This window comes from Tauraco erythrolophus, chromosome 2 (assembly GCF_009769465.1).
Source record: "Tauraco erythrolophus isolate bTauEry1 chromosome 2, bTauEry1.pri, whole genome shotgun sequence".
Lineage (NCBI taxonomy): Eukaryota > Metazoa > Chordata > Aves > Musophagiformes > Musophagidae > Tauraco > Tauraco erythrolophus.
In genome coordinates, this window is record NC_141466.1 from 30264300 (window position 1) to 30325247 (window position 60948).

Genomic DNA, 60948 nt, shown 5'->3' on the forward strand with positions numbered 1-60948 from the left:
GGTCTGCAGAGACCATGGGGAAGGTCTGATTTTGGTGGCCTCTCCTTGAAGGTACTTTCTCCTTGAAGATGAATGAGTAAATGGGGGCTATAAACTAACCGTAGAGGGGGAGAGTGACATCAGTGAATACCCAACCGCATAAACCAGCCTTACGGTGCTTTCACAGTATGTAAGTCTAAACCATTAGAGTTGTACAAGAGTCACATCGTTTGACGTTTTGGTTCTCAGCATTACAGGAGAGGCATTGGAGAGAGTGGCACATGAGCAGGAATCCAGAACAGTTTCGACGGAAGTGGTTCTCTTAAAAACGGACTGGAAAATAAAGGTTTACAACTTGTTGCATGAGAAAATGAAGCAAGAAGGGAAGCTGTTTGTCAAACGCTATTTGTGGACAGTCTTAAATAATGTAAATCTTAGGGCCTCAAATCCCATACAGTGACCTTGTGCAAGCAGAGTACACCACCTACCAGGAGATGATAAATTTATGCATGTGCTGTACTCAGAACTGAAAAGGATGCTTTCCAAACTTAGAACCTGTTGTGTTGGCATAACATTACATTTAAAGTAAAAAGCGTTGAACGCACTGGGAATTGTTGAAGAGTATTCTGCCAGCTGCTCAAAATTATGATTTTACACTGCCATCAATAACAAAAAAAATGTTAGTCTAATGAGAAGCCATTCTAGTTAAATGAAGAAGTAGAAGTCATGATAAAACATTAATTAATCGAATACCAAAAAAGGGAAAATAGAAAAGGCAGAAATGTTCCCTAGGTGATTTTTGTATTTGAAACGGTGGAAGAGGATGTGTACATCCTTTGCGGTGATGTGGAAAGAAGAGAAAGTTTGCTGCTTATAGCAAAGGAGGATCTGAGACAGGCAGGAGTGGTTGAAATTAAACATTTTCACATCCTAGTAACTTGTACATCTAGGAATCTTAAAGGAGGTAGCTGAAAGGCTCTGTTAAGTGGCTGTTAATTTACAATAAATCTTGGGAGACGGGAAATTCCAGAAAATTGGAGGGCTGCCAACTGTATTTCTGATATTTCAAAAAGATAAAAGGGATGTCCCGGGGAACTGAAGACTGGTTTAGCTTGACGTCAGTCCAGGGTAAAATAGCGGAACAGCTATTTCAGGATCTGTCGAGAGAGAACTTGGAGGCTAAAGGTGTAGATAATTCCAGTAACAGTTGAAGAGAGAGCTTGTCAAACAAACCACTGGGTTTTTTTCCTCTGTCAGGATTGCAGGTCTGTGTAATAAAGGCAACTGTTGATACTGCCTTTAGGAGGCCAGATTAGGTGGTCCTTTCTGCCCTTTGGGTTTGTGAACTGTAGAAGGAATGCCCTGAGATTAAAACTCCCATGACAGAGTGCGCTAATTCAAACAGAAATAATCAAGCCACTCTCTTTCCCTGGGATAAAGGGTGGCTTAGTTTTGGGTTTTGCTTGTTAATCTCCTATTTCAGTTTATTTGATGGCTTTTACAGCTTTAAGTGTATTGAGTACATTGTAGTTCTGTGGGGGCAAAGAAACCAAACAAACTTCAAAAAGCTGCATGAAAAGCTCAACAAATAATATAAGTATCCTCAAACAAAGATAAAAATCCAAGTTCTTCTTGTAACAGCCTTTGCAGCTTTAATCCCCCGTTCTTTACCATGGCAAAGAAGCTTTCATGAGCTCCTCTGGATCTCTCAGAAGAAGGAAAGTTTGTCTTTGCCTTCTGCTGTCTTTACAGTCCTTTAAGAAGCTACGGGTGCAGATGCTACAGAGGCTGTACTTACCCCTCAGAACCAGGACCCAACTGCATCAAATCTTTTCTTTCTCTCTGGGCGCCTTCAGGCTGCTGTTACACTTAGTCAAAATGCCCGTTTCTACTCACATCCTCTCTGCTTGCCTGGACTGTAGCCTGGTAGGTGTTGGCAGCAGAAGTGATTGCTTTCCGTGCGCCTTTTGCTGGGGATGATTTATTGTCTGCAACAGGAAAGGAAGTTTAGTTCCAGAATAAGGGCCAGTCATGGATAAAGAGACCTTTACATAGGAATCTAGGCATGTGCCAGACTCTGAGGATGGTGGGAAGACTTGCAACTCTTGCTTAAACCTTCCAGTAAAGAAATGGCGATTCTCAGATCCTTGCAGGGTCAAAAACACGGTCAGAATCCCTTGGCGTAATGCAGATATCCTCTTGGCACTTGCTCTGAGAGTTTCTAAATAGTCATTTCCGTCACGTTCTGATCATTTGATAATTAGAAAGACATGTGAAAATTGTTTTTTGCATGTGTTGATAGGCCTTCCAAGGTTCAGACCCGTAAATCTGTGGATCCTAATGCAATAGTCACTAGAATATATTTGTTTATTCATTTATTTTCAGATTAGTAAAAAATCTACGATTTAACCATAAGGAAACATTTTTCCTTCAGCACGTGTTGTCAAAGGGGAACATTATTGTTGGTATCCGTTCGGTTGTGGAAAATGCTGCACAAGCAGATAGTGGCCCAGTCTCCAAGGAGAAGGCAGCACCTGTATTCTTTCCCAAGAGCAGAAGGTGCAAAGTTATACCCTACAAAATTCTGTCCCAGATTTAAGCCAGTGACCTACTGCATGCATTCCTGCTCTTCACACATTAATCACAACAGACGTGTTCCAAAGGACATGCCCGTTTGTGTCCCAAGGAAACATAAAGGATATTCTAAACACCTGCTAACTTGCAGCAAGGATGAAAAGCTTGCATTTTCACACACACCAAAAAAAAAAAAAAAAAAAAAAAAGAGAGCAGACTTTTCCCATAACAACTATGTAGTATGACAGGAGAAAATGGACTTTTGTCATTTTTGCAACCTCTGCAATTTGAGTAGTCAAAGATGTTAGCAGTGGTTTTGGCCATACCCTCCACGCAGACAGAACTTCTTCCACCAGTTCTGCAGATAGTCTGGAAGAGCAGTAGTTAGTAAAGCTTGAGAAGTGAGAAAATTAACCAGCAATTCTGAGAGAGAAAATTTCTGTTCTTCTCTGGAAAAAAAAATAAAACCACAAAAAATGCTTAATTGATAGCAACCAAAAAATTCAAGAGCAGAGGTTCAGCATTGAAATCTACTGGAGTTTTTAAAGGCTAGGCTTCCTTGAGAATAAAGTATAAGGGAAATGAATAGCTTTTGCTCAGATAACTTGTTGGCATAATCTTGCACATGAAAAGGCTGCTAAAAGAGACAGAACAACACTGTTGGTCATAATTTGTAGCTTCCAAACACTAGTGGTATTGGCTTAATATCAGCCTGGCCTTTGTTCTCATGGTCATATTAGCAAAAGAGATTTCAAATAGAGAAACATATTTTTTACTATCTCAAAGCATTGTCGTACTGGCAAGTGGCCTGCATACTTGATCAACCGTTTATGCTTCAACAATTTCATCATCTCAGATGGCATCGTAGTGCAAATTATATATACATACATGTGCACATATGCCCACAGAGGTACACATAAATTATTTAAAAGTTTAGGAAAAGGAGAAGAAATGTATCACTATATCACTCCTCAACAAAAGTCCCAAAATGCTAATTTAAAGCAAGAAAGTCAGGACATAAATCTGGTAGATCCTTGCCAGAATCTCCAGCCTCCATTTATATGGAGACCTTACACCTTTTTAGAGATCTTACCAAGCTGTAGGGCAAGATAAAAACAAATCACTAGTTCATTTCTTCCTCTCTGATTCTTTTATCTGGCAATCCATCTTACACAAGAGTAACCCAGAAGGTTGTGTCTTTTCCCCAAGGTCCTGAAGCCTTTGACCACTTCAGAAAAACATAGTGTGGTGTTTGTTTTGCTTGGTGGTTTCCTGGCACTGTTTCAGTGTTGGGCATTCCTCATTCTGCTTTGAATAAGCTATTTTGAGGAGCAGACTTGGTTCCAGTCTCCTCCACTGTAGCCAGCTACTGTAAAGAGCAATGTGAAAGCTGTGAGAAGAGACTTTATCAAGGAAGAGTTCTCTTGTGTTTCTCACTTTCCACATACATATATGTTAGTTGAGTGGCTTCAGAAAGATAGGGATAGAGGACAGTTCTTCTGTTGTTCCTTCTCTTTTCCTACCTAGACTATGTCTTCCCCCACCCCATCTACTATTCCTCTCTCCTGAACACATCACCATTTATATTTAAAGAACGTTAAAAATGTTTAAGCTAAGCCTGCCCTATTGAGTGTAGGACAATTAGTAGTATAATTATACAATTTTTCCCGAGCCATAAAAAGATGCACATGTATACTTTGCCTAGTAGGCCTTTATAGAATGTGTATGTCAATGCATGTACCACTTGTAAGCATTATTTACATGTTAACTAAAGTCTAGACTAGACTGCGAGCTATCGTTACCTTGTTCAGCTGGGTTACTCTCTCAAAAAACAATAACAACACAACCCTCTGAAGTCAAGAAATAGGTTTTATCTGTATGTGGAATATAAATCTATCTGGATTCTTCAAAGCAGCCTCCACTGGGAATCCCTGCCTCCTTATGGTACCAATCTCTGAACAACCTGAAGCACAATTTCGTTAGAGTAGACACCTGGGGTTTAAATAAACATTCATCATGGAGACTATGGGCATCCTGACACTAATTTTTCAAAAAGCACAAACAAAAAAAATGATCCATTGCAGAATGAAGCTGTAGTACGTTTCTGTTCATGTGTGCAATCTGCCAGTAGTGAAATCATTGTAAGTAACCAAAATGCAACAGACAAAAGTTATATTCAGCAGTTCTGCTTAAAGGTCTGCAGGATCAGAGTGCCTCTTTTTTTTTTTTTCCCCCTAATCTCTGTCCAGTTGTGCAGTAGGGTCTAGGTCCAGTATGACAAAGCCAGTAAATGATCTTTTGCAATGGGATGTACGTCTACATCAAAGCCTCTGGGCTGCGACAACATATAGGCTGTGCAGAACCAGCCGTTCTGCAGCCTGGAGGACGCATCTCTGTTTCTGTCTGTTTAAGCCAAGGAAATGAATTTTCAGTATTCTCGTCTCTATTTCAAAAGCAGATGAAGCATGCCGTACAGAAGTAGGGCTTATGGCCCAGCTCTGCAGCTAGCCCAGGCACTGGTACTTCTGCTCGCTGCCTGCAGTGCAGCTCATCAGGGACCAGTTTGTGGCCCTTGCACCGCCTGCAGCTCTAACAATGCAGAGGGTGCTCCCAGGGCCGTGAACGCTCCATGTGTTGGAGCCATGCAGCCTCCTCAGCAATGTGAATTCCTGCCTTTAGAGGAGTTACCGCATGTCTGTAGAGCCTTCCTGCGTGCCCAACCGGACCTCTCTCTGTAGACGGCCTGTGGTTAAATCCTCTCTGGAGTTTCTCTTTGCTATCCCCCCTCCCTTCCCACTCATGGTCAAACAAAGGTTTTGCTTTGAGGTGGTAGGGTCAGAAGCACCAGCCATTGCTATCAGCAGCAACTTGTGTCTGCAGCTGCCGGCCAAGAACGCTCTAAAATGCCTTTTCCACTTGGCCATGTATTGCCTGCTTTCCAGCAGAAGTTACTCGAACACTGTGAAGAGCTCGGTCCCGAAGACGTTCTTGCTAGTGGCCCTGGCACCCACAGTATGTTTGGCAGGAGGCAAGCCCATGTAACCTGGCAGCCTGCTAGTCTATTTTCAATTATCTAGGGTGCTCAGAGAAGAAGACATTAATATTGCTGAGGATGACATAGCAAATTACTACTGCTCCCTAACCTTTTTAAATTGCTAACACTGTTGTAATCTGTAATTACAGAAATCAGTGTGAGAATTGTGGCACAGTATAATTATCTTTCCTGATACTTTATTGCTGTATGAATTATTAATCAAAATCAGTCTTGTATAGTATTTGCAGCAACTAAGAAGAATAATGTATAATTAAATTTCATTATTTCTATTTTTGTGCTGGTGTTTTATGGTGTTGTAATTGATAATTAATTGGTTAAAAATTCACACAATTCTTGGGAGTTTCATATGACTATGACTGCTCGGTATTCGGCATTTATTAATTGAATAATGGGCTCACTGAAGAGACCTTTGTATATAGTCTTCTGTCATTACAATGAGCTCTCAAAAATGGTGAATTAATCATTAGGCCTTTCAATAGTTTCTTTTTAAAGGAAAGCAGTGACAATATAATCATATCCTTTGTTGTTATAGCTATAATTGAGAGATCGTAATAACCAATTATAAGGATGGTCATTTTAGGAGCTCTGAAGTGTCAGTTATTGATAAATTTCTTTAAAACCAAAGTGTTGATTACACAGAACAAGTCTTTTCATAGAAAAAATATTAGGAGATGGGTAAGGAAGCCTGGGAAATGATTTTCCTCCCACTTGCCACTTAAAAACAGTGCATGTTTATCCCTAAAAACTGTCAAGTCTGATGTGCTTTTGCTGCCGTTTGTCAGAAGTATGAGTTCCTCTCAACTTTTTCATTATTCTATCATCATTCTCCTGTTTTTTTCCTAGTACCTTTTGCTAAATTGTTAGGGGAAAAAAAAATAATAGAAAACCTCAGAACAAAAGAGTATTTTTTTTCACACTCTCTGCATCCTATTAAACAGAAATACTGTCAGATGTTTGCATGCAAATCTGCAGTGTAGACTCTCCAGCTACCTCTGGCTGAAGAGCCTTAGATGCATTCAAGCTGGCCACTTCAAGGTATTCCTGAGTGTCTTTTTTCAACTGTTAGTGGACCTGATTGGCAGAATGTGAACTGAAACTAAAAATAACCCTAGTTCAGTATTGATCCTCTCTTAACACAATCAGGAGAAAGCCAAGAGTCACCTCGTGTAGGAGGATATAATGCGAACTCCAGCTTATGCTTCCAAGCAAAACCTGCGGTTCATTTTACACCAGGTCAGGTACTGCAATTCCTAAATGAGAAATCACACCGTGTTATCTGTTGGCTTCTGTACTAAAATGAAGCATTACGGGCATAATGGGGAGATACCAATAAACCTTTTCAGGCCTTTGCCATGAGGTTGTTGGGAGTCCTGCATGCGCTGTTGTAGATCAGGTGTCCTTCTTACACCTCCTACGATACAAGTGAGCTTTTGTTTCATGAGATGAGACAATGCTTTTAGGCTCTTTTTTTCGCCATCCCCTTCATCACTGGTGCCATGGAGAGGCTACAAAGACACTTCCACTGCAGCCTGTGCACCTTCTGTCTGTTGAGTGATGGCTTCTCATGTCCTAAACCCACCACTCTGCTGGAGCCAGTGTGAGCAAGAGCCCCTAGTGTCAGGGACACCCACCACATGTAGTCTTTGGATGGATGTTTTCTACTGCTGGCTCTCAACAGCTTGGTGCCATGCAACTTCAGTGCCTGTTTGAGAGAGGGGAGAGCAGGGCAGCGTGCCCACTGCTCTCTCCAGGTGATGGATTCGAGTTTTCATCTGTGTTGACATCCATCAAATAATTTCCTTCTGAAACACTGGTTAGTAGGTCAGGAAAGATGGATAATACATGTGCGTTCCTCTGCCCAGACAGTTTGTTGTTGGCCAGTGTGCTGGAGAATGCGAATATTCATCCCATGTAAACTTCCACCCCGAGTAATGTGGCCCTGGGTATTTTTATTAGGAGTAAGTAATCCTTTTACAAATCCGGTGAGTTCTTTGCCCAGTAACATGCAAAGTGGTCAGTTGTATATATGGTTTATTGCAGTGACTGTGAAATTTGTCAGGAAAAACAACACAAGCATCTTCCTATGAGTACGGAACTATGAGTTTGTTTCTATGGTCAGGAATCACAGCTCTTCTTTTTACAAATTCTGTGTTTGTCTTGCTTCTTTTACTTGGGTGTTCTATCCTTTTTGCAATATTAGAAACAATAGCAGTGCTGCTTTGACCTTTTTATTTTTTATTGTTTGCATAGAGTCTATACATGCTAAGGAGGCTTTTTTTCTCTTTCCTTGCCAATAATCTTTTTCGTTGTTCTCCGGAGGATTTCTGTTCTCCCTGTTTCAGTATCAGTAATCAGACACAAGCACTGCACAACAGTGTAATATACCAGAAGTAACTGGAAAATGTATCTCCTTATTAAAATATTTCTCTGTCTCTAAGTGATAACAGTCTGTCTGTCTCAGTCTGTCTTCTTGATGAGACTCTCCAAATGGGAATTGAGATTCCAGGTCAGTGAGTTCCTGTTTCACTGTGACGGTGGTCAGACACTGCAACAGGTTGTCCAGAGATGGTGTGGGGTCTCCGTCTTTGAAGAGATTCAAAACCCAGCTGCACGTGGTCCTGAGCAGCCTGCTATGGGTCACTCTGCTTTGAGCAGGGAGGCTGGACTAGACAATATCTAGAGTTCCTCTCCAACCTCGACCAGACTAGACAATATCTAGAGTTCCTCTCCAACCTCAACCATTCTGTTTTTTTTTCCAGTTGTCACTTGTGTGTAATAGAGTGCCCTGGATTTAGTGTGTCACCTTGTTAGTGTCTTAATTCTTTTTTATCTTCAGTCTTTTTGAAATTCCCAAGAATCCCTATTACCTTCAACATTTGAACTAATTTTATCAGTTTCAGTCTTGCTGTCTGTCGTGGTTTTTTTTTTTGAGGGTCGAGACAAGAACCGAAAAGGGAGCACCCACCAACCATGGTCTCGGGCAAAACATGACTCAGGCTTTCTTAATAAAACAAAACAATTTATTAACAGTTACTAAACAAAAGACAAAAGGGAACGAAACCGATTACTTGAGAGGAGAAAGAGAAAACAAGGCCCGATCTTAAAACAACACCTCCCCACCCCCTATTTTCCTTTCGTTCCTGGCTCTGTCTTCCCCCCAGCGGCGCAGGGAGACAGGGAATGGGGGAGTACAGGTCAGTTCATCCATGTTGTTCACTGCCGCTCCTTTCTTAAAGGAGGAGGAGTCTTTACACCATTTTTCCCTTGCTTCGGTGGATCCCCTACTCACAAAGAAAAAGTCCCCAAACTTTTCCAAAGTAAGTCCTGCCCGCAGGATTGCAATCCTTCCCCATGGATCGCACCAGTTCGGGCTTTACCAGTCTCGGCCTCTTAGGGAGCTGCTGCCACTCGCGTCGGCGTGGGTCGTCCCACGGTCTCCAGATGCCTCCACGACCTCGTCGTGCATTCCATGCCCCATTATCAACAGTACCTGGTCGCGCATCCCCTGCTCCACGACCTCTCCTGGGCTCAGGCATCTCCTTCCCGACGTGGGTTTCTCCACGGGCCACGAGTGGGTCTCTGCTCCGCCGAGTACACCCTGGCTGCAGGGGGGCCGCCTGCCATCTCACACCGATTTGCAAGGGAAGCCTCAGCTCCAGTACACCTCCTCCTGCTCCATCTTTGCTGACCCGGTCGTTGTGGTTGTCTTCTCTTAGATATTAATCCTCTCTAGGGGAGCTCGGCCTGGCAGGCACCCCGGGAGCGGGATGCTTCCCGAGCCCCCATGCGGCTCCCCCGGCGCCATCTTGAGCACATGGCGCCGGCCCGGGCCCGGGCAGCCGCCCGGCCGGGAGCCGGGAGCGAGGGCAGCGCCCTCCTGCTCTCTCCTCGCTCCTGAGCAAAAAGCCCCTTCCCGCCCCTTTGTCTCAACTTAAATAGGGCAATTCGCAGAGGCGCCAATTTGGCTCAACCCCCCCGGGGGGGGATGGGACTCAGATCTGGTGGCACAGGGAGCAAATCCCCTCCCCTGCCACCAGAACACCCCCCACACATCAAACTATCACACTGTCATGGTCTGTAGTCGCTAATCAATATAGGATGATCAGATAATTCCTGTTGGAAAGGGCCTCAGGAGGTTCATAGCACAACCTCCTCCTCAAAGTATGTCAGCTCCGAGATCAGAGCATGTTGCTCAGCGCTATATCCAGTCTGATCTTGAAAACCTCCAAGGGTGGAGATGACACAACCTCTCCAGACAACCTGTTCCTCAGTTTTTCCTTATGTCTAGTTTAAACCTCTGTTGTTTCAAGTTGTTCTCATTGTCTGACTTCATCTTCTCAGTGACCTTGCTGTAGATAGCAGCAGGCTGCTGTTGGAACCCCGGTTATGCCCAGGCAGTCTTCCATCCAAGTACTGAGTGTGCTCAGCCCTGCTTTAACTTCAGAGATCAGCCAAGCTCAGGAGCGTTGCATGGCGTAGCCACAGGCAGATGTGAGCTGCTGGTACGGCTGCTGTTTCATTTCTGGAGGAATTTCACTGTTAACCTGCTGAAAATTGCACCTGCATCCCTTCTCTGTTGAATACAGTTTAACCTAAGTGATTTCCAGTCTGATACAACTTCTCACCTTATGACAACTGAGCTTCTCTAACAGCCTTTTGTAAAGGTTTCGTCAAAGGATTTCTGAAAGTCAACACTAATTACATGTACCAGTGTTCTCACTGCTAATTTGACACACTTCAGGAATTATAATGGAGCCCGTCAGAGACATGACTTCCCCTTGCAGAAGCCATGCTGCTTTGTCACGATGATAATTTGCCTGGTTAAGTGCTCTGTAGCTCTGCCATGATTGAGATTTACCTTTTCACATAATTAAGCCAGTTCTGATGCAGGACTTTCTGGTCTGTCTCAATAAGATTTGTTCTCCCCTAATGTTTCCCTTTAAAAACAGGCACCAGGTTGCCTGTCCTCTAGTCTTATGAAGCAGGAGCTGTTTTTTTGTGGTAGGCAATGAGGTTTGGTTTTTTTGGTAGCAGCTCAGGCAGTGCGTTCATGAGTTCCTGGAGAGTTTTGGGCAAGCGCTGGCCAATAGAGACAACATGCTGCAAACCGAAGTGATCCGCATGTTCCATGAGCAACTTTTTTGGTCTCCTGAGGTCTCCTGCCTCTTCTGTGCTGCCCATGCAGAAGGGCTTGGTGGGATCTCCCACCTGTTGCAGTGGAAGGACCGTGTAAGCAACGTTCCAATTCACTGCAGTTGCTGGCCTTTACCAGCAACATTTTTTGGCACGGTTTCAATGGTGCTTTCCTTGCCCACAATAGTTTGTGCCAGTTTCTGGAAACTTTTGTTTCAAAGAGGCTTTTTCTGGCAGTATGGTGACCTATATCCAAACAAATGCACAGCATGTTCTTTTGAGCCAGAGAAAGGCTTGCTAAGACATTCTCTCTTCAGTTTGAAGAAATACCAAGGGTGTAACAATGATTTCCATGAAGAAGGTTCTGCAAACTCAGCATAATACTGAATTCAGCAAAAAGTTGTGTGTTTTGAGTTAACACTGTATGAAAGACTTCCAGCCCAGCTTGCCTCAGAGTTCAGAGTTAGTGCTTGATCCCTACTGAGGAGAGAAAAAAAACTAATGTTGAATTCTGCTGCTTTTTTCTTGCTACTACATGCCAAAGCCCTGCAATGACCTTTTCTCTTTGACTCCAAACCCTTTCCCTGTGAAAATGAACAATATACTTCCCAGTGCATAGTTTCACCATCTTGCTCCTGTCCTGCAGGATAAAGCCCTCTTGGAGAGGAAACACCGCATGCCTGGCAGTCATTCAGCCGATGGCAGATCATGCAAAGGGAAGACCATAAATCACTTGTGTTGAAACATTAAAAGCTGATAAATAGGTGGTCCTGAGCCATAGCCCAGCCCCAGCTTCCCCGTGCGCAATGCAGGGCTCGGGGTGCTTCCTGGAGCGGCCAGGAGCACGGCCAGGGGAAGTCTGTGTCGGGCTGAGATTGCAGCTGCTGGCCAGGGCATCCCTGCGGGCTGTCAGCAGCTGTGGGAAGGGGCACAATGTGGATCCGCTTTTGGGAAGCCTCTGGAGTCACAACAGTAGCCTTGAGAAAGCATGGCGATAGAAGTGGCTGAGTGGAGGTTCTTCCCAGGAGCCCAGCTAGGGATCCACTGGAGCAGAGGGTGTGATTTACAGCCGCAGCATCTCAGTACCACATCGGTCAGGTTTCCTAGCATAGAAGGCAGGCTCACTCGCCAGCGGGGAAATACACCGTGTTATTTTCAGTACTTCACAGGGCATGTAATGAATTTTTTTTAAAAAGACACTTGATGAGAGCTGTAGTTAAAAAGTGGGAAATTACTAATTAGTAACCAAGTAATTCAGGGTTTGATTCACACAAATTGCACTATTACTGTAAAAAAGGATTGCAATTTCAGGCAAACAGTGTTTTTTGTGTTTTTTTTTTAAAAAGACACTGAAAGTATAATTGATGTTCTGTTCGTTACCTGCCAGGTTTCAAGTTTCTTTTACATTTTTTCATCATCTGAGACATTACAGACATAAGACATGCCTGGGAAAAAAAAAAAAAAAAGAACACTTTCCCCTTCGCATTGTCATTTACAGCTCTCAGGTTTTCCCACTAGATTGTTCTTGTAAACTCTTGCATTTCGTAGCACGCAAGAGTGACCACTTGGAACATCATTATAACGCTATCGTTAGCATCAGAGTTCAGTTACACAAAAAGCTATGAGTGGAATGAGCTGACTATCAGTTTCTGGTTTACCTTACTGTAGTGCTAATAAAATGATTGCTATCAATTCTTCTTGTTAGTCTCAATTTATGAGGGGAAGAAAAAAAAAATAATGAATTTTCTCCTGATGAAGAAATCCAACTGATAGCACAAAAAACCCCACAGTGTCTCCCTTCTTTACCTGTGTGCACATTGATGAGCAGGTTTGTATCTTCTGTCTAGATATGAAGTTGGTGAAGGGCTAATGGATACTGGGTTGGTTGTTGGGGTTTTTTTCTGTTCATGTAGGTATTTCAGCTGAGTACTCAGAAGCATAGCATGAGTCAGCAGTACGTACTGAAAATACCAGTAACAGAGAAGCTCTAAGCATCCCATTCAGAATTCCAGTAATATTATAGTTTTCTAACGTTGGCAAAAACACCCATTTTGTAGAGTCATCATAGCCACCAGCTTAAAAATACTCCTACAAAGGTGGGAAGATGGAGCTATTTTTGAGGAGTCTAGTAAATACTTACAAGTGCTTACTTGTACAAGTAACAAACAGGTCCCCTAAGTCCATTTTTTACTAGATTATTAGTATCTTTTGAATGACGCTGTAGGAAAATGATGCCCTGGTTTGAACACATAGCAGGAGAAATAGTTTGAAGTCACGGTGTGTCTACATGCATACCTATATATTGTACTAGCAAAGGAAAATGCTGCAAAGAACCACATTAAAAAGTAGTGGAGAAGGAATTTTCCTTCTACTTTCTGCAGTGGTCAGATATTTGCAGTGCAACAGTATCATACCAAGATACGCCAGTTCAGAGGCAATGCAGAACAGCAGGCAGGGAACTTTCTAGCTGAGACAGTTTTAACGTGTCTTACATCCTCCAACCTCTGTTGGGCTGTTTAGCCTGGAGAAGAGGAGGCTGAGGGGAGACCTGATTACGGCCTATAAATACTTGAGAAAAGATGGTGGGGAGGTAGGGGAAGGACTCTTTACATTAGTGATGGGTGATAGAACAAGAGGAAATGGGCATAAGCTTAGTCAGGGGAGATTCAGGTTGGATGTTAGGAAGTATTTCTTCTCTGAAAGGGTTGTCAGCCACTGGAATAGGCTGCCCAGGGAGGTGGTTGAGTCCCCATCCCTGGATGTGTTTAAGAATAGGGTGGATGATCTACTTGAGGATATGGTTTAATGGGGATTAGGGATGGTTGGACTCGATGATCTCTAAGGTCTTTTCCAACCTAGAAATCTATGAATCTATGAATCTATGAATCTATGAATCTATGAATCTCTGCTCTGCTGACAGGAGGGGGAGACTTCCCTGCAGGCAAGGGTGGCCCCAGCACCACGTGCTGCCCAGCCAGCAGGGGCTGTACCTCCACATGAGTTGAGGGATTTTCTTGGGTCTATGAGTCTGGAACTCAGAAACTGCTCTTTTCTGTAAATGACATTAAACTGCTGGTGAAGGTGTGTTGCTTTTGCCATACCTGGAAATTGATTTCTTTTAAGCCACTAAACATCTTTCTTTCTTCCCTTAAGACTTAAAATGGCTCTAATTCTGATTGAGAGATGAGGTCGCTGTAGTTAGTGGCTTGTCTTCATTGGGTACAGTTCCACCATGCCTTTCACTTGAGCTGAGGCCTTCAGTGTAAACACACATCACTGCCTGTAAACTGGATAACAGGCTGGGGTTTTGAGGGTTTTTTCCCCTTGATCTGAAAATAACAGAAGCAAGTAAAAAGCCTTTTTTTTTCACTATTAGAAGACCCGACAGTCACTCTTGCTTTTTTTGCTAAAATCTTCTAAAATTTCCCATGTCCCCATCTTATTGCCTCTACTGAATCGAAAATCGTAGTTGCGAAGTAGGTGGTTGAAGGAAAGCACTTTGCAGTCCATCTAAATTCTGCTTTGGTTTTGAGGGGGGAAGTCAAGGCGGTGTTAGGTAATTGAAGCACGGCAAAGTGAAAGCCGATGGCAGCGAACACCCTTCCCCATACCATCCCCAAGCAACTTGCTCGGATTTAAGAATTCGTGGGCTGCTTGGCCGTGGTCCAGGGTATCCAGAAATTGGACCGCATCCCGCCGCACCGCGTTCACCCGTCAACTGAGTTGCTCCTCACCACCTTGTTTGTGTTTTCTTCCTCCCTTCTCCGCTGCAGGGTGTGAACGGCATGTCTGTGGATGAGAAGACTGACTCCCCCATGTATGTGTATGAGTCAACGGTGCACTGTACCAATATTCTCCTCTGCTTAAATGACCAGCGGAAGCAGGACATTCTCTGTGACGTGACGCTGATCGTGGAGGGGAAGGAGTTCCGCGCCCACCGGGCTGTGCTGGCTGCCTGCAGCGAGTACTTCTTGCAGGCCTTGGTAGGGCAGACGGAAAATGACCTGGTGGTCAGCCTGCCGGAAGAGGTATAGTATGTCGCCGTTCCCCCGCCGTAAACACGAGCCCCCTCCATCCCGTGTGGTGAGGAATACCTCCACGGTCTGCTAAGGCAGCCAAGGGGAGCATGGTGCCAGTGTCGGTGCCTGCCCTGGCACAGCTCTGGATGTGGATTTTGTGTTTGGGTGGGTTACAGATTGCTGAAGGATGGACATGTTCATGCCAGTCTTACTTGCCAGCAGTAATTCCTAAGGGTTGCGGCAGCAAAGCTTTAAGATGCTTCAGATCACCTTTCTCACTGCTGCTGAGGGAGTTGTACCCAAACGCTTCATTATCATAGCTTTGTTCAGGGTGTTATCAGGACCCTGATATTCTTCTGCTCTTCCAGACAGGAAACTTGAAAGGGGCCATTTGACTGCTGGACTGCAGGCTATTGTTGAAAAAATTGTTTGAGCTGTCACGTTGTTGGGAGTCTCATTGCTGTCCACCCCTCTCCGGCAGCTCATATCCTTATCCTCCTCTTTCCCCTCTTCTGCACCTCATTCAGCCTTGCTTTCTCTCGCCTCCCCTCACGACAAGTTTGGGATTTAATTGCTTCAGACCATGTGTTTTCCACCAAGAAACCGTGAACACCGTCTGTCAAAGAGCAGGGTTTTTCTCATGCGGCATGGCTCCCACAGCAGGAAGCCAAGGGACGTAGAAAATACATACCTCACTGGAAAGTTTACTTTATTTTACCACAAAATCTCACTGGCTGACTTCCACCCCCACTGTAATTTCCTCACAGCCGTATGGCCGTGACAGCACAGCTACCATAGGGCACGCTGGTGGCTTTGCTGCCCACAAAGGGGAGATATGTCTGCTGGCCAGGGCTGCCACCACACGCCACCTCGGCACTGCCTGCCTGGCATCTCGGGCTAGGACAGGTGGCGCGAGAAGGGTGGTGATGCACACAGGCCACAGGACGGCAGTCGCTCGGTGGGAAGTTACTCTGGCATACAGAAGGTTTTTCACCATCATTTGCTTAACCCCCATGAAGAAGCACGGTGTGTTTTTAAATGATGACAGGTTCCCAAAGTGTCACACACTGTTTTTCCCCCTCTGGTTTAGCTCTCCAGAGACTTCAGTGGTGTCATGCTGTTGTCACGGCACAAGTTGGAGAGCATTAGAAGTAGGTCACCGGGTGTGACTTCATGAGTCTTGACAGTGAATATTACTCATGAAGACATTTCAACCCAGACATTTTGCATAGGAGTTTAGAGATAGCGCAGAGGACGCGCTAGGATGCACACTGTGATTCTGCAGTGTCCACTAATAATTTCCAGTGGAATAATCGAGTCTCAGTCAGTGTCATGTAGCTTTCACACTGCAAAGCAAGGGTGGAAGCAGAGAGGTGGCAAAACATGCCCAGGGGTGCACAGGTAAGAAGAGACAGGAGAATATCAGCACTCTTCTACAAAGCCTTGGTGTGACCTCCATGTATGATTCAGGTCCAGTTAGATAAAGAAAAATAATTGAAATTTAAATAAGCATATACAAGAGTGACTGAGATGTTCAGAAGAAGGAGCCTGGCCTGAAGGAGAGGAGAAGACCATGGCAGGTTCATCCTGCTGGCGTGACAACTGTGACATGCTACAGCTCCATGTAGGCAGAGAAGATGAAACGGCTGAGAGGAGGAGTTTCTCTAATACTAAAAGACAGTGTTGACACGAGCATTGATTGTTTTCAACTGGCTTTTGGTAAAAGTAGATTGGAAATTTAACAGATTTTTAATCACAGAAGCGGTGAGATGCTGAGCCGCAGACCAGTGGTAGTGGAGGGATCATAATGTGTCTGCACTTGGTGATCCAGTCCTTTGTTCATATGATGCTAAAGATTTAAAACACGAAAGTTTGTGTTTTATATGAGATACTACGTTAAAAAAAACTCCTCCGATCCCACCATAAATTATTTCTATTTAAGTGAATCCCCTTTGGATAAATGAAGTATTGGGTTTTTACATTTTAGAATATATCTTGATGAAAGATCAAAAAGTTTTAGTGACTTAGGGTTACACTGGCTGCTGTTACAGCTCCAGTGTTATTTCTTGGTTATTCCTTGGTTAAAGTGCATGTCTTTGCTTCTGGTCTTGCTCTTTGGTGAGGTGCCTGTGCTTAGGTGTGGAAAGTGCCTCTGACAAAGGACAGTGTCGGAGCTCCTCATGAAAGGAACTGAAACACTCCTGGTTTTTAAGAGCTCATAGAGCAGGGGAAAAACCGTCTTAGTTATATGGCGTTAAGAGAAGTTAGCAGAGTCTTTTCCAGTTCACGAGCTAATGGCTCTTCCCAAGGCTGTTGGTTTTAGTCCATGGTCTGCAGAGCTCTCAGCCCATGAGTTATTTCTAAAGGTATCTGTGAAAACTGACATAATCTGTCATGCAGGGGGTTATACCTCCAGTGGAAAAAATTCAGACAAAAGTTGGAAGTCAAGGTCCTGAGCCAATACTTTTTTCAGGCTTACAGGCAATTTATGTTGTCATATAGTTGTTACAGAAAAACAGAGACTGAAAATCATTTTTAAATACAGTCTTCATGGTTCAAAACTTTTCCGAAGGTGACAACTGCTCCTAAACTGACAAAGATGTTTTTTAAATCAGCCATGCAAGCATTATGTTTTAAATTCTGCTATGGTTTGAAAACTGCTAAAGTATGCAATTGTGGAGAAAGAGCATTATTATTATTATTTCTTAAAGGTTTTATGTTGGAGCTGGATAAAGCTTTATATATAAAGCTTTTACACTCATGTAATGTTGATGTGAGGGAACTTAACATCAAAACAAAAGAACCTATTTTTGATTATTCAAAGCAGTAAATCTGCCTCTAAAGTCTGAATTGCAGACTTTTTTTTTCCTTCATAGCATATTGGGGTCTGTTTGTTAATCTGGCGTCCAGACATTGTTAACTGTTGTCTAGCTAAACAACGAACAGATGCTTTTTACATTATTTCTTGTTTCTATCCTATTACAAGTGAGAGCAGTCTTTATGATACGCCAGTCATTTCAGTAGGGAGACGTTGTGCACACACAGAATTGGGACTAGTTGAACTTACGGGGTTTTAAACCACTGCAAAGTCTTGTGTTAGGCATTTCAGGTCAGTTCAAGCGTGACTTCAGTTGAAAACCTTTCCCTAATCATCTTAAACTAAGTCAGTGTGGAGCTAATTCTGCACTGATTGAAGTGTTTCCATAAACCCTTTTGTGCTAGCCTCGGTAATTTGATTTCGTACTACACCTTTTGTTAAAGCAACGTGTTTTAGTGTGTAGATAAGCGCTTGGAAAAACAGCCACGTAAGAACAAGGGCTCAGATGTGGCCTTGATCAGCCCTTGGAGCTCAGTTAGAGGAATGGAGTGTGTCAGCTGCCTCCAGCTAATAAAAAGGAACTCCCTTAGCTTTTAACTTCTGTGCCTTTCTCTTCAGTTGCAGTTTTTGGTAGACAACTAGAACTTCGCCTGCTTTTCACCCAGGGTATTTTTCAGCAATTGTGCAGGTTTTCTCTAGCAGCTGCTGTTAAATGCAGCTTAAAATTAATATTTTCCAAGAGCTGAGTTTTAAGCTGTAAAGTTAGTCATTCACTCCATACCCCTAACTGTTGTTTTGTTTTATTTAATCACGAAAACTGGTCTTCCTTCCTTTAACAAGGCACTTAATTAAGCTTTTAATTCATGATAAGAAGTTAAATGGCACTTATGAGGCTTTTTTAATGGTTTCCACTTCCCATCCAGATTACAAAAAAAGGTGTGATAGAGAGAGAGACACGGCTGTCAGCCAGGGGTATTGTAGGTCATGCCAATATTAGCTGGCAGCAGGCCATTATCCAATTAACATTGCTTCATCGCTGCAAGTAATAGCTCTCGAGTAGATGATTGAGTCATTCATGCTGTAGTGGTACTCTACTTTACTTGAAAAGGAGCCAGTGCTTCGTCGAATAGGCTTTTTATTCGCTATTATTACCTGCCTGGCTTTGCTAATAGAAGTGCACAGCGCTGTCTGTATGGACAAGCTGGAAGCTGGGTGCTGGGCAGAGGAGCATCGTCTGTGCAAACACCTTATTCACCTGGTTTTCTGAAGGCTGAGGCTGAAGTTAATTGGGGAAAAGACAGAAAGAGCAACAACAAATAAAACCCCTCCATTGTATGAGAGTCCTACAGCTTACAAATGAGATTCCTGACCTTGCTGGGGATTTTTTTACTTTGGGGCGTACATCTGAAAACAGCTTCCCCTCGTTATTCCAGCCATGAGAGCACCAAATGCCTTTCTCTCTGGTGAAGTTAAAGGCGGGTCATCAGAAGCAGTAGACCTAGCTTTCTGTAGTGCTGGTCTAGTGCTATGCTTTCTGTTAGAAAACCAACTTGCTTCTCAAGTAGACTGGTTAGTTTTACCTGTAACTTTCAAATTTCTTGAATCGGTTTCAAAGAGTGGCCACTGGTGACTTATTTTAGTGCAGTGAACTATCTGCTGGAGATGTTGCCTTCCAAAAGAGTTAAATGGAGTTATCTATGGCTTACACATCTTCCGAGGGGCAAAGGGAAGCAGCGTCTCTCTTAGGAAGAGGGGGTGGGATGTGCTTGGGTAGCTTTTTTGTTTGTTTATCTGCACAGCTCTTTTCTTTGCTATTAAGAGAATGATGTTGAAAGTATGTGTTAGCGCACACCACGGGCTGAATTTCTCTGCGTTCTTACTGCTTTACTGCTCCCCGACGGCTGCTGCGAAACCTCCTGTTTCCCCACGCGGTCTAGCCCTGTGAAATCTGTCATCTGCTTCTTCAGTTGACGTGGGTTAACTCCCTAACCTGGTTAATCTTTGCAAGGAGAAAGGCAGGACAGGACTTCGATTCAGATTCAAGGCTGGCGAAAGCTGAGTATGTTGGAAAGCGAAGGCATGCAGCACCCTGGGTGGGACTGAGCCAGGCATCTAATGTTAGTATAGCTCGTAGCTGACAGGGAAGAGAAATACTGGCAGCTGCTAACCATCCATGCCAACCCACCAGCCTGAGGGAAAAATGCTGGGAATTAGCCAGCGAGAGATGATTGTGATGAAGAGAAAATCAAAGGCAGGATGCAGGAGGTCAACTATTACATACCCCGCTGGCTAAAGACGATTACTATTCCTTTTTATCTCTCTAGAAATGAACAATATTCTCTGACTTTGTCTCCTTCCTTTCAAAGTAGCGTGTATATGTGTGAATATAATATCTTTAAGGAATGCAGGCACTGAGCTTTGCACAGGCGCTTGGAGTGGAAGAGGTGATAAATGTGGGAAAGAGGAGCAAGAGGGCAAGAAGAAAATGTCTGCCTGGAAGTTTGTTTCCCAGCTGGAGCAATGTTATTACACAGTAGGGAACAACGAAAGATCCTTTTTCTTTGGCGTCCCAGAGATGTCTTAGGAGTAGCTAAGGTTAGTTCTTAGGGAACGGGAAGCATTACTGTGATTTTCTTTTTACGTGACTGTATCAGCTATTGATGTTCCTCACAGCACTGGCCAGAATTAATTCTGCTTTGACTCAGGAGGCAGCAGTGACCCGAAAGCCTTCCCGAAAGCCACCACCCCTTCCATCCACAGAGCTTTTTGGAGTGGCAAGAGGTTATATCCATCAGGCTTCAGATAAAGTCAGGCTTCAAACTCATTAACGCTTCAAGCTTACCTCAGCAATGCCACTTCAGTGAGTCTGGATGGATGGAAGTTGGGTCTTTGGTTTCCTATATTCCTCCTAGGGAATGCGTTTTTTTTCATGCTGGTTCAAGTGCTGACACTGACTGCACAGACTGGAGGCTGCAGATCTGTAGTGAGAATAAAACTGAGCATTTGGGTACTTTTTGAGGTCTTACGTGACACAATACAAATTCAGGAGAAACCGTGAGACAGAAATGCACCACGTTGTTTTAGGTGCGTTGCATAAGTAGCACAGTACCAGCACAAACAACGTGTTTTGTTTCTAGCAGATGTGCAATAAAACAGAAATGAGACCATCAAGATTTGATACGAAATTCCATCCATGTCTCACTGCAAAAGCTTCCGGCGCTGCCTGATTTTTCATGCCTCAAGGATGATGAGGAAACTAGCCACGTATTTTTCATTCCGTGTGGTGTAACTTCCATTATTTTCTGATGAGGGCTGTCTCACTATTGGTAATTCTTCTCTGATCTTTTCCAGTGGATAAAAATGAAATACATCTCCGTTGTGTTGTGGGGAGAGGTAGGCTTAAAAAAGCAAAACAAAAGCCGTGCATATATGCATGTTAAGGGGAGAAAATCTTACAGTAACTCCTTTACCCTCCCTTTGGCAGTAGTTGTACTATTTAGTTATTTATTTGAGTAAGCATATCTGAATGTTCTGTCAGAGGGGATATGGAGATGAATGCACAGAACGGAATTCACCACTGTGATAAGTGAACTCAATTTCATTGCCTTTGTTAGAGCCCTGCCTGCCGCTGGTGCTAAATGGGGCCGATGGACTGTGATCGCGCTCGCTACTGGAAAGGCAGTTTGCAGCGTGGAAAATTCCTCGCTCGAACACGACAAACATCATCTAAAATGTAAAAGATGTCCTGAAGAGTAGGTCCTAGAAGTAGACTACGCTAAGGGCATGAGCAGAAGCAATGAGGATGTGTAATAGGAGGTGGTTTTTGTTTTGTTTTGTTTTGTTTTTTTAATTGGGGGTGGTTTTGTGCTGCATTCAAATACATACGTGGGCATGAATGAAAATGACTGTGCCTCAACACTGCGAGCGCTCTGGCCTTGCAGACTGAAAAGTCTCCTCCTCTCCTCCCCCTCCACCTTTGATTCTCTTACCTTTGCTTTTGCTCCCTCTAAAAAAGCTTTGAATTTCTTTAATGCTGACAAACTTAAGTATCTGCTCTTTTAAGAGTCCAGAAATACAGGCTGAGCGTTTTCTGTTTGAATAAACAGACAGATGAGGCTCAGATAAGACACCCCTCAGCATCACCACATCAGAGACCACAACCTGTAAGGTACTTTCTGATCCCAGTACCAAGCTTTGTTTCGTCAGTGTTCCCAAGACCCAAAGTAGATAAGGTTTTATCTCCCTACAACGCTTTCTGACAAGGATTCCACAGTGAATAATGTCAGACCGACTGTTTTTCTCAGCTACCAGTGAAATTGAGCATGTTATGGGGTGGAATATGACATGTATTCAAATGATGCATTGCAGCAGTCAACAAACATTAAGGCTAGGAAGTATGGTTCAATTTGGAAGTGAAATAGGGGGTTTAGGTGAAGCAGAAGGCGACTGAATCGTACTAGTATTTGAGAATGAGATGCTCTTTGTGAATTTTATGGGCAGGCTGTTGGGTTTTTTAGAGGAACAAGCAGACACACTTTCTGTTATGTGTTCGATACAAGCTCTGAAGAGAGAAATGGCTGGTTTATTCCAGGACTTTTGTGCAGTGCTGAATTTTCATCTGTCCCACTTTGATGGGAGACTGCCGGCAAACACCTCCGAGTCCCAGTGCAGTCTAACACTACTAAAAGCTGTGTCCTTGGGCACTTTAGTGACTTTAATAAAATAAATAAATAGGAGCAGCTGTATTTGGTCAAACTACAGATGCATCTAGCCCAGGCTTGGTTTGTTTTAAAAATGAAAGTTAATTTCTCTGAAAGAGCTTGGGAGGAGGCTTGTGTGGTTGTTCAAAGACTTAAATGAAAAGAAAGTATCAGGCATATCTCTAGCAAGCGTGTTTTAATTTGCTGGGGAAAGATACCATGAGAGCCACTGGCAGTTGTTTTGAAGCCAGATTAAAATCAACTGAAAAATTTGGCATGTGTTTTTAGAAACAAACTGCTCAGTGATGTGTGTGACTGCACATTGTTTCGTAACTGTAAGGCAAACAGCCTTGGAGAGGGACGAGCTTTAGACACCCGTTGAAGAAGTTTGGTGCTCAGTAGAAATGTAGTTGAGTGGAATTTAAGATCCTGAGATAACATAGGTCATGTTTGCTAAAAAACCTTTCTGTCCTTCACTTTGTTTAATCTGACCTTATAAGAATGGATGGCATCAGAGTGCGCAGTTAAGTGTGTCTGTTTCCCACACACAGAAGTAGTTGAAATATTTTCTTTTTTAATTTTTGTTCTGTATTTTGGGATTTATTTGTTTCGCTTAAAGTCTGTGCAATGGATCTTTTGAGTCCCTTAAGAGTCAATGACAGAGGCTTTAGAAAACTTTGTGGAGGAGAGAAGGTTAATTCATAATCTAAATGGCACCGGGAATTTCGTTCCATGACCCAGGGACTGCTGCTAGCTGGGAATCTGCAGTTCAAATAGCCGTAGCTGGGCTGAGAACGGCAGAGAATCATGGTACTAGCACTTCAGTAAAACCGATACATAAACAAGGTGTCACCAAACAGCTGGAATTGAGAGGTATCAGCTCTGAAATTAAATAATGGTAACATAAAACCTTCAGCAGTAGATTTTTGAGGTCTCTTGTGAGCAAATAAAATACTGTCATCACCTCTCTGCGAATGCTGGGGTGGAAGCTGATGGATCAAATGGGAATTACAGCGCAGGTCTGTGCATCAGCTCAGTGATGATTAAATCAGCTTGTGTGAACTGCTCAGCTCTGTTTACCTCTCTCTAAATGCTCTGGTTCACGTTACCTCACACGGAGGTGAACAGACTGACCCACAGCTGCTGGTCCCATAGCAGCCCATGTATCTGAAGCCAGAGCTTCCAATTACTCCTCAGCCAGAGTTTCAGCCTTGTTTTCTTCCTTCTGTATCTCTTAAGCATGCAGGAGGCATTGAGGGGATTTTCAGACTAGTTGCAGCGTTTCTCAAGATGACTGGGGTAGGATGGAGCTGCTCACCGCCTTATCTGACTGATTGGTCCTGGCTGACCAATGGACTCTACTCTGTGTCCTCTACCTGTTCTTCCTGCGTCACCGCTGAGATCCTGTGCACTGCCATCGATAACAGCTGCTGAGACTACCGCATCCAAGAGGAAAGTAGACTTGGAGGCATGGAGCAGAGCAGAAAGAATCTGTGAATTGCTGCAGACTTCCAGTCCCTCACCAGGAGACTGGGGCATTTTAGCAATGCTTAATAAGGAATTTTTGCTTAAGTGACAAAGCTGTTGCAGACTCATGTTCAAAAAGAAATTCTTTAAAAAAGAATAATGTTGATACTTAGAGCAAGATGTAAAAACTTTTTCCTGTACTATTGTAGCTTTTGGGCATCTCATTTATCTCAAACAACAGGCGAGTAGGTACCTAGCAAGACTTGGTCTCTTCCACAGAGAGCTAATCAGTCTTGGCAGATGGGAGCTGTGGGTTTTCAGGTCTTCAGAAACCAGACATCTTTGTTTTGATGTGAAGCAACCATATTTAGTTGAGTATATATTGCACCTCGTCCACATCATTCTCTGCAACAGCTGCTCATCATTTCAGAACAACACTTCAGAGAATTGGAAGTGTACAGACTTAACTGTAAGGACTGCAAGGAGATATTTGGCAGGTGTGACCCAGGATGGATTCAGTAGCAGTGTTGTAGTCGCAGTGCTTCGTTCTGCTCCCGCGATGTCGGATGTACTTCCTGAAGCCAGGAGTGAGGTGGATTTACGGAGGTAGTAAAATAGAAAGGAGACCATCCAAATAAATGAATTGACTCAGAAAGGGACCTGAACAGTGTTAATAGTTTAGAGAGGTGTGGACATCCAGTGTATTGTGCATCAAACACTTGGTAATCCTCTACTTGAAATTTGCTTGCTTTGAATTATGATAGGACCAAATTCCCTAGTCTGTGCATATACCTCTTGCTTTATGTTCTCAGAATGGATGGGGATGCAGTCTGTGGTAGTGTTTCAAGGTAAAAAGAGTAAATTTAAGGAAAAAATTATCCATGTAAACATTACCAGTACAGTTGTCAGTTTGAGGAAAAAATGCTTTTGATGAAGTGGTCTGGGATTTTCATCAAGACTGTCAACTAGGAGGCTGCATTTTTGGCTGTCTAAAGCTTTTACTTGTGGGAAATGTGCTGGGTTTTTGCTTGCCTTTGAAAATCATACCTGTGGTCCTCTGTTTCAAGGGCCTGCAGCTGGTAAGAAACAAGTCTTGAACAACTCTGAAAGCAAAATATCTTCCCGTCTCTGACCACACAGCAGTAGTACAACATGCCTAGCCCCCCTCCTCCCCAGATACACAGGCAGCCTTCAGAGAGAATTTCCCTGTCAGGGGATTCTTGGTCAAGTGAAAACAGAATAAGCTCAAGTTATTTCCTGTTTCTTTAAAAGGACAGGTTGGAGCCTGTAACCTTTCAGGACAGGAAAAAGCTGGGGAAAGATGAATCCTGACAAATTTCCTTCTGCTCTCCACAGAGGACTAGTGCTCATTCCTGCTTCCGGAAGGGAAAGCTGGACTTGAGGTGGATGGGTCTCCAGCCATTCTGTCTGCCTGTTGAATTTAACTATTTTTAAACTTTTTTTTTGTCTGATTGCAGATTTTCATGTTCCCCCATGGATGGCTTCCTGCATATGGCGTTTTGTCTGTACATAAAGCCAAATTGAGCCGTTTCTGTCTGTTCCTTGAACTTGTTAGTTTTCAGGAGACTGGACACATCAAACCAAGGCTATGTTTTAAACGTCTGAATTAATTTGTCCAATGCAAGGCACAAAAGGTAGAGAGTTGCCTGTCTTTTGTAAGAGCCATCTATCCTTGTCATTTTTGCCCAGTTTATATAAGCAGTAGCCATTGAAAACAAATAACACCTGTACCATTGTCCAAGGAAGTGAAGAATTAAGAGGTGTCCATGACATTGGGGCATTCTACAAGGAAACTTGTTCACATTTACGAAGTCGTCATAGCATTCAGAAAGCAGAAGGAGTTGCTTTCAGTAGTGGCAAAAACCTTTAAATCAGTAACTCCTTTTCTTCTTTCCATGTCTTCAACATATCTTGCAGTTGGAGGACTGAGAAGAACACCCAGTAGGAGCTACCTCAGGCTTGCTTTAGCTTTGCTTCCTTTTTAAAGATGAGCCTAATCCTATTCTTACCGGATTTATTTCACTATTACGCGTGCACTTTCCAATTGGAAACCTCAGTTGAGAGGGCTTAGGCAGGTAAATTGTTAAAGACAAGCATTTGATCGTGTTCTGGCCTCTGTCTTCAGCTGGTGGTGCACAGCCAAGGTGACTTTAGCAGGAGCCATTGTCAGGGCTGCTGTACTGGACCTCTTCCAAGCAGCTCTGTAGAGCAGACAGGCGCTGCATACCATGAGCTGCTCTTCACAGCAAGCTGGAAGGGTTTCCAGTCAGTCCCAACCTCGGTGGCCCAGGCTGTTTGCATCATCAGCACTTGGACTCTCAACCTAGTTCTCAGATACAGTTTTACTCTGAATTATTCAGTGAGGTTACAGTCCAGTTCTGAAACTGGTTTTCTGAAGATGAATTTCATAGCTAAAAGAGTGTGAGAATTCATGGTCATTTCTTGTCATTGTGCTTTCTACCTCTTGGTTGAATGGTAAGGTGGTAGTAAAGACCTTTGTAAATATTCCCTTTCAGGAATGGATGTTTTAACTCCACTTTTCTTTTCCCAAAGTGCTCTGATTGCAGTAGAGGAAAAGAAACAGTCAGATGTCATGTGTTCTTGAGAGACTTCAAAGGTGTCCTTGCTATTGTAAAGAGTGGAAGAAATCAACATCATTATAACTATTTGACAAAATTATTTCCCTCTTGATATTAAAATTTCTTCAAACCTAGGTTTTCATGAGATCTTTTTGTAACTGATTATCTGTACTATCTTGGGGTTTTTTTTTATTTAAGGGAAGGGAGATAGTCGTTTGCAGCTTGCAACCCTTGTCTGTCTGTCAGATGGATGTATATTTACAGGAGTTAATGAATGCCTGTTTCCAATTTCTCCACTTAAGGTTACGCCATTGTCTTTTTGCAAAGCTTTTGGACCAGCTTGCTTTTGCGTGTGCTTGCCATTTTTTGGTACCAAGTGCCAAGCACCCTGTTGAGACTCTAGCAGGGATTGAAGGAACAGAAGGAGATTTTGAGGTTTGGAGATAAACCCTGTTCACATGGCGAAAACTCTGTGAAACCTCCACAACGGTCTGCTGGAGAGCGAATGGAGAGCTGGGTTCTGTGAGGTGTGCTCCCCGTGCCCATCTCTTCTGCCTTGCCACCTCTGAACACTGGGTCCTCCAGCAGCAAATGCAGGAGAGACTTGAACTCCACTTGCTCTTCAGGAAAGCAGCCACCCCTGGACAGGCTGGCATTTCCTCACCCTCTTTTTGCATGTAGTACTGGCACGTAGATGCTCTTGCTCAATCCTATCAGCTGCATATCGTTCTATTCTGGGGAAGGTGAGAGCAGCGCTGGAAATGACGCAGCTCCAAAAGGTATCAGCTTTACTCCTTTTACCCCCCAGGGTTAGTACTCACCTTAGGGTTGTATGGTAGCTGCCATACAAGGGGGAAGCATCACTTTTTTAAAAAACAGAGAGCAATGAGGAATGCTGTGGCTGCCCATCGAGCGGCTGCCCATCGAGCGAACGTATTTGTCATTTGGTGTTTATATGGCTGATGAGCTCTCTGCACTTCACCAGTGCTCTGTTTCGCCAGGGTTTTTTAAAGGTCCTTGAGAAGCCTTTATGGCAAATGAAGTAACCTTGGCAAGATCCTGCATTGCACCGTGCCCTGCCCAGCATTCCTGAAGTTCTTGCCATTTCCTGCCCCTTACAACACGGCTGTGGCTTTGGACAGCAAGTGCGTTTTGGATTTCCCAAACGAATGGTGTTTTAAATTCCTTATCTGCGAGGTTTTTTACTGCATGCTGTGGATTTACACAGGGGCGAGGGGATTTTTGGTTTGTGTGATGATGTGCTGTTTTGTAGCTCTGTTTTATTTCCTCTTTCATCCTCCTCCCCCTCTCTCTTCTACCTGAAATGTTAAATTAAATCTAACATAGCAATACGTTTAAGACAGAGGCGGCACTTGGCTATGCCAGTTCCCCAGTGGCTTTAAACTGCTGGCTGCAATACCACAAACAAATTCAGACCCTGGTTTGGCCAGCAGTTCTCTCCAGCTATCTGCTTGTTCGCTCTCCAGGCTTTATTTTACCTACACTATTGGAGACTGTGGAGTCACAGCCTATGTCTCATTGTTATGCATGGATGGGAAATATTCCTGTACTTATTTGCATTCATTAGCTGTTGGTAGTTCCTCTGTTGAGGTCTCTAGCCTTGTTTTTACAGTGCTTTTGGCAGTGTTTCTGCACTTGGTGTGTGAATTTTTATGATCTGTTGCATGTTATTCATGAAATTTCCTGCCCTGTAATGGTATCAGTTTTCCAGACACAGAGGAATACAAACGAAAACCCAGGAGCCTGCATTAGCATAAAATGCCCCAGTTCTGTCAGTTTGATTAATTTGTCTCTTTGTCTCCACTCTATATGATAAGTGCTATTAATGGTTGCAACACTTCATATGTCAAAGTCTTTCTTCCTAATGACTTGAAAATGTGGTTTATTTCCCCCTTTTTTGTATTATTTTTCTCATTTAGCATTCCACTCAAGTATAGATTTATGCCATGCTCTTTCATTATCTTACTGGTTGCAGCACTGGAGTGATTACATATGGTGTAGGGTATGAGCAAAGATGCGATCCCAGGGGCAGCAGCTGCTGATGCAAGCTGAAAATAGATCCAGCGTATGCTCAGCACTTTTCCCAGAGGTCTTTTATTTATTAGGAACAGTCTTGGTACAGGACAGCTCGGACCCTCATTTAGCAAGATGACTTTTTGCCTTTCAAGATCACTGCAATGACTTTGCTCTATTTACTGACTGCTGTGTAATTTTTTTCACTGCCTCCTATCGAAGCAGTGGCTTTACCTAACGTAAGTTGTAATATAATCCTGATTTATAATGAAGTCAGGAACGACAGGCTCCATTTGAAGTAATGGAACTTGACAGATCTAAGGTTTAAATTAAATAATCCTATTTGTAAGACAGCGTTTGTACATGGTGCGCTGATTTAAAATGAACTTCAATTCTTCTTCAGCGAATCCTTTACCGTTCTCTGTGTTCTGCCTTCCATAGAGGCTTTTGGGGAACAAAATTCATTTGGACGGAGCATGTTTGTCTTTGTAAACACGTATGGAACACTGCATTGTTTTCTTGCCCTTAACAAAGAAGTTGTCATAACTTGTTTCACAGGAGAACTCTTTAATTAAAGAGGAAAAATTAATGTAGGTCACTTATTCAGGGCAGGCCACATCTAACCTGCTTCAGTGGCCAGAAGAGGCCAGCTGCTGAGAATGAGGAGAGGGAGGATGCTGGAGGGAAAATAGCAAGGAAGGCTGAGGCTTGACTCTTCCCCTTCCATGAGCGGAGGTCCATCCTAACACTGATTTGTATGGAGAGAGAAGATCACCTCATGCGAGCTGTCCTTCCCTCACAGCTGGCAGAGCGGGACACTTGAAGATGGCATTTCCTCCTGCATCTGTATCCTTCTTTTTGTCCTTCTTTGTCACCGTCATACCAATGCGGGCGACGAGAGCGCCGGGGTGTGCGAATCGAAAGGACGTCCTGCCGTGGCTGGCTGCACAGAGCTGGCAGTGAGCACAGAAAGGCAGGCTGGTGGAACAAAAGGCATGTAGGTGAGGAAAAGAGACCAGGCAGGGAGCACGAGATGCTGGAGAAATGACAGAAGAGAGCACAGAAAAAGGGCGGTGGGATACAAACGCTAACAGTAGAGCGCAGGATCTTTCTGGCCCAGATTGAGGGAAGCTATTTTAGAAAACGCCCCCTTCTCTTTTCTCTCTCTTGGCATTGCGTTTTGCCTTCCTTTCCAGTTACATTTGGTTGCTCCTGCCCCTGTCCGTCACCTTTCTCACTTCCCTCCATGCCCCGCTGCGATGCAGCCCTTCCCGCGGGAGCCTGGCGGACACTCTCACACCGGGCCGGCCCTGCACCTCAGGCAGGAACAGCCCAGCCCGCACATTCAGCTCACTAATGTGCCCGTGCTAGCCATGTCACCCCGCCATCACCCCGATCCCAGCTGCCCCCCAAGCCCGGACGGAGAAAGCGTCACGTTTGCGTCTGCTGCTTTCGGGCAGCACCGGCCGCCCCGGGCACCGGGGGTTGAGGCCGGCAAACACCATCCCACTGGCAGTCCGCCCCAGGCCTTGACCTGCATCCCTCCTCACCGGTGACCGGGTCTGGTGCGTAGCCTGGTGGCGGGGAGCTGAACAAAGCGGAGGCGTCATTTAGCACTATCCTGGGAAGACATCACAGATGTCCTGGGGCTGGGTGGTCACTCATCCGTAGGGCCCAGCTCAGAAAGGGCAGCCTCTCCCGCGTCAGGGCCTTGGGAGTGGGATCCCTGGGCTAGAACTTTATGTCTGCCCCGCAGTGTGTGGTTTCAGGGCCAAGCAGCTTATTTCTCCTCATTTTAGTGAGCTCCACTAACGAACAGATGGTGAAGAAGACAAGATGACTGCCGAGGACAGTGCTGCTCAGGCGCACGGGCTGGAGCCTTGTCTGGGGACATGGGGCGAGAGGCTCCTGCTCCTATTTCCTGCTTTCTAAGTGATTAAGGTTTTCCCCAGTACTTGCAGGGAAGTAATGACTTCTATTAATTAGAAACCAAGCCCAAATTCCCTACTGCTGTCAAGAAAGGACAGGACTCGGGAGTATCACTGGGGAATGTGAGGAAAAACGAGCTTACAAAGCCAAAGCGGTGCAGGCAAGCGGAGGAGGCGAAGACGAGGAGGATCCATGCAGCAAATATGGCATTGCCCTTGCTTCTTGTCCAGGGAGAAGAAGCAACAAACTCGAGAAGCAAAGTCTATCAGGAGGTTTTAGAGTTGCTGCTGGTAGCTTGCACACTGCCCCGTCTCCCTCCTCCAACAGACGTGTGCATGGCTACAGGCACGGCTTTCTGTTCACTTGGAATTAATGGGATTATGTATGGAAAGGAGGCAGGATACACTGAACTCTGCAAACACAGAGCTTCAGCCTGTGCTGCTTGATCTTGAGGAAAATAAATAAAATAAAATAGCAAGAATCAATTCCAGGATGATTCAGTACGCAAATAAACTGTTTTTGATTACTCACGACACACATAAATGCACACTGGTGACGGAGGCAGCAGAATAACACTTCACTGTTCATTATTTTATCAGTCAGTGATAGTTGTAGTTAATATTTTCTTAGTAGTGTCTCTGAGAGTTTATTTTCACTGTTAATAATCTGAGCAGCTGTAATGATGCTGGCTGCCAGAGCTGTAGCCTTTTAGAAGCACTCTAGTGTGGCAATGATAGGACGGTAATAGAAATTCAAGGAGAAAATGATCTTTTCTGAGCAGATGGGGCTAATTCAGTCCCTTTCACACATGTTCACGTTCTGTAGTCTCTTTCTCACACTAGCATGCTTGGGTGCACGTGAGCATATGTAGACATACACACACAAATAGCTGTAAAGTCCCAACTTCCACCGTCCCAGGACAGGGAATTCACACGTCAAGCCGGAAATGCCATCATTTGTCTACATGGAGAGTATTTCCGGGGCTCCTAGGGCAGATGGCATTTTCTACCCCTCGCTTTCTGGGCAGATCTTAAAAATCTCATGTATGAAGCGGAAAGGGGTAAGTCAATTCCTTGGGGACAGCCTGGAGACAGGCACTGGGTTGTGGCTGCACTCGGGTGCCACTGCCCATCCTTCCCATCCTTCCCTGCCTTCAACCACTTTGCTGCAGGACACTCCTGCTGAGCCTGCTCTCCTTTAGGGATTAAAAGAGCCGTTTACATTTGCTCACAGAAGACATGAAATCTCAGCAAGAAGGCAAATGCCTCCATTTTTTTCTGGTGGGATTTATGGAGCCTAGCTAACCTTTTGGGCCACTGCGGGAGGAGATAACTGCTAAGGGAGGGGACCAACTTTTCCAGCTCAGCAGTGACTGGTTCTCCTTGCAAACCTGCTTTGCTGAGCTGAGTGGACATCACTGATGAAATGTGAATGCCAAGCAGTAGAACAAAAGCTACTGTAATCGTCAGATCTGTTAGTAGCTGTACAAGAACAAAAACGAGGTGAACACAGAAAACTTGCGTGTCTAAATACTGGAAATTAAAAGGCGAGGCAGGGGAGGAGGGGAAGGAAAACTGGAACAAATGTGACATTTGGCAGGTTTGGTTTTAAAAATACGATGCCTGCAGGAAGCCGAGTTATTTATACAGGGTTTCAGCCCACCAGTTAATAATTGTAATTGCCTGGCTACCTCATGAAGTGCAATAGTAAAGCCTTTGACGTGATTCCTTCCTTCTGCTTCCAGCAGAAGCATCTCTGGATTTGAAATCTTACGGTATTTGCTGGGCTGCACTCTCTGCTACCCCGGCGTAAGGATGCCTGTGATTTTATATGCTGTACCATGCTGGCGTGTGGTCACAGGCAGTGCTGGAAGCACTGGCATCGTCAGCCCCATGGAAACCACGGCACAGCATCCATGAGCTACATCAGCTGTTACCTGGCCCCATCTCCTGAGCTTGCTTATTCTCCAGCTCCTTTGTCTTCTGATTCAGTTCTCTTTCTCAGAGTGCAGCCTTGTGTTTTCCTAAATCGTATCTAGCAGAGCCTGTTTCTTCCTCTCCTATGCTATGTGAAGTATAATAGTAGGGCTTGTAGTGAAATGCCTTACTGTGAAGTATTCCTTGTTTTTATGAAGTAATTACGGTGTATTTAATGCGCTGTGTATTTAATACACTGTATTATATAGTTTATTCACGTAAATAAATTCTGCCCTGCTTGAGAGAGGGGAGTATTGGTGTAATTTACGAGTCTTTGTAATTTTTCTGTATTGTTGTGTTTGCTTGTGTATTAATTGCAGCTTTGGAAACTCTGAACCACTCCTCTAAGCACTCTGTGAATTAGTACATTTCTACACGCATCTTCATTTTCTGCCTATTTTGGTATTTCCTAACGTAACTTGAAGGCTTCCACAGTTTCATTTTCTTTCTAGAAGTTCTTACACTGTTTTTTGTTTTCCCTTTTCCACCCCACTTTGGCTCATGATACACACCTAAACAGATCTTTCACAGGCTCTTCTCTCATAATTTATATTCTGTGAAAGCTTTCCCACTCCTTCCTTCCCCCTCCTCACCACTCAACACTTTCTCTCTTTTTTTTTCTTTTTCAATCTGGGGGTCAGTTTAGTTTTCCTTTTGCAAAAATATGAGACTGATTTTAATTTTAAATTACAGTTGCACTTTAATTCTGATCATGTTCTTGGGTTAAAATCTGATCATTTCTGCCTGTTTCTTCCCCTCCGGCTTCAGCACAGCTTGCACAGGCACCCAAGGAGAGAAGGCAGCATTTCTGCTGAGCCACCCTCCTGTGTCATCCTTCATTACTGTCTTCCAGGTTTATTAAGGTGCAAGTTGCATTGGAAAAACAATCGTATTGCAAACTGCCAGATATCACGGCCGTATTTCCCTTTGCTTTATCTTCCAGTTCATGCCTGAGTGTTTAAACTGCTAATTAGTGCCACTGGTTTTTATGTGTTCTTTGTTGATTCAGTCATGTTGTAGCTAAGTTGTTCCTTCAGAGAAAAGGTTATTTGAAACATCGTCGTCTCTAATTTTCCTTCTGACACCTCCACCTGGAGTCTGACCTCATCAGCCTGAAAGTTCACCTCCAAGCTTTTTCACCTATGCTTTCCTGCAGGTCCTCTCTTGGCCATGATTTTGAATTGTCTGTGTTCTCCAGTTATGCCCTGGGCAGCCTCTAACGTGAGCAACATAAACTGTGTAATTAGTTAGGAAAAATTTGTCTCCTTCTGCTGAAGTTCATTAAGGTGTTTTCTCCAAACAGCGGCACTTCAGCTGTCATTCCTCCAGTCTGATGCATAATATTACAGGCAATATTAAACCTCTTCATGCTTTAATAAACTAGTGTTTGACTGTAACACGAGTTACTGAGGGAGGTTTTAAAATGAGGGCTCTGACAGGTATGACGCGGCAGGTTTGCTTGCAGGGGTGTCAAAAGTTCCCCCTTCCAGCCTCGGAGCTGTTCTGCCGAAGGTGTTGTGCCGCAGTGGGGTGGCAGAGGAAGGTGTGCCCTGGTGCCGGCACGGCTGCCCCACCGGCAGCCCCTCGCCTCTGCGCAGACCTGCCTCCCTTGGCTACCAAACTTCTTGTGCCGGGCTGTGGCCCAGAGGAGCGACTGTGCTGGCCAACATCCCCTTAAGCTCAGGAGACCACTGCGGACAGTAAAACTCAGAGCTGCCCAACAGGCTGTGCCAGGGGGCATCTGCCAGAGACCGATGGTTGGAGTAGGTGGGATCCAGGCCTTGCATACCTGCTATGGAAAAGCACTGGACCTTCCAGTCCTATAGCTTTCCGGTTTTGCAAGCATGTTCATCTACGTTCAATGAAGATGCCTCCTGTTTCCTAAACTGTCTCTAACAAGAAGGACATGGAGCTGCTGGAGCGAGTCCAGAGGAGGGCCACGAAGATGATCCGAGGGCTGGAACACCTCTGCTATGAAGACAGGCTGAGAGAGTTGGGGCTGTTCAGCCTGGAGAAGAGAAGGCTCCGGGGTGATCTTATCGCAGCTTTCCAGTACTTAAAGGGGGCCTACAGGAAAGCTGGAGAGGGACTTTTTACAAGGGCATGTAGTGATAGGACAAGGAGTAATGGCTTTAAACTGAAAGAGGGGAGATTTAGATTAGATATAAGGAAGAAATTTTTCACTGTGAGGGTGGTGAGGCACTGGAACAGGTTGCCCAGAGAAGCTGTGGATGCCTCATCCCTGGAAATGTTCAAGGCCAGGTTGGATGAGGCTTTGGGCAACCTGGTGTAGTGGAGGGTTTCCCTGCCCATGGCAGAGGGGTTGGAACTAGGTGATCTTTGAGGTCCCTTCCAACCCTAACCATTCTATGATTCCTGCACTGAAATGTGTCAGGAGCAAAGTATTGAGGCTTATGCCTGGTGATTTCTACATTCCTTCTCAATAAACAGTGTATTTTCTGAAAGTTGTGACAAATTCAACAACTAATTTCCCCTTAAAATTTTCAGGGATGGGAAGGATGCTGAAAATTGACAGAGATACTGTCAGGATTTCCGAAAGTAAATTCTTCATTCCGATTTGAAACCAGTCTCACTTTTGAAAGGTCAAAACAATTTCAGTTGGTCTTCAATAACTCTGAGATTAAATAAAACTTGAAGTCCCAGATTAAAATAAGCGCTGCATTTGGATCAGAGATTATTTTTACTTTTATTACTCTGAATTTATTTGGTTTTTTATTTCTTAGGTGTCTTCTGGTTTTGTCGCCCCATTTGGTTCATCTGACATTATTGGCCCTAGGCTTGGGGGCCAGGATTTTTGACAACGCTTTGAAGTTGAGGCCATTACCACAGTGAATCTGATTTGGAAAAACCCCAAGTCCGTGGGTGCCTTAACTTTTGCGCTCCACCCATAAGTCACGTGAGGTCAAACGCTGACACAACTGATAACGCAGGCATCGATCCCCTGGCTGTTTATGCCATCTTTGTGCTTGGTAATCAATTCCGAGTTGCTTGTCCCGCCGTCAGTGCTGACGCACTTTTCACAGGGTGATGGATGCAGTTTGCAATTACTGCTTCCCGTCCTCGAGGCAAGCCTAGCGTGAATGACCTCTCCTTCCTCCCTGTCTCGCCTCCTGCGGTCACACCTGCCGCCCAGGAGCATCGTGATGCTCTACAGGCTCTGAGGGATATTAGTCTCTCCCTCCCTTTCAAGCAAGGAGGGAGGAGACCCTTTGAAGTGCTGCCCCTGGATGTATTCATTTTGCTGGAGAGATGAGGAGTCATCTGGTTTCTTCCTTCAATTTGCAAATACTCTCACGTAGGCAGTCAGGGCTTGAGTGTAAATTCGTCATCTGGCCAAAAGCTGGAGCTTCAAGGGGAGAGGCTGAGGAGGCCACTTGTGCTTTTTCTTTTTTTCCCCAAAAGCACAAAATTGGAAATTGGACGAGCACTTCCAATGTGGCATCTTTGGTAGAAGTACCGCTGAAGGAACTTAAGCATCTCCTTGAAGCTCTCAGCTTGATACCTCAAGAGGTGGTTGGGGAGGATGCACTGGAAAGATACCGGGATGCCTCTGAGCCTGGCCTTGGTGTGACATTACAGGTGGCAGCTTTTTCAGTGGGACTTTTTGTTAAAAAATAAATAAATAAATCAGGTAAATCAGTCTCTCAAAGAAAGGAGCTGTGTGTCCAGGTTCTCCCTTCCCTAGTGTGCATTTATGCCCAGAGGTGTCTGTTGCGGTGACAGTGTGGTGGGATGTGATGTGATGCCATGTGATGCGGGAGATGCCAGACTGTCACTTGGACTTCGAGTCACTCTTCTGCCCAAATCTATGTGCGCTACTTGAAGTGGCAGAATGTAAAACTAGGGCCAGCAGGATATCTGCTTAATTTAAAAAGTGGTTTTAGAGTGAAAACAAAGGCCTGTCTTGGTCAGTCTTCTCCATCAGTAACCTGCACATTCCTCTCTTATTGAAAAGTCCAGATAATGCAAATATCTACATCTGATATTTCTCACCCAAGTTGAATTTTAAGGAGTGATTACTCATTTTAGGAGCTCCACGGCTTTATGAGCAGATAGGGGAAAAACATCTGTAAGCTGCTTTGGCATCCAATGATAGGACAAGGGGAAAAGATATAAGCTGGAACATAGGAGGTTCCGCTTAAACATGAGGAAGAACTTCTGCCCAGTAAGGGTACCAGAACACTGGAACAGCCTGCCCAGAGAGGTTGTGGAGTCTCCTTCTCTGGAGATGTTCAAAACCCGCCTGGACACCTTCTTGTGTGATCTGATCTAGGTGGTCCTGCTCAGGCAGGGGGATTGGACTAGATGATCTTTTGAGGTCCCTTCCAATCCCTAACATTCTGTGATTCTGTGATTCTGCTGGTGAGAGAACATTTAAAACACTGTTAAATTGAAGAGGGGAAAAATGCGGTAAAGTACCGCCTTGACACTGGCTTACAGAAGTACTCTGCTGTTTGTTACCTCTTCTTCTGACTTGTTCCTGCCTCCTGCGTGTTCCCACTCGGTGTAAAAGGATCACGGTTTCAAAACAATTCCTGACTGTGTGCAGGCTTACTTTGTGCATCTATAGGGACAAACCATGATGTCTAGCACCATTGATTTTGCACATGCGACTGACCTGTTTGAGCCTAGTAATATATTTAAATCTTTCAGAGAGTTTTCCAAAACCAGATAAAACTCAACGCTAGGAAAAACAGGATCTGCCAGGCTGCACCATCCCAAGTAAAAATAACTAAGTAAATAACCAGGAAGTCTCTTAACTCTTAATGGAATAACAGCTTTGGTGACTGATTTTGGTTATCAGATTACACTCTGAAAATAACTTCTGCGCTATACTTGCAATTGGCTGTAAAAGCAAAAGAATACAGTGTGCGCTAATTTTAGCAAATAAGATTAGAGTTAATATTTAATCCCAGAGACCTTCTTCAGGCTGTGGAAAAAAATAGCAGCAGTTAACTGTCACTAATCTTATCTCCTATTTCTAGCACGTGTTTGATTATATAAGTTGTAGTGTTAGGAACGTGCTGGCCGAGTGAGAAGTTAGCATTTTGTTTGCTACATCCTTGAGTTTATTAGACCAACTTCAGGGCTGAGATGGATTCAAAAGGTCTCCACACCTGCCTTTAGACTGCAATAGCAATACTAAAATGTTAACAAAATGGGTACCACAGTAGGCCAGCTACAAAGCAGTGTGCGAATAACATTGATTTTTGGGTTCTGCAAGAAATGGTCATATTTCTGCTATGTTTTTATCCAATTATTTTAAATTAATACTTAGTTTGGGATTTGATACTCAACATGTGAAGTTTGATTCAATTTTCCTTTCTTCCTTTCCCACAAAATGGCTTAATAATTAAATCGATGTTTGGAGGTTAGAGATGAGGGGTTTCTAACTGTTTTTAGGTGCCTGGTGATGAATTTAACCTGAAAGTCAAAATACTAAAAATATAATCTATAATCCTGCAAGCAGCTTGCATGCTTCACAGAAAACCTGTCAGTACTCCTATTGATTTCAATAAGACTACTCAAATGCATAAAGATAATAATCTGTGTCTGTGCTGCTCTGTCAGGACTTCTGCCTTCTCGGTGGGTCTGCAGGTCTGAGCATCTAATTTACCTCCAGTTTGGTGGCATTTAGCAACTAACGTTCTGCAGATCTCGTTGTATCCCTGGAGGGGAGAAGGGGGCTCTGCCCTCCCACGCCGTCACCAATGAGCATGTTCTTTGAATATCCCCCAGGTGCACTTTATTTGAAAAGGAACAACTGCACCCACATTCGCTGTTGAACTTTGATGCTGTCTTCTAGAAGATCATTGGCACTGTGCCCTCGTTAACACAGAAATTAGAGCTGGAAAAGCCTACCAGGTTATCAAAGCCCACCTCACCAGAACAAGGTTGTGCTTTGTTAATTTTGCTTTGCAGTACTGAGACATAAAGTATCCATCATCTTCCCTGGAAAGCCTTCCAAGATGGCACTGAATGCACTGTTAGGTTAAGAGTTGGGAAAAAATCCCTGGTTTTCATTTTTTCAGTTTCTTCTCACTGCAATCGGCAGTAGCGTCCCGTAGCAAACTAGACAGTTCTCTGTTCTTGATGTTAGTGTGCTTCAGATTACTGTAAACATTCTCTTGCTCCATTTTAGATATTGCCTTGCCAAGTTTTACATTCCTACATGTTTACAGTGATCTTTCCTTGCCCTTAATCACTTTTCCCCTCTTTAAATTGAACTCAGCTTTGCTGGCATTTTGTAGGGGTTGACCTTCCCCCCTCCAGATGCAGCTTTTCATACAGATGCCATTCGGAGCAGGGTTACCAGACATCCATGTTTCCCTTGGAAATAACCTTTTTTTTTTCCCCCCCTAAGAAATACTGTCTGTGCAGAATCGGAGGATTGTGTCTATTTGTCTGGGATTTTGAGACATCTGGAAGTCTGGGCAGCCAGCTAATGAGCATGCACTGATGAACTCCGCAGCGCACAGCGAGTCCAGCCCATCCACAGAAATGTCAGACCTCTGCGTGTGCTCTGAGGCCGCGTCCCGTGTGTTCAAAACAAGGCGGAGGCCTCCACAACATGCTTGATCGACCGTCATGGAGGAGACCTGATACAACAGAGAGTCAGAGAGAGTTCACCCGCGGCGCTCTGTCTCCCATGGCGCCTGTGGGTGTGTGTACAACTACATTTAAAATAGAATTTCTGCCTTAGAAGTCCCTTACGAAAATACGATGTTCCTAACGTGGAAGTGAGCTAACCCTCCTCCTAATTTTAGAATAGTACGTGCCAGTACTAGAAAAATGCTGTGCCAAAACCACTCCATATTTGCATCTGTAATGCTGTCTTCTTTACTAGCATTTCTCATTGCTGACTCTCATCTTAGCTTCTTATTCTCCCATCTGACAGTGATCAACATTGTTTTCCGTGAATTAGCCGGTTTTTCATTAACGATGTAATACAAACCAAAAAAAAAAGGGAAGGCAGAGAGTATCACAATGATACAACTTTTTCTCCAGAAGGAAGAAACATTGCCCAGACTGCACTGAGGAAATATAATGAGAGGTGATGGAGGAAAATAAGGGAAGGAAGATTTCCTCACAGGGAGATTTTAAGTAGAGTCTGGCAATGATCTCCCAAAGGAAGCAGTGGAAGTCTGGTCACTTAAATCAATTAAAACTAACCAGAGCATCACACTCCACAGGACTCTGTAAGGAGAAAAGCAGTGTCAGACTGAACTAAAATAGATTTCACATGCTTATTTTCTGCAGGGCTCCTGTCTGTATTTTGCCAGTAAATTCAATATGGCTAATGCTGATTAACAACTCTCTTGACGGTGATTATATCATTGCATTATTTCCAGCCTGTTCCTCAGTATCATAAACTCATGAGGACATGGACACACGAAACACGTCCCCTGGCTCGGCTAGCTCAATCTGAAAGACAAGTGGCAGTTAAAGGGCTGGAGAACTTACTTTCTTTCACCTTAGCAGTGGTCCAGCCTGTTATTGCTACAACGCTGAATTGACGTAGACCTCCACACCAGGTGCTGAGCGTGGTGTACCTGTGGCTGCATGGCAGAGGCAGGAGCTACACCCAGAGCAGGACCCCCAGAGCTTGATCTTGGATTGCTGTAGAGCAAGGAGATGTGCCAGATGGCTTAGGTAGGGCTGCAGTACCTGTGTGCTGTCTGCACTCGGTTTTAATGCGTACAAGACCCACTGGGGACAGGAGTGAGACAAAATAAAGTCACTCCTCCTTAGACTTGGTGGCACATTTCACATGTTTCAAGTACACAAGGGAAGTCCTCTCCTGGCCTGCTTTGAAAGATAAGGGAAAGCAAGCCTCCAAGAAGCTGAGATCTTCGCTTTACTTCTCCTGTCTGTGTGGACATTGTTGTTTTCTATTTATGTGCTACCTTTTCTCTGCCTGGTTTTCTTGTAGCCAGTCAATTCCATTTAAACAGTATAAAAGTATAAATGGGTAGAAATCGGAATACTACAAATGACGGGAAGGCAGGGAAGGGAGGGACTTGGCACATGAGCTCAGACAAGGTGCCCAGTGGAGGTTCCCACAAATTGACCTGCCTATTTAAGCATTAATTTATATGGAAAATAAGGTTTAAAAGCAAACAAATCTTGGACATATGGCATCTTATTTACAGTAGGGGAAAAAAAAAATAAACTGAGATTGTTGTTGGCATGTCTTTTACCCATCCAGCAAAGGTCTCTCTCACATGTAAATGGAGACTGTTATATCGGAGAAATGATCTGTTTCCTTCTGCAAACACAGATCAACTTGGTTTCACTAACTGTTTTCGCTGGGGTGCATCAGTCAGGTCAAATCATTTCAAAAGACTGTTCTTACCTCTTCCTACAGAAATGCATGTGTGATGGTAATACACGCAGCTTCGAAGCCTTTTCTTTCCCAGTGTGCAGTGCTCAGAGCCACGCTCCTGCACCTCGATTCCAGCCTTCCTGCCAGAATGCATCAGATGCGGGCAGTCCCAAAGCTGGTGGGATGGAGGCAGGGTTCCTGCCATGGGAGTCGAATCAATATTTAGACAGCTTCAGGCAACAGAGATCGCACTGGCTTTCACACTTGGCTTTGCATCCGTTTGTTACCAGAGTTATTGTTTGTGCAGCATCAAGCATTGGCACTTGAGAGATTCCTCCCTGAGGGCAATGACGAGCACCGGGTGTTTGAGAGGGAACTTTCCCCCTCCTGGGCCTGAAGATTGTGAGAGTGAGGAAAGTTGTGTAACTGGGTAAGATCTCGTAAGGAAGTCAAGGCATGCGTTTGACCAGCGTTGTCATCATCCTTCACTTGAGGCATCTTCTGGGCATCATGGGGAGCCCACGGCGCAGTCTTGGGCTTTGCTTCCGATACATCCAGCACAGAACAGCTGTTAACAGCTGTCTTGCTGCTCTTTGTTATTGCGGTGGTTTATTGGGAGCGAAAACCTGAGTCAGCGTGGGAGCCAGCCTTGCTGTGGGGTGGTATGAGTCAGCCCAAAGCTCTGCAGCGTGCCTGCGCTGGGGCGGCGGGCAGGCAGGTGAAACCCTGGCCCAGCACAGAAAGTGATTTTAATTTCCTTTCCAGTCATTCCACCTAGTGGCCAAGTGACACAACTGCCAGGAGAGTTGAGTTTGTGCTCCAGAGTCCCTCCTCATCGAAAGGGACCCAAAAACCGCAGACGGTGTTTATGGCTGCTCGTACCGACCTACGCTGCTGCGGAGCTTACGAGATGTGTAGGAATACATAAGCCCCCACACTGAAGATATTACCAAAGAGAAACCTCAGCCTGAGCTCATTAAGTTCCCGAGCAATTTTATTAATCATGCTGCATAGATAAAATGCAGATAGGCCTTTAGTGAGCTGATAATCTAACAAATAGGCAGAAAGTGTGACACTGATAAAGCAGAGATCAGTTTAATAGCCAGCTGTAAATCTAGGCAATTCTGTACTGGAGGCGTATTGTAAAACAGGAATGTGCAAGTGTGTAAGTATGTGCATGAAAATGTGCTGATTCTTAAAACAGCAGATACAGGAGTAATATTATGTATGGAAAAGCTATTGTGAGCAATTTTAGAGGTGTTTTAAAGTATTTTTCTCTCCATCAAAGTCTGCACCCCTATGGTGTGTTCATAATCCAGCATCACAAGAGCAGATCTGTGAATAACAAAGGCTTGTTTCTGGAAGTCGGGATTTTCTATAAAAATCTGTGAGCTGCACCACTGGTCCTGAGGCAGTGTAGGGAATTTACAGGCTTTTCATTAGGATGAACCAAATTATTCACTCAGATTTATGCTACTCACAGATAAGACTGTCACAAACTCATGGCCTGATGTCTCACCAACCTCTTGAACAGCTTCCTGCTCAGTGGTGTACATGAACTTGATTGGAAGGACAGGGAAAAGCAGCTCACCTTTAGGGTATCCCATACCTACTGGATGGGATATCCTTCTGAGGAGCTGGGAAACGTGAGTTTGAATCCCCACAGCCTGGGGAAGGGACCTGATCTCCTACTTTCTAGGTCCCTCTTCTGATCTTTAGACTATTCTACAAAAAGTGGACAGCAATGCTTCCTCTTCTTGTTTGTTTTAGAAGAAGAAACTGAGCTGGGAACACCCACCTACAGCCAGAAGGAGATTGCATCCCAGCCTCACATAGGCGTGCGGGTGCTTGGGTGCTCTGAATCCCATCTAAATGTCTTTCCTTGGTATGCAAAGCAAAGGGAATTCAGATTTGTGAATACCACTTGCAAGCAAGGCATAAAGGCGTCTTGGAGAATCGAGACTGAAGTGACTTGCCAGGGTCGTGTAGAAGGTGTTTGATGCAGCAAGAAATTAAGTTGTAGTCTCCTGAGTCTCAACTTCGTGGCCAAACCACTGAATCTTCTTCTTGTGGAGAAACCTTTATCCTTGATGGTGAGCCCTGGTTTTGAAGCAGCCTCTTGCTGCTTCATGAAGAATGGTTTTTCCAGTATCTTTGTTTCCTGCCCATTGCGGGGAAACATGCAGCAGAATTTAGTGTCAGTGCATTTTTTGCTGAAAAATAGACAAAATCTTTAGTTTACCATGTGGCTTAGCAAGTTATTTAATAGTTACATGTGGAGATATCACTGTAAAAAATCTGGGGGGAGAAAATATGTATTTTTAATGTATGATATGTGAATGTAAAATATAGCGTAGATGGTACAACGAGAAAAAAGGACAGGTAGTGGTGCATAGCTCAGACCTGGAACAGTTGGTTGGAGATCACTCTCCCAGAAACAGTGTTGTTACTCTTCCTACCAAGAAAATGGTCAAAAATTATGTACCAAGGTAGCACTCTGAGTGATCTGTATCACTTGAACTATGAATATGGATTCTTTTCCTGTTAGCTGTACCTTAGACTCACTAAAATCAGGAACAGTATGAGGATAATAATCTCCACAGGATGGAGGAAGGAGCTGTGCGGTCATCACTTACCTGTTGTTTACTCAGCAATGGCTTGCAAAAATCTGAGAAGAAGAACCGGAACCAGTTTGGTCTTGAAAAAGGCAGAAAGATATTTTCCATTGAATTTTTCTATAATATTAAATGTTTCCTTGCCAAAACTCTTTCTGAATTTAAGGGGTATCTTAAGCTTGAAACCATTGTTCACCAGAGCTTCTGTCAGGGAGAAGAATCAGATTTGAATTGATACTTTCAGGGTGGTGGGCTGCATCACAGTTAAAGTAAGATCCATTCAAGAATTAGCAGCGTCAGCACCCGCCCATTTTCTCAGTCTTTTATTACAGCAGAGGCTTACATCGTAGATGTTCAAGATACTTGGGAAAAATAATGCTCAGCTCAACCTGTACAGTGATGTACAGGAGCAACATAAAGGGAGCAGTGCTAGTTACTGCATGCAGCATCGTTGCTGACCCGATAGACGAATAACTGGTACTGAGCAGTACTTACTTCTGGTCGCTGGATCTGTTAGCTTCTCTAACTACATGATGAAGGACATGGGATGATAGCAAGAACTGATGGTAACACCGGCAATTTCCCTCTCTTTTTTTGCAGGTCACTGTCAGGGGATTTGGTCCGTTGTTACAGTTTGCCTACACTGCTAAGCTGTTACTCAGCAGAGAAAACATCCAGGAGGTCATCCACTGCGCTGAATTCCTGCGCATGCACAACCTGGAGGACTCCTGCTTCAGCTTCCTTCAGACGCAACTGCTGAACAACGAAGATGGCCTGTTCCTGTGCAAAAAAGATACCACCTGTCAGCGCATGCACGATGAGGAAAACTCAGATGGAGATGAGGAGGAGACAATGGAATCGGAGACGTCAAAAATATCTTGCCCAAGAGAGAGGATGCACCAAGAGCCCTTCAATTTCGAAACCACTGTTGCTGGAGCAGATAAAGGCGAAGGGATGCTGCCTGACTCTGACATGCTGAGAGATAGCAAGGACAATTTGGACAAAGATGCAGTAACACGGTACCCCAGATACAAGAAATACCAGCTTGCTTGTACCAAGAATGTCTACAACACATCACACATCAGTACCTCAGGTTTTGCAAGCACATTCAGCGAAGAGAGCTCTGGAAATGGCCTCAAATCAGGACTTGCTATGGGGCAGATAAAAAGCGAGCCTCAGAATGAAGAGAACGATGAAGAAAGCATCACACTTTGCCTGTCTGGAGATGAACCTGACATCAGGGATAAAGAAGGGGATGTTGAAATGGACAGGAAACAGCCAAGCCCCACTTGCGTCGACAGGCCAAAAAGTGGGTCTTCTCCTTCTTGCTTGCGGTCTTTCTTCAACAGAACAAAAAGCATAGATTTGGTTGGCTTCCCCAGCACTTCCCAACAGCACTTTGGCAGGAGTCCAGCATGCCCTTTTGAAAAAGGGACAACTCAGGGTGACCACAAAACTGATTACGTCCCTTTCACAGGGAACTATGGACAGTCCCATGCCATGCAGAAAGATGCTTCCAGCTTCACAGTGGGATCGCCGCTCAGGGGGCCCGGCTTTGAAACTCTGTGTAAGCAAGAAGGGGAACTGGACAGGAGGAGTGTTATATTCTCTTCAAACGCTTGTGACCAAGTAAACACTTCGGTGCATTCGTATTCTGGTGTGAGCAGCTTGGACAAAGACCTCACTGAGACTGTGCCAAAGGGTCTGTGGGCTGGCGGTAGCCAGTCTCTCCCCAGCTCTCAGACCTATTCGCACAGCGGACTGACAGCTGATCACTTGCCAGGAAGGATGCGGCCGAACACCAGCTGTCCGGTGCCAATTAAAGTTTGCCCTCGCTCTCCTCCTTTGGAAACCAGAACCAGGACCTCCAGCTCGTGCTCTTCCTACTCGTACGCAGAGGACGGCAGCGGCGGCTCTCCCTGCAGTCTGCGTCTTTGTGAGCTCTCCTCTTCCCCTTGCTCCCAAGGCCCCCGATTCCTGGCGCCCGAGCACCAGGAGCCCGGCGTGGTGGGGGATGGATTGTACAACCCAGTCCGAGCCCAGATTAAATGTGAGCCATCCTATGGAACAAACTCCAGCGATGAGTCTGGGTCATTCTCAGAAGCAGACAGTGAATCATGTCCTGTGCAAGACAGAGGGCATGAGGTAGGGATTTAAGATAAGTACATATATCACAGTCGTTATGACCCAATTAATCGCTCTTTGATTCTCTGGAATGACTTGGCATTTCCCCAGCACTTTCTTTGTTTATAGGGGCAAAGAGTAACTTCTGTTTATTCCCTCGTCAGCTGAGTGCGCGGGGTTGACTTCCTGTCAGTAGGTCTGCTTGACCTCCTGTTTGGTGCTTACCAGAATTTGGGTATGGGCAATAACAAACTGCTGAATGATGAGAGCGCATTCGTGTGCTTAGGATTCTGCTGGCAGTGTCCTGGCCTCCTCCCTCCCTCGCCCACGGCACAAAGCACCGTTCCTCATCCTCAGTTTGCCGAGGTGGTTCCAGCTGCACTTGTTATTGAGCAACCTCAAGCCATGCCTTTGCTGACACCATGGGTCGGGCAGCCTGCACCAAGAGCCCCTGCTGCTTGTTGCTAGCAGCCCGAGTAAAGGAGGCAGACAGAGTGGGAGGAGAAAGAGGTGTGAAATGACTTGAATAGTTGCAGAGCTGGCTACCCTCAGCTGCTAGAATGGTGTTCAAGTCATCTTCCCTCTGTGTGTGTGTCTCACATGTGCAGGTAATGGGTTTTGCCTCCATTAAGTGATAACTGAGATGGTGTTTCCTGCCCGTGACCCCACGTTGGTGGCGAGCTCTAGCAGCTGTTGCATAAATGGTTTCTGAGAGAAGTTGTCCTTTAATTTCCAGGACTGTTAGGAGAACAACACATGGACAGATTTCCATGCAGCTCTCATGAGAGGGAGGAAAAGGAGAGCCCAGTTAGAAGCTAGAGATGGGCCAGCTGGAGATGCTGAGGTGACAACTGGCTAACTGTGATAGAATAAACTGCCTGTGTAAAGTCACTGGTTTGAGGGAATGCTTAAATCATGGAGATGCATTGTGGAGCCCAGAAACTGAAAAAAGAATGGATGTTTTCTTAGAGTTTCATTAGGAAACTGCATGAACTGGAGAGCATCTGGGTGAAACCGCATGTCTGGCTGTTCCAGTAACCTCCAGTAATGCTGAAGTGCTCCACTAAGAGCTTGTGCTTTAGTGTGGGGAGCAGAGAGTGCAAGTTTGAGGGGTTCACATGCAGTCAGCACACAGGACAGAACCAGGTGTCTTATTGTGGGCTAGGGATGAAAAGAGTGAGCTTTTTTTCTCTCTTAATCTTTATTCCAGCTACATCCCAGGCCCTGGAGGATACCTTTCAGGCAGATGTGAGTGGTTGCTTAGCTTTAAGGAAAGGCCGAAGAGCCTGGGCAGCCTCTAGTGTCCTAATCCCTGTCATGCTGTGCCAGTAGTTTTGAGAGGACAGTTCTTGTTTGTCCCTGTGTCCTGAGCTGAGGACAATGCAGAACGGTGAGGAGTCTCCTTGGGAGGGGACAATGGAGAAGGGTGAGGAGTCTTCTTGGGAGACTGCCTGGGATACTGTACGTGAGACCTTGTTCGGGAAGTCCTACAGCAGAACCGCTCTGCTTGGCCATACCAAGGTTACTCTGTGAAGTCCTTCCTTTACAAGGGGCAGAGGAGAGCAGGGAGTGAGACTGAGGGGAGCGCCGGATCTCCACCCACATGTGCTGCTTGCTCAGCAAGGGCTAATGCACAGCATGAGGCAGCGAAGAGGGCGGGAGGTTAGCCTTTTGGGGTTTGATGACTAATTAGCTGTCATAATTGGCTAATTGTGTGGAGATGCTGCAGCAGAAACGAGCCTGGAAGAGTCAAATGAGAAGGTTATAGGGGACTGGTGGTAGTTTCCTGAAAAAAAGTACGTGAATGTGTGGATGAGAGGAGGAACGTTCACAAGAGTAGCAAGCGAGTGGGCTATGGGTGGCCATCTCGGTGTGCCACTGGCAGGCAGACCTGTCTTGCTCCTGGGGCAAACCTAGGAACAGCTTGCTCCACTCCCGGTTTTGCCACTGTTTCGTCCTGGGAAGATTTTCTCCACCATGCTGAGCAAGTTTTCTTCCCAGGACTGCTGATAAAGCTTTTTTTCTTTTTTTTTTTTTTTTTTTTAGGGCATGTTCATTAGGCCTGCTAGGCATTATAAATGTGGTGAGGAAATTAAAGCTCTGTCAGGTTGCACTGCGCTGTCCTGAGCAAGCCAAGGGTAAACACATCACACCAGTGCTTCAGTACAGATTTTGTCTGAAAAATGAATTTGCAAAGGTTGTTACTGGTACAAAGAATGACACTGCAGCCTGATTAAACAATGTTGTATTTATATAGTGACTTGGGGTGTGTATCCTGCAATCCTGCGAGATCTGCTGCTGTGGAAACCTCAGTGAAGGATATGTTAAACCAGGCAGTAGAAAATATTTCGTGGCAGCAGGAAGCTCTTGTGTAAGCCCCTCTACCTACTTTTAGCAGTTTGACTGCCGTTAAAACAGCAGGAAGGACTCACAGCAGTCTGAAATGGACCGCTTTCTGTCCTTCGCCTTCCCTTAAGCTGCATGGAAATCTTTCTCCATTCCTGAAATTGCCCATTTGCCCTTGCTCTCCTAACGACTTCCCAGAGGGGTCCCTTGTCCCCTGTCTTATCAGATCACACAGTGTTTGCTGGGCTTCTCTTCAAAAAGCTTCCGATAAGATAGCTGGGGGTGACACACAGGCACTCACCCCTCTGGAGAGCAGCCACGCAGGCTCTTCCATTGTGGGTGGACTTTCATTTGAGTGGGACGGCCTGATGGGAATAAGGCTGATGGACTCTGACCCTCGCTTATCTCACAGAGCTGTTCAGTTCCTCTGAACTTTGGACGTTGCTGGTCTTGATTTGGGTCCCGGAATGCTGCTGGTGTCAGAATAAATGTCAGAAAACGCTCATTGGCCAGTTTATTGATTGTGTGAGAAGTAGGTGAAAGGTTTCTTCTCTCTGCTTTTTTAGGGCACTCTGCGTTCCTGCAGATGGATGCCATTCAGGAGCACATGCCCAAGTTGTTTGGTGCTAGGGCTCGGCGTGAGTGCCGTGTGGGTGAAGATGACCCTGCTTTGGGTGAAGGTGACCTTGCTTGCGGCCAGCCTCCCTGTCCCTTGCAGGGGTGGGAGTGTCAGAGGAGGTGGTGGTCACCGTAACACCACTAGTAAATCCTCTCTGGGATGTCTTTGCCTTTCTTTTTCCTTCCTGTTAAGGGAGCCACACAATCTTCTGAGATTTCCCTTTCTTAAGGCTTTGTGATAGAAGCAGCAAGTTCAATGTGGGGTGTCTCCGTGTTACGGAGTCACAGGAACAGGGCTGTTACTTGAGCTGCTGGGATTTTACAGAGGTATTTAACAGTTTGTTTGCTCTTTGCACCCAGATCCCTCAGGCCTCCACAGGTTGTTAAAAATCAGTTACTGGGATATAATACCAGAAAGAAGACTTACACTCAGTGCTTGCAGGCAGGTTCTGACAATCCTGCTTAAAATAGCAACAACAAAACAATAAGCCCTGAAATAATGAATTGTAGAGAAGGAAGTAGTCTGTCAATCTGTTAACCTACTTAGGAACAGAAACTTCAGCACTACCTACTTTTCTTGATCTTTATTTTCTTCAGCAACTATCTATAGGTATTTTTCTGCTAGAAAACCTGTAAAAAATATCATACTACTAAACCACTTAAAAAGAAATCTCAGCTTGGTCTAATTTGATGAGAGTTTTCTTAGGAAAAGAATAAACAAGGGGAGGAGGAGGTAAGAGGTGGAGTTTTCCAAGAACTATTGCTATCTAGAGAATTGCATTCAATGTGTCTTTCATTTGTATTTCAAAAGAATTTCCCGCCTGGGTTAGTGACTCACTTTTCAAAGGAAATTTTCATTTTTTCATCAATTGTGTTGTGATAGATAGGAAAGTCTGTTTGCTGTGGGATCTACTGATCTAGCCCATTTCAGACCTGGTTTGTTAACACAATGCTAGGCCTTCACTGCCTGGGCTCGCCGTTCTCCTCTTGAAGTCCTCTGCCATGTTGGTGTGGTTGACACCTGAAAAGAAGTGTTTTGAAGGCTTTACCTATGCCAGTAGACAGTGGGGTAAGGAAACTAGTGAGAGTGCGTCCCACCTGTCCTCTCTGTTCCATAAAGTGTGGCCCATTGGCTTTGTACTTCTTAGATAGCTTCTGTCCAAGTGACACCAGGTAGGTCCCTATTCCGTGGGACCACAAACAGTGCCTGAAATAGTGTGTAGGCACTCGAGTCCCTAACACAGGTGGACACACCTCAGTTCCTCTTCTGGGATGAGTTTCTTCCTGAGCCTTTGTGGAAGACAAGACGTGCATGCTAAGGAAGATGTTAGGAAAAACAGCATTAATGTGTTGAGCTCTTCTTTGTGAACCAAATTACCCCTTTCTACATCAAAAAAGCATTGATGTGATTCACTCCCTATGCTAGATTGCCTCGGTGGTCCTGACAGCTTTCCAAGGGCTGGGCAATTTTAAGTGTCAGAGGCTTTCAGTAGCTCTGGCTTTCAATTTAAGGACATTAAGGCAACATTTTTATTTCTTACAAGTCTGGAGCAACCGACCGAGATTTTGAACCATTTATAAAGGTCAAGCTGGTACCGTGAGTTCTGCCCTCCCGTGCCCAGTACATAATGATTACTTTTTCCTATCAATAATATCGGTATCTTTACTAGCACTTGACAGCTCAAGGAAGATGATGTTGAAATTTAGATATAAAGAAATAGTGAAAAAGCTAATGTTAGTCATGAGGTAAGGAAATTCCCAACACTTAGCATTTATATTTTAATGTAAGTGAATACGGGGCCTTGGTCCTTTCCTTTATTCCAAAGAAAATGAGAGAGAGGAGAGCAGCAGCAGTAGCTGGCATATGATCCCAGTTGGCACTAACTAGTGAAACTTGAAGGAATTAATTGGTTATATATGGGCCTTTCATGTGCTGCGTCAATGGCTGTCCCTCTCTGCCTAGATCGCTGCTGTTCCATAGCCACTCAAAACAATGACATTTACACTGGCATCCTAATACTGATACAGTGGGGAAAATGCCACAAAATCATAAATAAGTTTTCTTTTTCACCAGGGTGGGTTGGCTGTCGTCTCAGGGGTGCATCATCCAGAGCCGGGGGCAATAGAGGCTGCAGCAGTGGTGGAAAGTGCCTCTTTATTTGTTGTGTGGTGGAGACAGAGCCTCTGCTGTTGGGGTAAAAATGCAGGGAAAGAGTAATCATGGTGATAGGGAAGATTTTAGAGCTCTGTGAGATTAACTCTGGCTGAAGTAACTCCTGGAAGGAGTGGGGATCCTGCTTTACATTTCTAATTTGAATTAGTCCAAACCAAAGAGTACCCAGTTATTTCCTGTGTAAAATTCATAGTTACTAAAACGAATAGTTTACAAGAAAACATACTTGCTGGGTTTTTCTTGCACGTCTTAGAAAAGGTTGACTGTCCTTTTTCAGACACCTCAGCCAAGGTTTCTCTAGCCTACCTTAGATACTTTTTTCCTAAGTCTCGTGTCTGCTCCTTCTGCTGCCAGGAGGAGGGAGAAGCCGCTTGGGATGCATTACCATCCAAAGGCCTCTCTGTCCTCCATGTCAACAGCAGGGACCTGGACACGAGCTGGCCCCAACCCATCATTTCAGACAGCTCTGAGTGGGTCAGGTGAATCCCACCCATGGCACAGTCGTGAGCTCTTGCAAATTGACTCACAGCTCCATTGTCATAAATACCAGTGGAGAGTCTTGCCCTGCACTGACATAAAACACCATTAGCCTCTCACTGCAGCAATACCCCAACGTGGTTATTCACTGTGTCCATTCCAAAGGCTCAGTGTTGGGTTTTTTTCCCAGTTGACAGCTAATTGCAGAGAGGGAGACAGGCAATAAAAGTGCTGTGAATGGTGAAGGAAATGAGTCTGACTCATTTCCACTCTCCCTTTCACGTTTTTAATCCTGCGCAGTGCTGCCTATGACAGGAGTGGGATTATGCTGGGTTTACTGATAGCAGTCTCTGGCCTGCTGTGTGGATGGTTTTATTTTCAACCCGTTATTTTTTTTTATGAATCTGTTTCTATTTATTTTCCCATTTCCCTTCAGCGACTTCTACCTGACAGATTTAAGTCGCTTCCCTTTCATTCCCATTCCAGCTGCAAGCACATCTCCTTCTTGCAAGTAACTATGTTTTGAAAGGGAGAGGGAGGGAGAAATAAAGTTAATATCGCTTTCCGCTTTGGACTTAAGAAAATAAGGAAAACCTGGGAATGTGAAAGGACTGGTTTTGCAGTGAAACTGTGGCGTCTTTCAGAGGAAAGCACAGGCTGTTTTCATTTTCAGACCCTGCTTGAAGCTTGAGAGAAAACCAGGTGACACTGAGTTTATGTTGACCATCCAAAGGGTAGGGAGGGGAAATCAAACAGGTTCCATGTCATTAGTTAGCAGTCTGTAAACAAGGTAGTCCACATCACTGTGCCCAAGGTCAGCCTCTGTGTGTACAAACCAGAGTTGGGGGGGAATTGGGGCAGTGTTTGTCTGCTGTTTCTTGCTGGTTTAAATTGACCTGTCAAGTAGTGTGTTACGAAGCGGTGCCTGGACAGGTGGGGCAGAGAGGCAATGTTCAGGGCATGAAACCATCTGAAAGGATGCGGTAGGTGTTTGCGCTGAATGTCACGTGGCACAGGCCTGGAGATGTGCAGAGCAATGATGGAAGAGCGCAAGAAAATGCAAGCTCATAAACAAGGCGGGGAGCTGGTTATCAGCAGGTTTGTATGCTCGGCAATGGTCCGTGACTGTCCATGCCAGAGGCCACCGCTGTGTGTTTGTGTACATGTGTCCTCAGCAAACTGTTCTGCATAAACAAACTCAGCTCTCCGATGAAAATAATTTATTTCTAATATGTGCTGTTATTTTCTTTATCTCCAAATGATTAAAGAAGTACACTGTTTGAAGACAATAACTGTGTTTTATATATCAAAAGAACCTTTTCAACCCAAATCTTTTGCTTGGCTGGAGCAACTCCGGTCTATCTTCTTTGGTAGCCTGTGTGCAGAATAGTCTCCTTGTTAGAAAGGCTAGATTGTACCAAACGGGGACAGAAATGTAAATATTTACTGCCACCTTTTGGGCAGTGTGGGTATGACTCAAAAACAGAAAGGTGGTCAATCCAGTTACTCAGTTGTCATCTGCCTCAGCAGACTTTTTTTTTTGATAGTCATGTTATCAGTCTCAAGCTACAAGTGAAGCAGGGTTTGCAGGGAGAAGTGCTCACTTTGAGCAAGCTTATAGGTGTGGGGGAAGAAAGCTAACAGAAGTCTTCGAGTACATTTGCCATTTTCCAAGTTTTGAGACAGTGTGTGTTTGTTGCCCCGAGCTGTCAGGAGTTTTGTGTTTTGCTTTGCTTTAATGCATTATCGGTAGGAGCCGAAGGGATGGTTGGAATTCCTGAAGTCAGAACCTGGAGCTACTGTTGCATGGTCTACAGTCAAAACAGGATGGCAGTCTGTGGCCCAAAGGAAAAATGTTTTACTGCAAGTAACCAAGGTTTTACACTGTTTGAGTTTTTTTTCAAGAAATGCAACTTGGGTGCTTTTGAAGATACAAAAATATCAGAACGTCAGCAGAAACTGCTTTATTTCTAAATGTGTATATTTTAGCAGGGTAGGCTATGTTGTATCACACTCCTCTGACCCTTTCTTCTAATACAGTATACTGCTCAGTTGAAATGCTGATTAGATGACCTTTCCTAATTGTGATCTGATATTTTTCATCCACTTGAGGTATCAGGTTGCATTTTTAACCTCATACCTAATCAAACTTTCAGTCCTGCATGCCGTGCAAAGACAGGTTTCCTGCTGCGGTAATAGCCTATTCCTTGAAACTAGTTTGAAATTAGCAGCAGCGAGGTACGTCACTGTTGCCAAAAGGCCGTGTTTCTCAATGAACAGAGCCTTCTCTGAATGCAAGGAGATCTATTATTAGAGCTTTTTAGAAAGATTAGGTTTTTACCTGGGATTCATCTATGTGGCTGATTTTACTACAATTATAATCTGATCCTTACCAGCTGGACCTCCACAGTGTGCTACAAGGGAGTGTTAAAACCTTGCTGAATGTGAAACTTGATGTGTTGTTTGTTTAGGGGGTAGCTGTGTAGCTAATCGTCCTTCCGCTCACAGTTGTTCAGCTTGCATTCAGCAAGCAAAATATGACTCTGTGCTCTCGTCTTGTATTTGTTTGTTTTAGGTGAAACTTCCCTTTCCTGTTGATCAAATCACAGATCTTCCAAGGAATGATTTCCAGATGATGATAAAGATGCACAAGCTAACCTCAGAGCAGCTCGAGTTCATCCACGACGTCCGCCGGCGCAGCAAGAACCGAATCGCAGCTCAGCGCTGCCGCAAGAGGAAACTGGACTGTATTCAGAACCTAGAATGTGAAATCCGAAAGTTGGTGAGTTGTGTGCTCTCGCCACGTCCCCGCTCACCCTTGCGCTGCAGCTTGCAGGGCACTCAGCAATTCCTATCCAGAGTTCAGTGGGTTCAGTCAACTCGTACGTAAGTAAGCAGAGCCACTAGTGTCAAAATCTAATATACGAAAATATGTTAGTGTGTGTGTTTATAGAATACATATGGGAAACACAAAATTCCAGTGGAGTGAGGCCTAGATATCTTTTGATTTTGATATGTCAAGAGCAGGTTGTTGAGTGAGTTGGAAGAGGAGGGAAGCTTATATCACAGCTCCCTTCTTGCAGTTTAGCTTACCCCCAGTACTTACAATGCATCCACAAAGGCATTTCCTCTTCCTAGCCCGATTTCCATCCCTAACTACCATAACAATCTGTTGGACAGGGATTCGTGGAGTGCTCAAAAGAGAGAGGTGTGAAGAGACCTTCAGAAATTGTCTAGTCCAAACAGTGGTACGGCAGGGCCAGCTTCATCTCTATACAGAGATTTTCTTTCTCTTTGTTGTGCTAGAAGGGAGCTCAAGGGTCCTGCACTTGGGCCACAACAACCCCCTGCAGCGTTACAGGCTTGGGGAAGTGTGGCTGGAAAGCTGCACAGCAGAGAAGGACCTGGGGGTGCTGGTCGACAGCCAATTGAACATGAGCCAGCAGTGTGCCCAAGCGGTCAAGAAAGCCAACGGAATCCTGGCATGTATCAGAAACGGTGTGGCCAGCAGGAGCAGGGAAGTGATTGTCCCCCTATACTCAGCACTGGTGAGGCCACACCTGGAGTACTGTGTCCAGTTTTGGGCCCCTCACTTCAAGAAGGACGTTGAGGTGCTGGAGCGGGTTCAGAGAAGGGCAACAAAACTAGTGAAGGGTTTAGAGAACTTGTCCTATGAGGAGCCGCTGAGGGAGCTGGGACTGTTTAGTCTGGAGAAGAGGAGGCTCAGGGGGACCTTATTGCTTTCTAGAATTACCTGAAAGGAAGTTGTAGGGAGATGGGGGTCGGTCTCTTCTCCCACTTTGTGAATAACAGGACAAGAGGGAATGGCCTCAAGTTGCGCCAGGGGAAATTCAGGTTAGATATCAGGAAGAATTTCTTTACAGAGAGGGTTGTGAAGTATTGGAACAGGCTGCCCAGGGAGGTGGTGGAGTCCCCATCCCTGGAGGTGTTTAAAAACCGTGTGGATTTGGTGTTGAGCAACATGGTTTAGGGACCCTGACAGTGCAGGGTGAATGGTTGGACTCGATGATCTTGAAGGTCTCTTCCAACCAGATGATTCTATGATTCTATAAGGTTTTCAGGACTTTTCAGCTCACTATGCCTTTTCTTCAGCTCTCTCATTCACTGAGCAAATGGCAGAAATGGCAAGAGAAGTGAAAAGCCGGGAATATCCAGACAAATGGCCATCCCTTTGTGTAGGTCAGTAAGAAGGCAAGGGTATGTTTCTCCTTGCTCCTGTTGTCTTCCTCCCTCCAACGCTCCTAGCATGCCATGGACTGAAACCCTCCTATGATTCAAAGACCATCTAACACAAAAGGCCTGTTCCCACTCCACAGGGCATTGGCCTTCACATCCCATGGACTGGGTTCAGGTGACAACTGCTGGTTTGCCACAACCCTCCTTGATGTGTGTCTCTGGATGAGTTTTCTGTGTGCCAAGGTGTCAGTGGACAGTGCTACCACATTTTAATCTAAAGGAGTGAGGTCACTGGAGCAAGGCTAAACAGCTGCTCAGGAAATTTCTCTCTCTTTCAGTCATGGTATAGACACCTAAGGTGTGGTTGGGGTGGCTAGACACAGATGTCTACAATATAGACACCTGCACTGGAGCTGGTTGTCCTGGTGTCCTTTATAGTCAATGAAGAGAAGTAGATACCTGTCGAGTCTTACTTGTCTCATCCTGCAGCAGAGGTGACATACAGTCCAGAAGTGCCTGTTCCTCTCCGTCGCTAAACAAGATCACCTGGAGAGCCTTGTCAGATGTAGACATCTTAGTTATAGGCACCTTAACTGAAAAAACTCCACTCCTTTCTGACAGTGCCCCTGTGGTCTGAAGGCCCTGCTCCTCTTCCTCTGCCATCTCTTGCCCATTGAGAGAGCAAGCTGATACACAGCGAAAAACAGGCTTGAGACAAGGGTCGTGGAGGAAGACATGTCTACAGGGTGTCACTCAGCGGGAGGAATGCAACACTGGAACTTCAAAATGGATTGGCACCTCCTCATTTGTTTAAAAGTACTAAAAGCTTTCCGAGATGTCAAAAATAATGTAGTAGTCCCAGTTCAGCTGTTAGGAGAAGTGTGGGTGTGCAGCATGCAGGACCAAACAGTTTGGTTGCATTACACAACATAGATTTAGGAGTCCAGTATTAAACCCAGCCTTTGAATATCCAAGGGTTTGAGTGATGCTAATTAATTCACAGAGATAAAACAAAAAGAGCTGCAGCTGATTTCCTTACTGAGATCTCTTATAATTAAAAGTTATTTGGAGTCTGATTTAAATGTCTATGTGCACATTTAAAACATGCTCAGTTGTAGGTTGAACTTGGTGGGTCTGGGGAACAGGGTACTTCTTGTTCTTGTCATAACAGGTTGCGTGTTGAAGGTGGCCTTTAGCGTAGGCTTTGTTGTGCTTCATTCTCTGTGCAAGCTGTAGCAAACGTAGTGTGAAATAGTCAGGGATCTGTTGGAAGAAGCTGAGTTACCATCACCTCACAAATGGCAGAAAGCCGCATGACTTTGGGTTACTCACGTACTGCCTATGCCTGTCTGCTTCCCATCTGTAACACGGGGGTGACACTGACCCCACAAGCTGGCTGGGAGGCTTAAATCATCAAGGCTTGTGAAGCCTTCAGATGCTGTGCTGCCAAAGCCCTGGAGGAAGAAAGAGAAACAAAAATCAAAACATTGTTCAGAGTAGTGCTCCACTGATGCAATACAAACAAAACATCAAAGATAAACAAAATAGTGAGTAACTGCTTCCTACACCGAGCGTTATCCACAGTGCGTGCGGGGTGAGTCAGAGGTTCTGCAGGGTGAAAGAGCGGTGCCTCGTCCAGGTTGTCAGGAGAAGTGGGTCCAGTCTTGGCTGCATGTGCCCGTCCCTCTTGGCTGCACATGTCTGTGCCTCTACACTGAGTTGATGATGGGGAGGAGTACACGTCCCTTGTTCTCCAGAGCAGAACACCAGGGGCAGCACTCTAAGGGCTGGTCTAGCAGCAAGGGGGGATTCAGCTTGATACCTGTAGCCTTCACTTGAAAATTAGTTTGATTTCACTGGCTTTACACAATCCTGTGACATTACCGTTATTGTCTAACCTAATCAACTGTGTATAGGCAAAATAAATTTTGCAAGTCCCTTTCTCTCCCCAGCACACACACGCATCTCTGAGAAATGAATGAAAAGCGTATGAATGACCTTGTAGTCCTGATCCCTGCTGAATTTCAGGGCCCAAAAACCCTTTGAGGTGCAGGACTCCTTAAAAGAATTTTTGAAATTTCTATTTAGCATGCTGGACTTGAGTATGTAGCAATATGGGATCTGGTGTATCGTTCCGAAGAAGGGTATTCATAAAGAAGACGGTCATGAGATGTGCAAGAGTATAAAGCTGCAAAATTAAATTCATGCAGCTTTAACTTTGCCTCTCCAGCACTCCAACCCTCCCTCCATACGCATGCTGTCCAAGCAGGTTGGCTGCTTCAGGATCTTACTTCCACTCTTAGGAAAGGCAGCCGTGAAACTCCAGTTGACTTCACACAATACATGGTCACTGGAAATTCCTCTGTCATCTTTTGTCCGCTTTATGACTAGTGATTTCCAGTCTCCTGAATTATGTAGTGGTTCTAGGGTTTAAGGGTTTTTCACTTGGTTGGGTCTTCTTTACAAAAGACTCATTTTCCCTCCTGCATATACTTCCTGCCAGTCACCCATTTTCTTGACACAGATGGTTTCTCAGCAGACAGTGAGTAAAATGATCGTATCCTCTAAGTTTGATAGGTAATATTTTTTTGCCTGCTTTCACTCTCTCATCCATCTACCCACTCACATTCCCTTTTTTCCCTGCAAACTCACAGCATATTCTCTTCCATAATTCATTATCTCATGATGTACTTGAGCATCTGTTTATTTTTTTATTATTTTTATGCTTTCTTGATAGATTTATCAATATTTTAGCAGTTGGTTCTTTTCATGTGCACTGCTCTCTTTCTCATTCACACAGCTGTATGCTTCCAGTGCGGGCTTCAGACCCAGAGCAATACTGTCAGCTGTCAACAACCACCCATAGTTTAGATTTAGTGGGGTTTCACACCTCAGATGCTGAAGCAGCTTGAGCTTAGCAGTGTTACTAGGTGAGGTACATGGCTGCGCTGCTTTCAGAGCCAGCTCAGCTCGGAAATAGCTCTGGTACTCTACAAAATCTCATCTGCACCCTCCAGCTGTATGCTCACCTTGCTGGGATGGAAGGTGATGCAGCAGGAGATAGCTTCCACCACAGCACGTCGCATAGCACCCTGCACTAGCTAGGGCTGGGGGCCTTACTGGTGCTTTGTTGGGTGCAGAACAACCTGAGCTACTTTTCCCAGTTTTTTAATCCTGCATGGAAAAATAAGTCCCACCAGACTCTCTCACTCTTCCTCCTCACTGGTACTGTCCTCCCTCTCACCCGGCCTCCGCCTAGAGCAGCCCACTGACACATTGAAACCCTGAAAACGCTCGAGCTAGGTGTTGGTAGGGGAGGGCATTTGGGAGCACAGGAGGCAGAGCCTGAGCAGATCGAAGGGGAAATGACATTGAGCTTGTTGCACTGGGTGTTAAGAAGCCCACCCACCTTCAGGGTTTTCACATACATCTTCATAAAAACATCTTGATTAGGTCAATCTCAAACCGATAAGAACCAGGGCATAAGAAAATGAGCCATGGTGCAGGCCACAGAGCCCACACTCAGATACCCCTCCTCTGAATAACACACCTCACAGTGGTAATGGGGGTTCAACTGGCACACGGGCCAAAGTGGGTGCACCCCGCCTGACTGACCAACCTGGTGGTTAGAGGGTGAACGGAGCTTCTGCAGTGTGTCGTGTCTTCAGGAACTAAACGCTGGGTTCTTGTTTAGATGGGTAGTGGCTTTTCTCCATCAAAATGTTTTTTTTCAGAGATTTCTCATCCATCAAGCAGCTGTTGTTTATTAAGGGAACTAACAGTCTCTTAGGGTTAACTTGTGTCTCTGTCCTCTTCCAACTCAAATGTTTTTCTCCAGATATTTCCCAGCAGTCCACACAAACCTTATGGTAGTCAAATACCTGAAGTCTCTGTGACTTTTCCTCCGCCCATATAAAATGAACTGTGACGTGTTGGTGTTCTTCTTGGGTACCGCTGCAGACATGCCCAGAGTGTGCAGCCAGCTGATGGCCCTTCCTCAACCTAAAATGCCTTCTTTCTTTTTCAGGTGTGTGAGAAAGAGAAGTTGCTCTCAGAAAGGAACCAGCTGAAAGCAAGCATGGGAGAATTGTTAGACAACTTCTCATGTCTTTCCCAGGAAGTGTGTAGAGACATGCAGAGCCCGGAACAGATCCAAGCTCTCCACCGATACTGCCCTGTTCTCAGACCCATGGATCTACAGCCAGCCACCACCATCAGCCCCTCCCCAGCTGGCGTGGAGCAGAGCCTGGTGACCTCCCAGTGCGTCGGAGAAAGCATGCAGTGCTGCTCGGAGCAAGGCTCGGTGCAACTGGGAGCACCCTGGCTGCCCAACAACGTCTCGGAAAATTGTTCGGCCGGCGGGGGGTTGGATGGAGCCGACACAGGTACTTACCCCGAGAGAGAGCTTCCGCCAGAGCAGAGCAGCCAAACGGTCACGGTAGACTTCTGTCAGGAAATGACTGATAAATGTACAACAGATGAACAACCCAGGAAAGATTACACCTAGTGACTTGTAACCTTAACGTTACACCTGGTCAGGTGTTCTTCAGTCAGCCAGTGGCAGTGTTCATTTGTTGTCTAGAAGAACGTATTTGGTGCACACTACAGTGGTCTTAGCAGCAATACTGTTTTTAAGTATTCCCTCCTCTCTACAAGCAGGAGTTCTCTTCACAATGGTGCTATCCCTTGCTCAGGCAGGGAACGAAGCAGTGGCAACACTGTCTGTTTTTGTATGTTGATTTCAATCTTAACAGGGATGGACATAACACCTCTGAGGACCCAACCGCAGCTTTTTTCTCAGTGGCCCATGTCACAAAACCCTAACTCAGGAATTTCCTCTGAATGTTCAATTTTTCATTGAAGACAGCTTCTTTACACATCAAAGTTTTATAGCTAAACTGTACATATTATATATAATATATATAAAATATATATATCCATATGCAAAAGTCCCTGCATGCCTCAATTTTTCTCATCCTACAAACTGGAAGCTTTCATTTCTATTGTATAAACAAGTTCCAACATTCCTTTTTGTCTTTGATGCTAGAACTAGTTTGGTAACTTGTTACACGATAATTTTTTTTCCTCGGTTTGCAGTTCAGCAATATCATTCGATTTGTACTTATTTATAAAATTTTAATGTTGGAAACTTATTTGAGATTTTATTATAGACGATTTTTTTTGGCACAGCCATTTCGTGCCACTTGAGCAATGTGGAGTTATTTTCTTGCAGATACTGTACAGTAATGGTCAACTTTGCCACTTGCACTGAGTTTCTGGTCAAACCTCTTTTCATAAATGAAGTCGTGACTTCAGTATAACTTGAGTATATGGTTTTCTTTGCTTTATGGCTTAAAGAAAATAGGAAAGTTTTAGCTAATAGACAAACACTCAGGAGCTCATTATGTAGGAAAAACGGTCTTGCCAAATACTGAATTCACTATACAATTTGTAAAGAGAATCTGCTTGAATTATTTTTATATTCAGACTTTTTTCTGTTTCACAAACCGAGTTTAAGTGCTGTTAATGATGCTTGTGGATTCTTATAGGGGAAAGTGTTTTTCACTCTTTAGAGAAAAAAGTATTTGACAACTGGATCAGTTCATCATACGTTCCGCAAAGTAAAGCAAACGGCGATCACATCTGTACACTTGAGGGGGGCTTTTTCTCCAGCCCCACTCTGCATCCTTTACTCATGGAGGCAACTGCTGCTCCGACTAGTCCCCAGAGCCTCACCTCAGCTGTCCTCAGACGTTACCTGTTTTCC

The 60948-nt window shown here is 44.7% G+C and overlaps 1 protein-coding gene across 1 annotated transcript; it reads left to right on the forward strand.

Moving 5' to 3' along the window:
• The first annotated feature begins 14526 nt into the window (after window positions 1–14526).
• BACH2 (BACH transcriptional regulator 2) lies at window positions 14527–59688 on the forward strand. Its single transcript, XM_009979044.2, has 4 exons — window positions 14527–14769; window positions 43847–45391; window positions 53560–53766; window positions 59209–59688. The coding sequence occupies exons 1-4, from the start codon at window positions 14527–14529 to the stop codon at window positions 59686–59688; spliced, it is 2475 nt and encodes an 824-aa protein (XP_009977346.1).
• Window positions 59689–60948: the final 1260 nt, after the last annotated feature.

Excerpts from the sequence above, each read along its gene's own strand:
- BACH2 (XM_009979044.2), top strand. The coding sequence starts at position 14,527 with ATGTCTGTGGATGAGAAGACTGACTCCCCCATGTATGTGTATGAGTCA. Across the intron at positions 14,770-43,846 it reads TGGTCAGCCTGCCGGAAGAG|GTCACTGTCAGGGGATTTGG; the intron begins GTATAGTATGTC and ends CTTTTTTTGCAG. Across the intron at positions 53,767-59,208 it reads AATGTGAAATCCGAAAGTTG|GTGTGTGAGAAAGAGAAGTT; the intron begins GTGAGTTGTGTG and ends TTTCTTTTTCAG.